Source organism: Adiantum capillus-veneris, chromosome 17, assembly GCF_014529385.1.
Source record: "Adiantum capillus-veneris isolate H3 chromosome 17, ASM1452938v2, whole genome shotgun sequence".
Classification (NCBI taxonomy): domain Eukaryota; kingdom Viridiplantae; phylum Streptophyta; class Polypodiopsida; order Polypodiales; family Pteridaceae; genus Adiantum; species Adiantum capillus-veneris.
Window position 1 is genome coordinate 127,229,417 of NC_140947.1, and position 72,089 is coordinate 127,301,505.

A 72,089-nucleotide genomic window follows, 5' to 3' on the forward strand; every position below is an offset into this window, starting at 1 on the left:
GATATCATTGGCTACTATGGAGCGCTACAAGAGCTAGCAATACATACATACACACACACACACACAAATATATGTATATATATATATATATATATATATATAGAGAGAGAGAGAGAGAGAGAGCGATTGTGTGTGTGTGGGTTTCTCTGACATCGGCATCCCACTCTCCGGCTCTGAACTCTCCGACTTCTTTTTCTTTGACTTCGACACCATCTCAGGTACTCTCAATTTTGGCATCAACTCTTATCGACATCGGTTTTGGCATCGACTCTCTTCGACGTCTTTGGCAACGTCCTCTTCCCCTTTGACATCTCCAACATTGCTTTTTATGGCATCCACATCACTCTCCCACACATATATGTATGTCTTTTGGTGGATTGATCGATGCATAAACCTGTGAATTTTGCCTGATCCACGATTCCCATCGCAAGACAGATTTTTGCTTGAATAGTGGGACACAGAGAGGAGCTACTCTTTGTGCTGGAAATCTCGAGAGAGACATGATTTCCTGAGTACACTTCTTAGAGGCATAGATTCGGCATCGACATTACATGTGGAGTTAGTGTCAGATATTCAACCATAGATCGCTTTCCGGTTGAGGAGTAGCGTTTTGCATCGACATTATAGGTGGAGATTATAGGTTTTTAGATACGCACAGGTACCACATCTTTCAAGCATTCTTGGCAGTCATTTTGACGGTTTCTTTGCGGATGGTCATGCATTGCACATGCATACTTTTTTGAGCACACATGGTGCTATTGAGCTCTTTTGAGAGCAGATATCGCCGTAGGAATTTATTTATTGCATGCAACAATTTTTTGGTGCCTGTTTATGCGCAATTTCCCATGTACATTGAGTTATGGTTACAACCTATTGCACACCGTGTGGAGCCATTTTTTGGCCTTTTTGACGGTTATCCGTTCGTTGCTGAGGCTCGGTCCGAAAGAGCCCTTTCTGAGACTGGGGCTAGTCTTGAGTCTGCTTAGCCTTTGGAGGGTCGTTTGCATGAGGTTTTATTGAGCTGCGGTGTTCTCAAATGTTGAGACACTTTTGGTGATACAGGTTGTTGGAGTACCCCACTTTTGGTATCCTTGCCATAGGCTATGTATCTGGACGGACACTTTTGGTTTTGACGTCGAGTTGGCACACATGATAGTTTGTTACGTCAGTCTTATGCCCAATGGTTTCTTTTGTCAGTTTATGCATTGATTTTATCATGTCGGGTTTGAGATTATGCTCCCCATAGAGAGAAGACTCTGCAATACTTTTCCCACAAGTCGACCATATGCGGTCTTGGCACATTTGACTACTTATAACCAGTTATCCTGCCACATTTTGTCTTGAGAGTTTCTACTCCTGTTTTAGGGGAAACTCTGCCAAAATTCTCCTAGCAATTTTTTCCATACATGTTTGGTCATTTTCTCTTGAGTTATGGTTGCTACTAGTGCTTCAGAAAGGGAAGACTACTACGTAAAGAAATTTGATGGCACAATCTTTACGATTTTGAAGCAACATATGCTTGATGTCTTAGTCAACGAGGACCTGTCCCAGCACTGTTGAAAGAGTCTAGAGAGAATGCTTACACTGATGATCAATGGGAAGAGTTAGATGCCCATGCTATGGCCACGATTAGATTACATCTTGGCGAGACCAGATTCTTCACGATTATGGACAAGAATACAACACGAGATATTTGGGACTCTCTATGTGCGCTTGGGATAGAAAAAGTGCTACTAACAAAGTTTTCTTGATGATGAGATTTATGCGATTGAATTTGAAAGAAAATAGCAGTGTTAATGCACACTTGAATGAGTTCAATAGCACATTTTCTCAGCTGACATCAAAAGGGCTGAAGTTTAATGATGAAATGAAGGCCATTTTCTTGCTATGCTCTTTGCCTTCTTCTTGGGATACATTCAACACTGTGATTAGTAGCTCCGCACCAAGCGGTAAAGTGAAATTTGGTGATGTTACTAGTGCATTGCTCATGAGGAGATTAGGCGTCAGTCTCGCAATAGCAGTGGGCATGGAGATGCATATATGGCAAGTGGCCATAATCTCCATAGGCAAAGAGGTGGACGTAGTTGCAGTCGCGATCGTTCACAGGATCATAAGGATCACTATAATCGTAGTAAGAGTTGAGGCCGTGACTTGAGAAATGTAGAATGCTATCACGACGGGTAAGAAAGTCCATTTAAAGAAAAAATTCCATATTTGATAGTGTGAAAAGGACAAAGCTATTGTAGAGTCCGATACTCCAAAGAGCAATGTAAAGATACAGGAGATCAATGTGGTTGAATCTCCACCTCCAAAGGTTGTTCCTGACTTGCAGTAGCCATCAAATGTGCTTGTTTTCACTTTTGATTTGAGTCCAGATGCGTTATTGGCTCTTGATGAGTGTTATGCGCAAAACTGGACCATTGATTCACGTGCCAATTTCTATGTTACTGCCCATAGGGAATCGTTCTCTACATATACTGCTATGCATGGTTCAATCAAGCTTAGAGTTTCCTATCAGCTCGATATATGCAGTGTGGGAGATGTCAAGTCATGCATGACGAATGGCACTGAATTTATGCTTCGTGGAGTTGAACGTTTTCCAAAACTGACTAAGAGTTTGGTGTCACTTGGTCACCTTGATGCTCTAGCCTATACTACTATTGTTGGCTCAATGGTTCTTGGATGGTGCGTAAAGAAAATTTGGTTGTCATAAAAGGTCATGAATTTGATTTGTTGTACTCTTTATATGTCACTTCAATCAAAGAGAGTTCTATCTATGTAGCCAAGCAACCTTCTACTGAGTTGTGGCATAGTCGGCTAGGCCATATGAGCTGCATATGAGCCAGAAGGGAATGAAAATGATTCAATGTTGGGTTACTTACCTATGTTAAACATTTTTTATTTCAATTTATGTAAACATTGTATCTATGACAAGCAAACTAGGCAAACTTCCTCGCCATTACATTGACAATTGGGAAATCCTCTATATTGGTTCATAGCAATTTATGTGGGCCTATGCCACACAAATCTCTAGAGGGAGCATTGTATTTCGTGACATTCATAGACGAATCTACTCAAAAGGTGTGGGTATACTTTATTGAAGGGGAAAGACAAAGTGTTTGCTACATTCCATAAATCCTTAGCCATGGTTGAGAACCAATCTGGTAGAAAGCTAAAAGCTTTTTGAACTGACAATGGTGGAGAGTATGTCTTTATAGAGTTCAAGAATTTCTGTGGTAAACGAGGGATTTGGTGACAGTTTACTACATCATACACGTTTGCTCAGAATGGAATTGCTGAGCATATGGATCACACGATTCGAGAAAGAGTCACAACCATGTTATCTATGATGAATTTACCTCCTGAGTTTTGGGGAGAGGCTGTTATGTCAAACGTACACATCACCAATAGATCGCCTAGTACTCCGTTGAATTCAAGTATTCGCAGGAGATGTGGGTTGGCAAGAAGCCAACTTATGATAGATTACGTGTGTTTGGGTGTGAAGCATTCTCATACATTCCCAAAGAACTTCGTAAGAAGCTAGATCCCAAGTCACACAAGTGCATCTTTATTACTTCTAGTAGTGCTCCACAGAGAGCGGAATCCAATAGTCAGGTAGTGAGGAGATCTACGTGTGTATCTCGTGCCCCTGAGTGATTTGAGCCAGGATTAGACTATGTGTTAGTCACTGACTGTGATGAGCCCACTTGTTACACATAAGCTATTCAGATGGAAGATAGCGTGAAGTGGGAGTAGGCTATGCAATCTAAGTATAACTCAATTTTAGCCAATGAAACTTGGGAATTGACAAAGTTACCAGAAGGTAAACAAGCATTGCCTTTCAAATGGGTGTACAAGAAGAAGTACGCGTCAGAAGATCCAAGCCTAAGTATAAGGCTAGATTGGTTGCCAGAGGTTTCAAGCAAGAAAAAAGACATAGATTGCGATGATATTTTTTCTCTAGTAGTCAAGATGACTACACTACATCTTGTGCTTGGTTTAGTAGCCATTGAAGATATGGAATTGGTCCAAATGGATGTGAAGACGGCGTTTCTTCACGGGTCTTGATGAGGAAGATGTCTACATAAAGCAACCCGAAGGTTTTGAGATCAAGCCTGAGAAGCCAAGGGGCAGAACTGGTGTGTAGACTCAAGAAAGCTTTGTATGGACTAAAGCAAGGTTCAAGGCAATGGTACATCAAGTTTGATAAGTACATTCAATCCCAAGGTTATGTACGGAGCCAAGAGGATCACTGCTTATACACAAGGAGGTTGAACAACGGTTCCCTTATCATTCTTATCTTGTACGTGGATGATATGCTTATAGCGGCGAAGTCCAAAGATGAGATTGCACTTCTCAAGGATGCCTTAAGCAAGCATTTTTCCATGAAGGATTTGGGTGATACACATCATTTTCTTGGTATGCGTATCAAGAGATATCCTAAGCATGGAATACTTGAACTATCATAGGTTGAGTATATTCACAAGGTTTTGCAATGTTGTAACATGCAAGGGGGGAAAGCATTGAGTACCCCAATGGTTGCATATGTAAAACTTAGCAAAAATGATTGCCCAAAATCAGATGGTGAAAAGGTAGACATGAAAAAGGTTCCATATTGTTCGACAGTTGGCAGTCTCATGTTTGCCATGGTTAGCACGCGACCAGATATTGCATTTGGAGTGGAAGTGGTCAACAAATATATGGCAAATCTGGGCAAAAAACATTGGGAAGTAGTGAAATATATCTTGAGATACATTAAGGGTTCAACCGACAAGTGCTTATACTTTGGGAACAATGATGCATCCATAGTTGGATACATTGATTCGGATTATGCGGGTTGTGTGGACACTAGGAGATCCACCTCTATCTACATTTTCTTGTTTGCTGGAGTGACAGTCTCTTGGAGATCATGTCTCCAAAATTGCACTTCGTATTCCACCAATGAGGCTGACTATGTTGCAGTTTCCAGTGCTAGCAAGGAAGTTGTATGGTTATCTCGTTTAGTGGGAGACCTTGGTATACACCAAACACCTGTGCTACATTGTGATAGCCAGAGTGCGATTGCGTTAGCAAAGAACCCCGTGTTTCATTCCAAGTCGAAACACATCGAGGTCAGGTGTCATGTGATACGAGATATTTTGGCTAGCAAACGCATTGAGTTAGCCAAAGTTCACATGGATGACAACCCTACAGATGCTCTTACGAAGAGCTCATCCATAGAGCGGTTCACACATTGCATTGAGATGATGGGCATAGGGTGAAGCCTCATGATAATTCACATTTGTATAGGTTTGTACTAACATAGGCTACTTGGGCCACCATGGCTTCAAGTGGGAGATTGTAAGGGTGCATGCCATACCGGTTGGGCGCCGCCCATTTTGCTAACCTTATTAATATAAAAGAATACGGGACTGTGGATACTTTATCCACTAAGAGCTCCACTACACCTAGTGTCCTACTGCACTACACTCTGCACTTGCACTCGCACGCACATACTACACATCGCGCCTCACATACTCCAAAGAAAAGAGTCCAGTCAGAGTTTGTTCCTTGCTATCAAGCGCGCCGTTGTTGAGGCTCTCTCTCTCTCTCTCTCTCTCTCTCTAGTGCAACCGTTTTTTGACCTAGTAGACAGCAGTTTACTCTTTTTATCATAGCTTCTTCATCCAAACGCCGATTTGGGTGGTCTATAGCCTCAATCAAAGAGCATGACACCCTCTATGCATTTATGAAATATAGAAATTTTTATAGTTATGGAAGGCATTTTTGTAGCAGCATTTCTGAAGTGAACAAGTTCAAGAAAGTTGACTTTCATCTCCTATTTAACATACAATGTCTTTCGACGCTCACAAGGGTTCTTTATCTTCAACAAGGTCCACAAAAATTGTGGAAGATGATCCCAAATCTCTTGTGTGTGGGGATAGCAACACAACCACTCAACCAATGACATCAAAAACCATGATCATGGAATACTTGGTATCGTTGCAAGAGACCGTAACAAACAAGGCGAAGACTTACTGGCACTTGCAATGGAGAATGGCACGCTAAGGGTACTTGTGGTTGTGAATGAGAATCTAAAGAGGACACTTGAGATGGAAACAACACATTTGATGCAACTTGAAGAGGAAGTCAAGGAATGTAAATGCTCTCTTGTGGACTTGAATGCTTTGAAGGAGCGCATGAGCAAAGTAGAGCATGACCATGTATTTAAAGAAAAGAAATTTGATACCATGAGGCAGGATGTATGCAACATGAAAAATGTATGCACAAACAAGTCTTGGGCTGATGTATGTGGTAACAATGTGGTTCATAATTCCTCACTCATGCAAGTTATGGCTCTAACAAAGAATGTTGAGAATGTGGATGTGAGGAGTTGAGGGAATGGGAGCGACGTTCCAAGAACATTGTTATTCATGGAATTCATGAAGAGAAGTTAAAGACGCCACCTTCTCTTGCCATTGTTATCGAAGATTTCTTCAAAACCCACTTTGGCATGTCGGGAGTTATGGTCTATGAAGCACATAGAGTGGGTAAGCAAGGAGCTCCTCACTCGGGAGAATGGCCAATTGTATGCACCATGCTGGATGAGACCAAACGAAAGATTATCCTTGATAATATTTGGATCTATTTGAAGAATACAAAATGTTTTGTATGTGAAGATCTAACCATTTAAGCAACAAAATATCCGTCGCAAGGCATACAAGGAAAAGAATAAGAAAAACAAGGAGATCTCTCATGAAGAAAATGTGCCCAAGGAGGAGGCAAGTCCCTCGAGCAAATAGGGATGCGTGACCTATGAGGCCGAGTTACAATTGAAAATATGCTTTTGGAATTGCAATGGATACCCATGGAATGCGGGGGTTGGCATTGATGAACTAACAAGCAAAGCCAATGTTGTACTTCTTGTTGAAACTTGGGAGCATGATACACAAAGGATTAACGGTGTCAGGAGTTTTTTGGAGCAAGGGATTGCGCATATGTACATACACATGCATGGTGCATCAAATAAAGGATTGCCCAATTTCCTTAGCCAGGTGGTTACGTGGGGCCCACATGTGTACAGGTAGGACAACATGTACATAGTGCATCGATTTTCACTATTACTAGTACCAATGTGTTTTTTCTATAATAATGAGGAGTTGCTAGCGCGTAAACTTCTCGAGGAAGCTATCCGCGGGCCGACGACATGAGGTCAGCAGGTGCGTCAGATGGCATCTAGTGGCGTCAGGAGGGCGAACGAGGTCAATATTTGCACGCGGATGAAGACGGACACAACGTGGGTGTTTTCTTGTGAGAGTTATGCAAAAAGGTCATCATTAGGACCACTTTTTGGGGCCACTTCATGTGGTGGCGAGATGCATTATTGGAAAAAAGTTGAGTGCCAGGTGTGCGAATGATGCAAAAAGGTGACAACTATGCACTGCGAGGTTAGTTTTTGGCCTGTTCGGGGTCCATTTGAGGTCATCTAAAAGGCCAAGGGTGCCCAACTAATAAATCTAAGTGTGGGAACTGAAAAAACAGAGAGAAGACCAGAAAAAAACGTGGAGAAGAGAGGAGGAACAGCCGCAAGTGTGTTTTTGCTCATTTTGGAGCCTATTTTGGCCGTAAACTGCTCATCCGAGGTCGGATTTGAGCACTTCGACATTGTAGACTGGGGTTTTGGGCCGTTCCGGACGCGATGGCGCTGTCCATTTTGCCAAATTCCTCACTCTTTTCCTGCTGTTTTTCTGTGTAAGTTTCTCCTATGAGCGAAGTTTCTGCTCCAGTTTGTGATTGTATCTGGCTTATTTTACCCATATTGTGTGAGCTGTTTGCCCCATTGGTGTTGGCCCAAGCTCATTTGTATCTAAACATCAGAAATTCTCCTCTTTTGAGCTGAGTTTTTTGGGTGTGTGTGTGTGTGTGTGTGTGTGTGTCTGTGTGGAGTGGGCAAGTGGATAGTCTCTCTCCTCTCACTCCAGAGGTGTGTTCCCTGTCTCGGCCAGGTGTGTTGTGTAAGCCGAGTGGTGCCCCATAGTGTGTGTGTGTATCTTCCCAAGAGTGTGTGTCGGGTCGTTATAGAGGCGCTGTGTGTGTTTTCATCCCGCTCACATTCTTTTGGCGCCCCCACGGAGGATCTTCTTCGAGTACCTTCTGCTTCGAGCTTCGAGATTCGGGATTACAGGTTGCAAGTTGCAGGTTGTAGATTACAGGTTACAGGTTACAGGTTACAAGTTACAGGGACAGGGACAGGGACAGGTACAGGTACAGGTGATTCACATAGGTATAGGTAGCTAGAGTACAGTGATATACTAGCAGTGATGTCACTTGCAGTTGTTGTGGGTATGCATCACTTGGCGCCTGTTTGAGCGCATTGTCTGCTGGATTGTACGTTACTTGTGGAAACTGCCATTGTACACATTTGTGGAGCCATACTTGGTTGTATTTGGCAGTCCCAGCCATTTCTGAGACTTGGTCTGGAAGATAGTCATTTCTGAGACTTGACTATATGCACTTTGCATTAGCCTTCGTGTGAGGGTCGATAGCGTGAGGTTTTTATTGAGCTGGGGGATTCTCAAATGTGGAGATCCTTTCGGTGATACAGGTAGCTGGAGCACCCTTTTTGTGACCTCTCCATAGGCTATGTACTAGTGAGTCCTACTTGATGCTCGGGTTCTATTGTTGACAGTTTATGCATACATAGACAGTCTATATTTTGGGTTCCTACTGCTCTACTTCTGGGGAAACTCTGTCGAAATTTTCCCAAGTTATGATGACTGGTTTTTTGGTATTTTGAGCCATTTATGTTGTTATGCTGCTGAAATTTTGGCAAAATCAGAGGTTGAGTCAGGTGTGCCTTCTTGGGAGCTTCATGGTTGGCTTTAATGGATGATCAAAATGGCCCTCAGTTCACTCCTTTTCATTTAACTCAAAGAATTCAGATTAATGTTCATGTGTCCAGGAAGATCTTTTTCCAGCAGCGCATAGTCTTTATGTTTGGGCCAAGAAGATTGAGAGAGATCCTGGAATGTCCTTTGCCTGTTGTCATTCCGATGATTAACTATGAAAACTCATTTGATGTGCATGTGTTTGTCCTTATCTAAAGCTGAGCTCCATTGAAGTTTTTGGGGATTGGGTAGTGAAAAGTGTTGGGTTCTTGCACGTGTGTTCGAAGGGGTTCTCAAAGCATCATAATTTGGGTAGCCATGGCTTTCTCTTATCCGGAGTTTCATGGAAGAAGTGATGAAGATGTGGAAGAATTTTTGGAAAAGATGGAGGTTGCTTGCATTAGCAACCAGATTCATGACCCTACGCAAATGTTACGCCTTCTCCAAATTTGTTTGAAGAGTGATGCACGAGTTTGGTCTAAAGCATTTGAAGAGGAGTTGTGTGCGGCTGATCCACCTGTAAGGTTGAGTTGGGACAATCTACGACATGGGTTGGAAGTGGAGTTTGTGAAGATAGAAGATCCTGACAAAGTGTGGCAAGAAGTACAGGCTTTGGTGCAAAAGGAAGGTGAGCCAGTAGATGCGTACATACGTATGTTTTCATTGGCATGGGAGCGAATGTGCAAGGCCTTAGCACCACAGGTACCCCCGCCTGACATGATGAAGAAGGACAGATTCTTGGCTGGTCTTTGGGAGCATATACGTTGGAGAGTGGAGCTAAAGAAGCCTAGGACATATGAAGATGCACTAGAGGTAGCAAGGAACAAAGAGTGGAAGCTGAGGAAAATGAGCCAGTTAGGGGTGGAGTCTTTGCCAATGAGGTCTGAATTTCAGCCTATAGAGTCTTTACAAGGCCGCATGTCAGGGGTTCATCATGAACCAGTAGTTCCTGTTACTACTCAGGTTATGCCAGCAGTGGTCACTACAGCAGTGCAAGATGATGGGCTAAGGCAAGACATGAGGCAAATGGTAGATTTGATGAAGAATCTCAGCCTAAACATGCTAGGTCAAGTGGGAAATAATCGAGGTCGAGGGAGGTTTGCAAATCAGCAAGGAGGTGAAGAAAGGCCTAGGAATGGTGTTGGACAAAGCAATGGTAGGTTTTGGAGGCAGACGCCCACATGTTATAATTGTGGAGAGTTGGGTCACATCAGCCCGCAATGTGATAAGCCACCAAGGATGGGGGGAGACATGTATCCATTGCCAAGACAGGTGCTAACTAGGTCAAATGATTATGGCATCGAAATTAAGGGAGACGAAGGAACCGGTGGACTGACCCAGGAGGAAAAGGGAAAGACAAAAGTGCTAAGTGTAGTCACCTTGGAGAAGGCATCAAAGCTAGAGGATACATTAGTGATGCCTATTGGGAAGAGGACCACAGAGGATAAGGAAGGAAGAAGTGCCCCAGGTCCTAGTAAGAAGAAAGGAAAGAGCCATGAAGGCGAGGATGTCAAGGCCAAGAGGAAAAGGAGAGCTCGTCGAAAGTTTCATGTTTCAGATTTTCCACTAGGGGATGGGCAATTAAGCTATGACTTGAAGGAGGATCTGACGAGCAGGAAGGCAGATGTTACTTTTGGGCAGCTTATAGAGATGGTGCCTAAGCTAAAGCGACAGTGGAAGAGAATGGTTAACCCAATGGAGAAAGAGCCGGAGAGAGGTTCAGTAAAGGTGTTGGCAATGGATGAGCTACCAGACATTTGTCCAATAGTAGATGTGTGGCATAAAAGGAAAAATTTGGGACAAGGTTATGTGGATGGCGGAGCCCAAATATGTGTCATAACACACTCATGCGTTGAGAAGATGGGTCTCACAGTGGCTGGGGTGTCAGGGTTTCGGATCAGATTGGCAAATCATCAAAAAGTAAAATGCTTGGGTGTTGTAAAGAGCTTAGAAGTGGAGGCATATGATGCAAAGGCAGTGGTTGATTTTCATGTGATGCCAGCAGGGTTGGGAGCATATCCTATTATATTGGGCAGACCATGGTTACGTGCAGTGGGAGCTGTTCAAGATTGGCGACATGGTACGATTAGCCTCTATGGAAAGACAGGTACCAAGAAGCTTTATAATATGGACACAAGGAAACGATTAGAGGAGCTTTATGAAGATGAGGATGAGTCTAGTGATGAAGACTCTTCCACAGTGACAGATGAGGACAGTGATAGCACTACCAGCAGTGATGAGGATGCTGATGTTGCATTTCTTTTGATGGACAAAGAAATCCAGGAGTTTGGTTTAGTTGCATTTGCAAATGAGGTTGAAGATGAAAGTGAAGGGCCTTATGAAGTGATTGAAGGGCTGATGCAAACCAAGGTTGAGTTGTCAAAGAAGCAGGAATTGATGACACAAATGATCAGTGGAGACCTCTCAGCTATGGAGAAGGATATATATTTGCACATGCTGGCTAGTTTTCCTGATTTGTTCATTACTTCATATGAAGAGATCAGAGGGTTCAAGGGCGAAGAGATGCTTATAGAGCTGAAAGAAGGTGCTAAGCTAGTGCGGCAAAGGCTAAGAAGGATGGGTCAAGAGCAAATGGAAGCCTTGCGAGAAGAGGTGGACAAGTTATTGAAGGCAGGGTTCATAGTCCCTGTGGAGACCACAGAATGGGTGAGTCCAGTTGTAGTCAGTCCAAAGAAGGATGGGAAGTGGAGAATTTGTGTAGATTTTAAACCCTTAAACACAGCCACTAAGAAGAACCCATATCCTCTTCCATTCATTGATCAGATCTTGGATTCAGTGGCAGGTTATGAGAGGTAGAGTGTGTGTGATGGTTTTTCAGGCTATTTTCAATTGAAGATTGCTCTTAAAGACCGCACAAAGACAACTTTTATTACGCCATGGGGCTGCTATTGCTACACAGTATTGCCATTTGGGTTGTCAAATGGACCTTCCTTCTATCAAGAGAGAGCGAATTGGGTGTTGGAACCATTCATTGGTAGTTGTGTTAAAGCTTTTATGGATGACTTCTGTGTTTATAGCAGTAGGGCTGAACACCATGAGAAGCTGCAGATGGTATTGGCTCGATATGATGAATGTGGAGGACAACTAAATCCAAAGAAATGTCATCTAGCACAGCCAAGGGTGAAGTTATTGGGCCACATGGTGTCAGAAAATGGCATTGAGGCTGATCCAGACAAGGTTAAGTCTATTATTCTTCTTCCATCACCTACGAGTACGAAGCAATTGGCAACCTTTATACACAAAGTGAAGTACATGGCAAGGTTTATTCCATTGTCTTCTCAGATTCTTTATCCATTACAACAAGTGGCAAAGCATGATCCATTGCAATGGGATGACAAGTGTGAAGAAGTGTTTCAAGAGGTGAAAGAGGTGTTAGGGGGTTTGTCAGCCATGCAGGCTCCTGATTGGGAGAAAGTGTTTTATGTAAATCCATCAGTAGGGGAGGATGCCATTGGAGCCATGCTATTGCAAAAGGGGAAGGGCAGCCATTATATGAGGCCAGTGTATTGTGCAAGCCGAGTGAAGTTGGTAGCGGAGAGAAAGTTCTCGGAAGTAGAGCTAGTGATGGCCAGTGTAATATTTCCTTGTCGACGATTTCGTCATTACTTGCTACCACGGCCTTTTGTTTTCTTGACGAGTTATGCCTTTTTGCCACAGTTAATTAATGGTACTAACATGTCAAATGTGGTGAAGAAATGGGTAATTGAGCTGCAAGAGTTTGAGTTCTCTTTTCTAGTGGAAGATAGTACAAGGGCTACCCTAGCTGATTTGTTGACCTACAAGGAGAATCCCCTTATTGTTAAGGAAGAGGTGGTGAGAAAGGTAGTTGAAGAAGTGCCACAGATCAGCAATGCACATGTGTTGTTCTTTGATGGTTTATACAAAAAGAGCCATGATGCAGCTTCAGGGGGTATAGCACTTTATGATCCAGAGGGGAAGCTAGTATGCAAGAGAGGGTTCAAATTGGATGCTCATAGTAACAATGAGGCTGAATATGCTACTCTGGAAGCCGGATTACACATTTGTTTGAAGCATGGGGTTCGAAGGTTGAGCATAAAAGGTGATGCCTTGTTAGTGGTGAAGCAAGTGCTGGGTGTGTGGAAGAGCAAGAACACCTCATTGAAGGAAATGTGCTTCAGAATTAAAGGCCTGTTAAAAAAGTTTGAAGCATGGAGCATCAGACACATTGAACGTGCTCTAAATGGAGAGGCACATGAAGCAGCTCAAAGCATGATTGGGGAGCTATTTGTGTTGAGGACCACTTTACCTCTTTATCATGGCCGGGAAAGTTTGGCTCAAGAAGAGGAGTTTTTGCTAACAGGAATCATTCCAAAGGAGATTCAGAAGTCTAAGAAGTATGGCTTTGTGCGTAGAGCATATAGGTACAAATTGATTGGTGATTTCTTATACATGAAAGGGGCTGATCTCGTGTTGAGACGTGTACCTTGGCGGGAGGAGCTTTACAGAGTGTTGGAAGAGAATCATGAAGGCGCATGTGGTGGCCATTTTGCTCTAAAGATCACCTTGCATAAGATTTTGCAAGAGGGGTATGTATGGCCTAGTTTGCACAAGGATGTTCACCATTGGTGTAGGTCTTGCAATAGGTGTCAAGCATTTGGGAAGAGAGTGTTGAAGCCAGAGCTACGAAAAACCATTATGGCGTTTGATGTGTTTGAAAAGTGGGGGATTGATGCAATAGGCCCGTTACCTATCACAAGCAGGGGCAAAAGCTATATCTTGATGGCAGTGGACTATCTCTCTAGATGGGTAGAGGCTATAGCAGTAAAACAGATCACTGCAAAGGATGTGGCAAAATTTGTGTATGATGAAATATGTTGCAAGTTTGGGGTGCCATTAGAGCTACTTTCAGATAAGGGGCCAGGATTTAGAGCTAAACTGCTAGACTTCTTATGCACAAAGATGAAGATTAGGCACCAGCATACCACTCCTTATTACCCGCAGTGTAATGGCTTAAATGAAAGATTCAATGGTGAGTTGGTACAAATTCTTTCTAAAGTGACAGAGCACCAAGGAAAGAATTGGGATTTGGAATTGCCTAGTGCATTATGGGCTTACCGTACTTCGGTGAAGACAGGTACTGGGTTTACTCCATTTCATTTGGTGTATGGAAAGGAAGCACTATTGCCTGTGGAGGTAGAGTTGCCTGCGGTCAAGATGTTAGAGAAGTTGCTTGGGCCGCCTAGTGATGCATTCAAAGAGAGGCTCTTGCAGTTACAAGAGGTCCAGTTGGATAGGATGAGTGCATTGGAGCATTATGGGCAGATGCAGGATAAGGCTTTGACAAAGATAAATGAAAAGGTCAAAAGTAAGGGTATCAAGAAACATGACTTGGTTTTGCGCTACAACAGTAAGCTGGATAACACCTTCCAAAAGAAGTTTCAAATTAAGTGGGAAGGCCCTTTCAAGCTAGTGGAGTGTTTCCCAAATGGTACATATCAGTTGGCTAACCTGGATGGGTTTCTACATAAGTCAAGGGTAAATGGATTGCGTCTTAAATTGTATCATGCCAGGTTGATGATGGTCGAGCAAGATGAGCTGTATGTGGATCAAGGAGTGTTGGTGAGGGATGAGGAGACCTGTGATGCGGCGAGTCTCATATCTCTTTTTGTTGCTGCTGATCATGAATGATCTAGCAGGCTAGGTGATGGGCAAATTATGTCAAGAGTTTTTTGGAGCAAGGGATTGCGCATATGTACATACACATGCATGGTGCATCAAATAAAGGATTGCCCAATTTCCTTAGCCAGGTGGTTACGTGGGGCCCACATGTGTACAGGTAGGACAACATGTACATAGTGCATCGATTTTCACTATTACTAGTACCAGTGTGTTTTTTCTATAATAATGAGGAGTTGCTAGCACGTAAACTTCTCGAGGAAGCTATCCGCGGGCCGACGACATGAGGTCAGCAGGTGCGTCAGATGGCATCTAGTGGCGTCAGGAGGGCGAACGAGGTCAATATTTGCACGCGGATGAAGACGGACACAACGTGGGTGTTTTCTTGTGAGAGTTATGCAGAAAGGTCATCATTAGGACCACTTTTTGGGGCCACTTCATGTGGTGGCGAGATGCATTATTGGAAAAAAGTTGAGTGCCAGGTGTGCAAATGATGCAAAAAGGTGACAACTATGCACTGCGAGGTCAGTTTTTGGCCTGTTCGGGGTCCGTTTGAGGTCATCTAAAAGGCCAAGGGTGCCCAACTAATAAAGCTAAGTGTGGGAACTGAAAAAACAGAGAGAAGACCAGAAAAAAACGTGGAGAAGAGAGGAGGAACAGCCGCAGGTGTGTTTTTGCTCATTTTGGAGCCTATTTTGGCCGTAAACTGCTCATCCGAGGTCGGATTTGAGCACTTTGACATTGTAGACTGGGGTTTTGGGCCGTTCCGGACGCGATGGCGCTGTCCATTTTGCCAAATTCCTCACTCTTTTCCTGCTGTTTTTCTGTGTAAGTTTCTCCTATGAGCGAAGTTTCTGCTCCAGTTTGTGATTGTATCTGGCTTATTTTACCCATATTGTGTGAGCCGTTTGTCCCATTGGTGTTGGCCCAAGCTCATTTGTATCTAAACATCAGAAATTCTCCTCTTTTGAGCTGAGTTTTTTGGGGGTGTGTGTGTGTGTGTGTGTGTGTGTGTGTCTGTGTGGAGTGGGCAAGTGGATAGTCTCTCTCCTCTCACTCCATAGGTGTGTTCCCTGTCTCGGCCAGGTGTGTTGTGTAAGCCGAGTGGTGCCCCATAGTGTGTGTGTGTATCTTCCCAAGAGTGTGTGTCGGGTCGTTATAGAGGCGCTGTGTGTGTTTTCATCCCGCTCACAACGGCTTGGAGGATTACAATGTACATTCATTGATATGGTCAAAGAATCTCAAGAAATGAAGAGGGCAAGGAGGGGTAGCATGTATGGTTAAGAAAGGAGTGGAAGATTTTTTATCAATTGTGAAAGATGATAAGCACAAACGTTATGTATGGCTAAAAATTATGAAACCAAAAAGAGCACTCATTTTTGTAGCCAATTGCTACATTCCTCATCATGATTCCCCCTTTTATGCTTGCATGGATAGAGATGAATCATTTTTTTATTTAGAAGAGGAAATTGCTTATTTCAAAGGTGAAGGTGATGTTATTGTATTTGGGGATATGAATGCTCGCACAAAAACATTGCAACATGATACTCAACAATTTGATATGCCATACATTTCAAGGGAGTTGGAGGAAGTTCACTTGTATGATCATACTTCAATGGATGAGAAAGAGTCGGATGAGTATGAAAGTTACTTTTACACATGTGTAATAGCACAGGTATGCTCATTGCCAATGATGTATTTTTGTAGAGTGGAACCAATGAATTTACATGTAGAAAACATAATGGGGATAGTGTGACTGACTATATGCTACTTTCCAAAGCCATCATATATTGCATAAAGAGTTTTATGTTTGGCCAATGGACCCCGAATTCAGATCATCGAACCTTATGTACTGACCTTACATGTGGAGAAGCAACTAAGCATGATAATCTCAGCCAAAGGGAAGAGAAGTTATCACTACGTAGGATTTCAAACGGGCACCAATGTACATTGAAATGATTGATCAAAAGTTATGGATGACAAAGCTTCAATATGACACACCATTGAAAACTAAATGGGAAGGTTTCAAGAAAGTTATTTTTTCTTGTGCCGAAGAATGCTTTGCCATAAAGCATCTCCATGGTATCAACAAAGATAGATCACGGAAAAGGTAGTTTGATAAAGAATGTCAAGATGCTCGAAAGTCCTTGATAAAGCTTGATGAAACTATGGACAAAGACAACTATCAAATTCATTTGCATACATACAAGGCATTGATTCAAAAGAAGAGAATAATATGGGAAGTAAAGCAACAACTTTCTCAAGTTGAAGGAAAGGCACGTACATGTGGAAGATTTTGGAGAAACTTGAGGGGCAAGCGGGTTGAGAATTTTGGTAACTTGAACCTTGTGGATATGCACACACATTGTAGGCAATTATATGAGCAACCAAATGCTGAAAAAATATCATTTTATGGTTCACTCCCATGTATGCCCTTCTTTTTTTCTATTGAGGATGTATGCGGTTGGCTTGAAAAGTTGGTCACTTGCAAAGCGGGAGATCTTCAAGGTATCAAGCCGGAAATGATCAAATGGACGGGATATTTTACCCATGAGTGGATGTGCGATATGTTAAACCTTACACTTCAACATGGTATGCCTTATGATTGGAGTACTAACTGGGTTAAGCCTTTGCATAAAGAAGGGGATGTAAAGAATGTAAACAACTACTGGACTGTAATGATTGGTTCTCTTATGGCAAAGTTATTTGGGTGCATAATGGAGATGAAATTGGGTGATTGGGCTAAAGAGAATGACAAGCGTGCAAAAGGACAAGCGGATTTTTATCGATGCTATAGCACCATTGATCATCTTGTCACTCTTCGTGTTCTCATGGAGGAAAGTCAATTGAAAGACAAGCAATTGTATTTTTGTTTTGTGGATTTTAAGAAAGTATTTGATATGATTCCACGTAACCATTTGTGGAGAAGGATGGAAGAACTCTAAGTGCCAAGTGAGTTTATGCTGCGATTTCTCAAATCTATGAGAAGGTGATGTGTCAATTGCGCATGGGAAGAGGAATTTCAAAAAACATTGTAAGCACTATTGGGGTTAAACAAGGACGTTCGTTATCACCAACTCTCTTTGGTCTATGCATTGATCAATTGGAACAAATGTAATTGACTTAAGAAGGCATTGAAGAGGTCACTATTTGCAATGCGGTAATCATGCTTTTGTTGTATGCGCATGATGTAGTGCTTCTAGCACACACTTTAGAAGATGCACAAAAGCTTATGGTTGTCCTTGAGAAATTTTGCTTGCATAGTGGGCTGATCGTGAATGAATTCAAAACAAAGGTTATGCTTGTGAAAACCAACCATAAGGAGAAGCCATGCATTGTGTACAACAATGAGACACTTGAAGTTGTTGAGAGCTTTAAGTACGTTGGCCTTGCGATTCTGTCCAATCACAAGTGGCATGAATGTGCTATGCGTCGTTTGGAAGCGGGAAAGAGAGCATAGTATACATTTGAGAACATGTGTAATGCGGGAAACATCAAGTGTTGGGTTCTCAAGAAGTACCTTTTTGATGCATAGGTGACACTGGTTCTTCTTTATGGAGTTGAAGTGTGGGACGGTCTACTTGGAAAGAGTTTGAGAATGTCCAAAAGTGTTTTCTTACAAACTTTCTCCAAGTTAAGACAAAACACCTTATATGCTCCTACTTCTTGAGTTGGGATCTCTTCCAATTGAGGTTATGGGCATGGAAAGGGTTGTGGAGTACATGATAAAGAAGCATCAAAACCCCTCACATCGACTTCCTACAATTGCATGGGAAGCAAGAAAAAAGGTTCAAAAGATGCATAAAAGCAAGATCTTGAGCACGAGCTGGATGCAAGACATAAAGAAGTGGTTTGGGAGATGGGATGCATTACACTTGCTACATGATGCTTCAATTGACTCCCAAGTGAATGAAGTTTTTCTACAATGCCAATGTATTACGGCTTGGGAGAAATCCTATGGGTCACACTTCATACATTACACCACCCATATTGCCCCCAATTACAAAACCATGTTCTTCGCTGAAAGAGGAAGCGCACTCACACTTATATGCTTGAGCCTATCCTCTTGTCAGTGATACGCACTATCGCAGCCATTTGGCTTAGCTCCCATTCCCTTTGATACAAGACAGGGAGTTGGGGCAATGGAGAAGAGTCAAATTGATTGTGCACACTATGCTCACTGCAAGTTTGAGAGTCTGAGTACCACACACTACTAGAGTGCTCAGCTTTTGGTCACATCCGAACTTGCTTCTCTCACATTTTCAACCATGACTTAGACCTACACACTTTCCTCTCCCAGCCACACAGTGTGGGCTCTGCATTACAACTCTCATCACCACAATTTTGGAGCATTGAGAGTCACTCATTAGCCATACACATACTACATCACACCCATAGGTCATATTTGACCTCCGAGGACAATAATGAAATCTATCTCTCTCTCTCTCTCTCCCCCCCTCTCTCTCTCTCTCTCTCTCTCTCTCTCTCAGGGTGCACACATGCAGTTGGTGCGCACATGCACCAGCTGCAGCTCCCCAACCGGTGGAGATTTTATGGTGCCAAAGACAAAGCACTCACCGAATGGCGAAGCTTGAAAGCTCTCTCCCTACGAATCTATTCACAAATATGTAGACAAGTTTTGGGATTTACATCTCAAAGCCACAGTTTACAAAAAGATGGATTTTGGAGAGTAAAAACAACAATTTTGTGCTGGTTTATCTGAGGATATGGCGGAGTATGTTAACTCCCAAAGACCATGCACCATATCTGCGATCATACACCATACCATGATGGCTTCAAGAATCAACTTCCAACAAGGGCTAAGAGAAATCTTAAGCCCATGGAAAACAAGGACCGTAATGAGCCTAAGGGGAAGGACAACGTCCAAAAGTCTCCCAAAGGCAACACCCACAACAACAAAGCCAAGGAGAAGGGAGTTTATAAAGGCAAAACTAAACTCTCTCCTAAAGAGTTAGAGCGTTATCGAAAAGATAACCGTTGTTTCAAGTGCGGGGAGCAAGGGCATGCCTATCGTGATTGCCCCCACAAGAATACACGTAATGAGCCTCCTAGAGATACCTTGGTCAAAATTCAAGAAGAGGATGCTCATCACAAAGGATCTCCTCTATGTCATGGTTGAGGAAAGGTAAGAGAACATGATGCTTTCATTCTCTTTGACCCTGGTTCTACTCAGTATTTCATATCCACAGAGTTGGCCACCAAGCTAGGCATCCAAGCCTATGAGATGAGAGATGTCCTACCTACGGATTGTGCTTTCAAGGGGCAAGAAGCCTCAGACACTCCCTTAATTGGGAAATTGAGGCTCCATGTCCAAATCTATGTGGGAAAGGAGGATTTCTTCATCTCTCTTCTCAAGCATGAGGATGTAATCCTAGGGGCACCATGGTTTGATCGCATGTCTGCCAATGTTAAATTCCCTGAATGACAAATCTACTTTAGGTTCAGGAAATAATATATGTACATAGATGCTAAGGAGTTGGGTAGTACCATACCTATTGTACATAAGCAAGCTTTCAATAAGTCAATAAAGAGCTCAATTTTTGTGTACATGATTTTTGTTAAAGATTCTCAAAATGAACCTAATGCTTTAGCAAAAGAATATATAAACAATATTAGAGTTATCCAAATTCCTCAAGGGATTCCAAGATGTTTTTATTGACGACATCCCTTGTGAGCTACCTCCCAAACGAGAGGATGACGACCATGCAATTGAAATTCTTCCAAGAAGCTCACTGCCTAATAAACCTCCTTATCAAGTTTCTCAAGCTCAACAAAAGGAGATTATGGGGCAAGTGCATGAGTTGGTCGAGAAAGGCATGGTTAGGCCTAGCTCATCTCCATTTTGTTCACGAGTGTTATTAGTGCAAAAGAAAGATGGCACATATCATATGTGTGTCGACTATAGAGCACTAAATAGGATCACTATCAAGAATAGATTTCCCGTTCCACGAGTAGAAGACCTATTTGATAAGCTACAGGGGTCGACCTACTTCAGTAGGATTGACCTAAAAAGTGGCTACCATCAAATAAGGATAGTTGATCAAGACATTGTAAAGACCGCATTTTGCACTACGTTTGGTCTTTACGAGTACATTGTCATGCCTTTTGGCTTGACCAATGCACTAGCCACATTTAATCGCGTAATGGAGAAGCTATTCAGGCCTCATCGAACCTTTACTGGAGTGTTCTTTGATGATATAATCATCTACTCTAATTCATTCGACGAACACAAGCAACACCTCTTGGTAATGTTTCAAGTTTTATGAGAGAATAAACTTTATATAAATCGAAACAAAAGTGACATTTTTTTACAAGAGATTCAGTATTTAGGTCACATTATCTCTCAAGATGGTATCCAAATGGATCCATCAAAGTCACAGGTAATAAAAGGATGGCCTAATCCAAGGAATTTGAAGAAGCTTTATAGGTATGTGTGCATACTATAGACGCTTCATAGAAAAGTTATCACCAATTATGGGACCATTACACGACCTAACAAAGAAAAACGTTAGGTATATATGGTCCACCTAGGAGAATAATGCTTTCGAAAAGCTTAAAGAGAAGCTTATCTCTCAACCTGTGATTACACTACCGGATGATCTATCAAAGCCATTTGAGGTCCAATGTGACGCCTGTGGTGATTGTCTTGGAGCTGTTTTGCTACAAGAAGGGCACGCCATAGCCTATGAAAGTCGAAGGCTCAACCTTGTTGAGCAAGCTCTAGGGATATATGAGAATGAACTCTTAGCAGTTCTACATGCTCTAGACTCGTGGAAGCACTATTTATTGGGAACTCTTTTCATTCTGCGAATGTATCACCAAAGCCTGAAGTACTTCATGACGGAGACCAAGCTCTCCGACAAACAAATGAGGTGGGAAAATTTTCTTTGGCAATTTCATTTTCATATTGCTCACATTGTTGGCAAGCATAATCAAGTGGCTGATGCACTCTCAAGACGGCCGAGAGTGAATGCGGTATCCATAGAAACTCACAATGATCTATCTTCTATGATATACTCATGGCTCATTAGAAAAATTACCAAATCTACCATGCTTTGAAGAGATGCCACGTTTGTACTTTTGATGTTTGTGTCATAACAATGTTGAATAGGATGGAACTCATATTTACCACCACTGCCTCAGTATTCATGATTCTCCTCGCGAGGATCATGCTGAATAGCTTTTTGAATACATAATTTGGGTTGTTCTTTAGATTGAAAGCTTCATCAACAAATTTATATGGTACATTGTGTTCTAGCACTGAGACTGGGATGCCATAACCCCCATCTTTGTATTTCTTCGTGGCCTGAGGGGTTTCCTTTAGAAAATTGCTAATTGCATCTGTTGTGCGCGGTTGGAATTTTGATGCAACTTAAAGGTAGGCGTTGAGTTGTGCAATGTAAGCTTCGTATGTTGAGGACCTTTCTTGACAAGGGTGGCTTCTTTGGCAGTCCGAACGAGATCTTAAATGGGTAGGACATAAGGGCTTAGGGCCTATGCTTTAGCACAAGCGTGTGAACATGATTTGAACATAAGGGCTTAGGGCCTATGCTTTAGCACAAGCGTGTGAACATGATTTGAACAGACTTGGTCATCCAGGAAAACATGGAGTCAAAATATGACAAGTTTTCTATTGAGACCGTGAGGAAAAGTGGTCCTTTTGCCTTGAATAAGAAATTAAAATAAAATTAGCAGTATTTTAAAACGAGAGGCCAAAAAATTCTAGGAAGTTCATTAGAAGATTGGAATTTGGTAGGGTGGTAGGTAAAATGAACTGCGAATATTATGAATTCAGAGGAGAGAGAGAGAGGAGAGAGATACGGTTGGGCCTGCCAGCTAGAGCCCAACACTGCCAGCCCACGATACCATGTTCCCAGGTCTCTCTCCTCTCTCCTGATGATGGTACCCGCTCACAGTGAGTGGGCACACCTCTCTCTCTCTCTCTCCCACACACACACACACACACACCTCTCGTCTAAACCAGAGGTGCATTGTGAGTTTGCTATCAAGCGCGCCGTTGCTCTCTCTCACACACATACACGTCAGCTTTCGTTCTCACAAGCACATGCCGCCCTCTCATCGAGCTCTGTCTGTGGGTCTCGGTTGTTTCTTCAGCGTGATGATCGTTCTCTAGCACAGACAGCTCTCCCGTCCATGCAAATTTGATTTTCACCCACACACACTCTCTCTCTCACATATTACATTCCCTGCTCCTTTGTCTTGCAAGAGCCACACAGTTATGGTATGCAAGCAAATGTGAGTCGGCTCTGCAACAGGGCGGCATTGTCATAGTGTCGCCACCGCCAGCGAAGCTGCCTATCTGCAGAGGTTAAAACTCACAGAAAAACCCATTATGGCTTTGCCAAGATCTTCAGCTTCCCCTGTTCGTCTAGTCCCTCTCTTATTTCTTTGTTTTTGCTCCCCTGTTTCTTCTGCTACCACATTCAATGCAAGGGATGAGTATCGCATAGCTTGCGGTGTGTCATCGAATTTGACCGATTCGCAGGGCCGCTTGTGGACAGGGGATGCTTCCAACGCTGCATCAGGTAACCCTTATCTGAACTTGAATTTAGGCAAGGACATCAATGCATCCTCATCAAGCCAAAACATCAACCTCCCGGACTCTGTTCCCTTTTCGTCGGCACGTATCTTCACCAGTCCGGCTACATACTCCTTTCCTGTCAGCCCCGGCCGCCATTGGATACGCCTGTACTTCTACCCCTTGGATTTTTCGACATACAGCATTTCAGATGCAATCCTAACAGTGGAAACAGATACCTACACTCTCATGCAAAATGTTAGCCTGTCTTATGTCATGTCGGCGCTGAATCTTGGCTTTATATTCAAGGAGTTTTCTGTGAATGTGACTGAGAATTTCTTGACACTGAATTTCATCCCCGGCAGTAGTCCAAACGCATATGCTATGGTGAATGGCATAGAGATCTTGTCCATGCCTGAGGATATGTATGTGAACACCTTGAATGCAGTGAATCTGGATGCTGAGATTCCATTTCCAGTGCCTGGGACAGTGCTAGAGACAATGTTTCGACTCAATGTCGGCGGACAGGCCATTGTTGAGAGTAATGATGCTCTCGGGCGCCTTTGGGCAACAGATGAAGCTCACATTTTTGGAGCTCAACAAGGCGTTGCCACATCTGTACCCCATGCTATTTCTTATGGCACTCTCGACAACTTCACAGCACCAGAAGGTGTGTATACGTCGGCCCGCTTCATGACAAATTACAATGATGTCAACATGCAGTTCAATCTCACATGGAATTTTTCTGTCGACCCTAACTTCACCTACTACACTCGCTTTCATTTTTGTGAGATTCAGTACACTAAGAGCAACATGAGGGTTTTTGACATCTTCATCAACAGTCAGCTAGCAACTCCATCATCATATGATGTGGTGGGGGCAGCAGGAGGACCGTTCGTTGCTTCTGTTCTTGATTTTGCCATGCCATTTCAGCCGACCGATGCGCCCTTCATCACAGTGGAACTTCACCCTAACATCATCTCACGACCTAGTTACTACAATGCAATCTTGAATGGCTTGGAGATCTTCAAAATGAATGATTCTGCTGGCAATCTTCAGGGGCCACGCCCTCCTCCGCTTGCTGTGCCCCCATTAAATATTTCGTCTCCTTCAATAGGGACATCAAGCAAAAAGTTTGTGGCAATTATAGGAGGAGCTGCAGGCTCAGTAGCTGCTTTAGCTGCTCTTTGCATTATCCTGTTATGCTTTTGCCGGAAAAGCAAGAAGGGCGGTGGAGGCCGTTCTCCCTCATGGCTGCCGCTTCCTTCTCATGGAGGCAACTCACACTCTATTGTAAGCAAGCTTTCGACAACTTCTCGAAAGAGTGGCACGGGCAGCTATGTCTCATCTGTGCCATCCAACAACTGCAGATACTTCACCTTCTCTGAGATTTTGGAGATGACTAACAATTTTGATGAAGGGCGTGTGGTCGGAGTAGGAGGTTTTGGGAAGGTTTACAAGGGGGTATTGGAGGATGGGACCAGTGTTGCAGTGAAGAGAGGGAACCCTACCTCAGAGCAAGGTGTAACTGAGTTTCAAACAGAGATTGAGCTTTTGTCGAAGCTTCGACATAGACATTTGGTCTCTCTCATTGGGTTTTGTGAGGATCATTCAGAGATGATCTTGGTGTATGATTACATGTCTAATGGTCCTTTGCGTGGTCATCTTTATGGGGCTGGACTTCCGTCCCTTTCCTGGAAACAGAGGCTTGAGATATGCATCGGGGCCGCCCGGGGACTACATTACTTACATACTGGTGCTGCTCATGGGATTATTCATCGCGATGTCAAGACAACCAACATTTTGCTTGACGGGGACTTTGTTGCGAAAGTGTCAGATTTTGGGCTTTCAAAGACAGGGCCATCGCTCGACCATACGCATGTGAGCACAGCAGTGAAGGGCAGTTTTGGATACCTTGATCCAGAGTACTTCCGTCGGCAACAGCTCACGGAGAAATCAGATGTCTACTCCTTTGGGGTGGTGCTTCTAGAGGTTCTGTGTGCAAGGCCGGCCATTAATCCTACTCTTCCAAGAGAGCAGGTCAACATGGCAGAGTGGGCGGTGCACTGGCAGAAGAAGGGCATGCTGGATCAGATCATAGACCCTGTTCTGGTAGGGAAAATAGGGAAGGAGTCCTTGAAGAAGTTTGGGGAAACGGCGGAGAAGTGCCTGGCGGAGTCGGGGCTTGATCGGCCAGCTATGGGTGACATTCTGTGGAACTTGGAGTATGCATTACAATTGCATGAAACTTCTGCAGAGAAGGAGCTGGACATGAGCAATCCGCGAGTGAAGGAGATAGATTTGAAGGTTGTTCCGGAGGTTGAGCTCTCAGAAATGGATGCAAAGAAGATGGATATTAGTCACAATAGTGCTATGTTTAGTGAGGATTCAGATGAGACTACTGCAAGTGCTGTCTTCTCGCAGCTGGTGAATCCACAAGGAAGGTAAGGGCATGATCAGGCCTCCGCATACATGCAGCGTCTGCACGGCTGCGTCGTGTGATGATGATGGGGCATAAGTGAGCTTCCTGATACTTAACTCAATGGAATGTGAGGGCTACTACACAAGCGAAGTACCCCTCATTGAGAGAGATGTGAAGGCAAGATGACAGAATCTGAGGTAATGCCAAAATGCAGGGGTCTCTTTCAAAGTGCTCTTTTCAATTGAGTATACTGATTAACCAATGGGGATGCTTCTTTGTAAAGCATTTAGTCAGTGTCAATGATATATGTAAGCTTTGTGATGTATTGCAAATCCAGCCCACCCTTTACATGTACATGCTGATATTATTATTGTTTTTTTTTTTTTGGAAGGAAAGGCTTTTTTTTGTATTGGCTGGCCAGTGTCAGAAAAGAGCAGTTGCTTTTCTCATAGTTGGCTTCTATTTGATTGTGTATGAATGGAGCTATGGACATGTGATTTGTTGAGAGGTGCTCTTTCGTTCACACCAGGAAAGTGAAAGTTTGTTTGTCATTTAATACTTGTCTTGCACACAAGAAGTTTTGGACAAATTCTCACAATAATTCACACATTGTGACTTACCTCAACATCATGAGCTTCTGTGAGGGAAGCATTGCATACTTGGCTAGGTACGATTGGGGGTAGGGGACCGCCGGCCCCGGTGGGGGGCCGGCGGTCCCCTACCCCCAATCGTACCTAGCTAGGTATGTGGTGCCTCCCGAGCAGAAGCTCATGATGTGTTGCATTGTATGAAAAACACTGGAAAAGACTCCATTTTCCTACATGAGAAAATTTCTAAATCTTGTGTTGGTTCCTTTTCCTTTTGGAATGCTAGTTACAACTGGATGGTCCCAATGGTTGTTTCTCCTTTGTCAACTAATGCATGCCCCCCCCCCCCCCCCCCCCCCCCCCCTCCCCCTATTTTTGAAGGGTGACCCCCGTACGTCATTTGAAGGGTAGAATTACTACCTCCCCTTCTTCAAGCCCTTTTTAAGCTAAAGTAAAGGGTCACTATTAAAGTTTTTTTTAAAACTGTTGACCTTTTTTACAAGGGTTATTTTTGTTCCGGCTCTTCCGTTAAGGGTAAAAGTGTCTTCTAAGGTAGTAGCCTATTTTCCCGGCCATTGCCCACAAACACATACACAAGAAGATTTTAAAGCAGTGTCTATTTTAGTGCTTTTCATACAATGTGTAACATCATGAGCTTCCGCTCGAGAGGCACCGCATACCTAGCTAGGTACGATTGGGGGCAGGGGACTACCGGCCCCCCGCCTACCCAATCCTACCTAGCTAGGCATGCAGTGCCTCCCTCACAGAAGCCCAAAATACTTTAAAGTTTAACTTTAGAGTGCCTTGGAAATGAGGATTAAGCTGATTTTTGAAGCTTCTTTTAGCGTACAATTTGGGCACAAGGATCCTCCAAGAAATAGTGAAAGATGGAATAAAGGGTTTCTAATAAAATTGCCGTAAGTCGTCTCGTTGAAGTTAATTTTGAATTGAAATTGAGTAGGTTATCCTCAAGCGTTGGCAATGGTCCTCTTAGGCACAAGTCACAAATTGAAAATTCTTAAACTTTAATACTCTCTCTCCTCCAGAAGTTTTGGACAGATTCTCACAATAATCCCCACATTATGACTTACCTCAACATCATGAGCTTTTGTGAGGGAGGCACAACATACCTAGCTAGGTACGATTGGGGGCAAGGGATTGCCGGCCTGGTGGAGGGGTGCCCCCAATCGTACCTAGCCAGGTATGCGGAGCCTTTGAAGCAGAAGCTCATGATGTTATGCATTGTATGAAAAACATTGAAAAAGTCTCTCTCTCTCTCTCTCTCTCTCTCTCTCTCTCTCACACACACACACACACACACACACACACACACACACATGTGCATACACAAACAAACACGTGCATCAATGACTTCTAATCTCATAATCGTGGTTCATGGCCATGGGACCTTGTCAAGACTTAACATAATTAGGTTGAATAGTAATATGGAAGATATGGGGATGGGGGGGAGGTAACCCATTATGAATAATTTCATGCTAAGATCTTTCTTCTCCCTCACTGTGAGCGAACATGACAGACCGCATGTGGAACGTGGTGATGATGATAAGCAACCAGGCCTACCTTATAAAACTGAAGAGGTGAGCCCCTTTTGCAACTCACTCAATCCTTTATGCACACTTGCTGGTATTTGCCTGTTTATTCACTAGCATACATACAAAGGTTTTTTGAAAACACTTTTTATGTACTATTCGTGTACTAGCAACCCTTGAAGTGTATCTTGTTCTCAAAAGTATTGGGGTTCTACTACTGATTTCCCTTGTTCAAGGACTTGTAGGATCACATGATCTGGATATTGGTATAATTCTTGTCCAATAACATTTTCAGATTCCCCTTTGCTTGAAGGAGACCCGCATTGAAACTATGTACATGTTTTTTATCCCTCTATACGGACGTATGTAGTGGACTTTTGTTCGAGCATCTTTGTTTTTTCAAACATATGGGCATGGCCCATGGTCATGATAGAATGGAAGAAGTTGATGGTGGATGCCTCTGACAATACCTTGTCTTCTTTTGGCCACTATCAAAGCATAACTAAAAGTTTAATACTTTGGTTTTTGTACTAACGTTATGTTGTAGGTCTTGCCATTTAAGGCGTAGAACTAAAACTAATGCTATCTTGGTGGTGTTGGAGTACCTCGCGATGTGTGGCACTAAATAGTGGCTTTCTTTCTTTCTTTAGAGGCATACTGCTATCTCATGGCTCTTTAGAGGCATACTGCTTTCTTTCTTTAGAGGCATACTACTATCTCATGGCTCTTGGGCACTAATCTCTTTTTGCAAGTGGTCACATGGGAATGGCTTGAGTAGTGGTGATCGTATAAAGGGCACTACTATGGTCCTCATGTCGGAAGGACAATTGTTTGCAATGAAAAGCAAGTAGCTTTTTGTTTAACAGAGATATTTGGATGTGTTTCAAACTAAATATTTCTTGTATGGCTAGGCTATAACAAATAAGTCGCTGAAATTAGATTAAAAACTAAGTGCATCAATGAGCCCTTGAATGGACTAACTTGAACGCGTGGTGTTTCTAGATTACCTTTGTTTAGGACTCTACTAGGAAAGAATGATGAGGATACTGTTATCTTGGAATTTTGTTCAATGATTAAAGCTAGAGTAATTTTACTCTAGAAATTGTGTTAAGGTTTTTTCCTTTGTGAAGTATATAAATGAATTCAAAAAAGAATAGGAAGCAATCTTAAAAGTATCTTACTACGAGTTTGGCTTTTAACTCAATTTTTGAAATAGTTTAACTCTGAGGATGTGGGCGACATCAATAACAAGCAGAGAGTCTATTGAGGCTTATAAAACACGTGAAAAGTTGAGAGAGACCCCTAACCCCTATGTGAAAAATATACAATCTACACTTTTATATAATTTCAATATACATCAGAGTTGCAGAAGCGCTTGCATAGGAGGAGTTTTCAACGCCCGACCTAACATGGAGTTTAGGCCATGAGCCGGACTGCATCCAAAGGCACCTAGCAAGATTAATGCTACCTCTGAATGGGTGATATGAATGAAAGTGTACTAAAAAAAAAAAACACGGTGTAGGGTGAATATAAGTGTACACTGCATTGCGAGAGAGAGAGAGAGAGAGAGAGAGAGAGAGAGAGAGTAGTGGAGGGTGAAATAGAGTGCGCAGAGACATGAAATGACAAAAAAGAATATTTAAATGTCTCATCTAAATGAAATAGGCAACCATGAATTAATGCAATAACAAAATCTGGGTATACACCATAACGTCAAAAATATAAATGACTAGCAGAGCACCGGACCCTGTGTAGGGATGAACCGGTCCACCCATCCACTACTGCTCTACTACTGACATAGAGAATTTCACTTTGCAGGGAGCGATCTAGAATACCTCCAACCTACCTGAGTTACACATAAACTGAGGTCATTTCGCTTCCCTCCATGAACTCGAGCTCTGAAGAAAGGATCCCAAATAATAGCAGGTGGTTGGAAATCAACACCAACCATTTCAGTTTAGGCGTCAAGCCTCTTCCATGCCCAACATCGAGTGTTTAGGCAAAGCCAAGGCAAGATCCCAGACGCGCTAGCTGTGTATATCATTCAACCTCCGACGCACGAACCGTGTAAATGAGCCTAACAAAGAATAACACCTTAGCAACACCCCCGATCCAGCAAAGCCCCAAGTCATCGACCTTTTTGTTTAAGGTTAAACAATGTAGGTGATCCTAGTCTGGTAGGGACGCAACCATGATAAACATAACACATGAGTCTAACCACAATAGCATCTTTCATATGTACATATAATCTTTTCCTATCAGTTAGATTGTACAGGGTCTCTACCTTTTACACATCCACTATAAACCATCAAAACCACTTCACGATCCAATCCAAAATCATAAATCATTATACAATCCCATCACATGGAGAAGCACTCCACCCAATTCACTGTGATGCACATCCAATTCTACTAAACCACTTTAGCACATAACATGGCTACAAAAATTTGACAGCATTTCGACAGTATAACCATATTGCTGAAAAGAGATCCAAAAGTCACACTGGCTTCCACAATCAAAATCTCAACCGTAATCCATGAGGGATCTCAATCCTTGACCATAAACCATATTCCATAGTGGACAAACTCCCACACTTGGAGTTTGACATATTCATTGCAATCAAATTAAGCCCACACACATGGCCCTTAAGACATGAACTTTTCATGTGTGAAAGAAGTCTACCAGCGAGACCAACACGACTTCAAAATCTAATTTTGACAATGTCTAACCATGCATAAGTGTTGCACTATGACCACACCTCACGCCCCCAACACGTAGAACTAGTTTTGACCTTGAAAGGGTGGAAAGCAATATACACATGTACATGAGGTGTCCATATTCATCCATGAGGTTCCATGCATCGCATGAAATCATCCCATCAACTTAATCATGATGCAAAATAGTTCCGTCACTTTGATCAACCATATACCATAACTTCACATTTTTGGGTACATGCATAATACACAAATGAAAGTATTTGACCTCTAATCAATGCATCAAACTCAAACTTATAACATTTATTAATACCTTATCGCATCACTATGCCCATACGAAACTCATGAAACAAATTGTAGCACAAAAAGAAAGCCACCTTATTCATATTTGCCCATACGGTTCAAGATGAGTAACCATATACCCCCTTATTCATATTTGTCCATACGGTTCAAGATGACTAACCATATACCCCCTTACAAGTTTATGAACATCAACCACTTGAAATCAACTCACCAAAACAACCCATAAAACATATGTGAACCACTCATCCAACTCATGACGTCGTATGGTACTCCCCCTTAGTAGCACCCATACACGCGTAGGTAATCTTGTACAAAGAATTATTAATAACTCGCACTCACAAAGTGATCTCAGAGATCTAAATACATTTATCAACAAGTTTAATCAAGGTTTTGATTTGGTTAATTGAGTTTTCTCATCCGATAAATCTATATGGTGGTTCTTCGAGAAGTTTGGAAGTGCACTGGGCAGCAAGCTGTATTTTGATCCTAACTCTTTGCTCATGCGGAGTTTTCACATGACACTCAAGAGAGAAAATGTTTTATATGATGTGTTTAATCTCTTGTTTAAAGTGTTCGACTTGATTCATAGCGATTTGAAAGATATGACCAAAACAATGTTCCTACCGTCTACATGAAGTGAAATGAAAAGCACGTTTATGTGCATACGTGACCATAAACACACCGTGTGCATAAATCAGCGTGCTAAACATGATGAAACAAGCATGGAGCATCCTCATACACATTCGACAAGTCGATCCATGATCTTATATACGAAAAAGCAACCACTGAGATGGTAGTTACTGCGAAAATGGAGTAGAGAGAGGAAGAGATGATGATTATGGACTTTGGAAATTCTTACCGTGCTTTAGAATTGATTACCGGATGTCGAAAGGCTTCTTGATTTTTCGGAAGAGAGAGGTGATAAGAGCTACGAAGAGATTTACGCTATGATGTTGTTAAAGAACGCCCACAACGTGAAAGGAGAAGAGAAGATATGAAGCAAGTAGAGACAGAATGTTCTTCTTCTTCTTCCCGCGAACGAGAGAGAAGATCTTATGGAGATGGTGATTGAGAACTTGCACCACTCCTATTATCGTGCAGTATTAGTCGTAACTATCAGCACTAAAAACTGAGCTCTCTATGCCAATTTATAGATGCTCTGCCTGGCTGGATTATTGCCCAAGTTGAGACAGGGCGCCCCCTCTTCTTCCAGGATTAGCTACAAGCTTTTGGGAAAAAACTCCAGTCTTTTCTAAAAACATGGCTTTGCTTTTGGAGGTCAACTCTCTCCACTTCCCTTCAATTTTTGCAATAAAAATTCATTAATTGGATAGTATTCCGACAACTAATGTGATCAAGACTAAACTATGCTGCACCACGATGCTTCGACATAATTATGACTTTTTCGTACTATCCTTATGTATTTATAATACCGTTTTTAATAAAATTCTTTTAAAATTCCTCTTGAATCATATTTCTTCATCGGATGGTCGTTTTTATATCGACAGTAAATAAAAAGAATAATTTTATATTTAGGTAAAAAGCATGTTGCTTTTCAAAAATGCCAAAAAACACAAAAAGCTAAAAAACAACGTAAAACGCAAAAAATAAATAAATCTCAAATTGAAGCACGAGTACCTTTTGTCCATTGGAATAAGAAAGCGAGTTTGCTTTTCAGTAAAAAGCACTAAAAATCATGAAAAGCTAAAAAGTGTGAAAAGCATCCAAAAAACATATTTTTACAAAATTAAACCATAGCTTCCTTGGAACTTGTAGATTTAGGAATCGGCCCTCCTTTTTGCCAAAAAGTAACGAAAAATATAAAAAAAGCTATCAAAAAACCGGATTTTTCCAAAATTGAACCAAATGTCCATTTAATCGGCCGAAACATGAAAACGACCTTGCTTTTTACTTTAAAAACTTACAACATTGCCAAACAAGCATTCCAAACTAAGATTTCACGAAGCGGATATTGGAATCTATTTTGCTTATTTTTTAAAGAAACCCAAAAATCGAAGATCTTGCAAAAGACTAATGAATAGCTGTCTTTTATTGTATAGATACATACCTCTCTCTCTCTCTCTCTCTCTCTCTCTCGTGTGTGTGTGTGCGCGCGCGTCCGCGCGCTAATAAGAAGAGGAAAATGGTATAACCTTTCTATCATTGGTTATGCCATTTCCCTCTTGAATAACAGGTCTTGAGTTCAAATCTCCTCGTCGGGTAGATCTTTAAGGTCTCTTGGGATAGTTTCCTACGACGTTAAAATTCTCTTCTTCCCCCCCCCCCCCCCCTTTCTCTCTCTCTCTCTCTCTCTCTCTCTCGGCTTGGTGTTGTTCAAAAGAAGATCGAAGATCTTCAATCATATATAAAACTCTTTTTTTATTATCAAAGTTTGATTTAACCCTCTTATACTAGATTTGAATTTTTTTTGGTATTATAGTGCACAAATCCTGTAATTCTAGTGCAGAACTTTACTGTTGTTTGTCAGTTGTCATTTGTAACACATTTTATGTTGTGATGTGGGTATTTTAGTTTATTAAACAGGGACACACACAGTATACACACGGTGTTCTGCCTTGTTAGACACCATGAAACTTACTTAGGCTTTTTTGTTTTTGGATGCTCCTCTTAGTCATTACCCTTTTGAATGGTCTTGGCCTTAATCCTAGATGACTAGAGGATCCTCAAAAACAGGGTCCCCTCTCACAATCCTTATATCCCTTTGTGGATTGACCGGTTTTTAGAAGATGGGACTACCATTTGTATTGCTCTTAATTTTCACCTTTGATTTGCGTGTGATTGGCTACTTCAAGGAAACTCCTTGCATGAAAGTGATTTATAACCCTGTTAAAAGTATTGAGGTTACTGAAAAACTGTAGCATGCTATGTTTCTAGAACTTTTGGCCCCATTTAAACATCTTATAGAAGTAGAGGCTTACTTGTATAGGGCTGCCAAGCAACTGTCTCTTAGGTACTCAAGTCACGGCCTCGACTCTCACTACTATTATGGCGATCCTTATGATCCTGTGAACAATTGCGATTACAACTACGTCCACCTCTTTGCCTAGATCTAAACAACGTCTTCCTAACAAGGTCAAGAATCATCGATTGCATAGATTCTCAGACACTTCCTACAAGGACACATGCTCTGTAGAGAGGAACATCAATTAAATTTAGAATACATCGAGGAAGGTGCAAAATAATTGCCGACCCCATTCAAGGTGAGAAGCTACACATTCTCAAGACTTCAATAGGTGCCTCTTTGACTACTACAAGGACTTTTCCTATTCCAACTTCTAAGATTAAACGTTCTTCAAAAAGTAATGGTAGAACCCCTTGGTTTTACACCTTGTGGTTGAATTTTCACAAATTTAGTGACCCGAACCTTAAACTACCTTGAGAGCTTAAGTTTGAAATGCCTTCTACACAATTACAAGTCCATCCTTTGTGGCAAGTTCCATTTCTATAATATCCTTTGCAAGTTGCAACATAGTCCTCTGAGGACTTTTCCACATCCATAATCATTTTCTCAGCTAGGGTAAATGGACCAGTTAGGGGACATGCCCCTTTTCAAAGCCTGTCCTTACCCCAATAAAAAGGGTATCGTTGCCCCAATAGACGTATGAGAAAGTGGTCATCTCATAGGCTCACGGAGCGCTCACGCCCGTTAGATCACGAGATCAAGCACTTGCGTGGAATTGTACTTCTATTACCCCGGAGTGTGTCCGCTTTTAGGCTCTCTGTTTTGTTGAACTAAATATCGAAATCATGCTGCGCAACTGACGGGATCTCGATCGAAAGATGACGCAGTTCTTCTGCATGATGCCGACCTCCTGAGCTCCCATATGAGCTACTCCATGACAGAGCACAGTCTCTGCGTGAGCGAGCTCGATCTCAATGTCCTTAATTTGGGACATTTACCCTACAAAAATTGGCATCCACTTTTTGGCCTGTCCCAAAGGGGGAAGGCCTTAGTGATGGTTTCCCTTTTTCTTAATGAAAAAGAAAAAGTTATTTTAAAATTAGATTTTGCATTTTTTTAAATCATTTAATTTTTGATTGGTGCATGAAAGTAGTGCTCATGTACATCATCTTTTGAAAGGGATAGGAATCCTTGGGAAAAGCACGGAAGAGATTTCTATTGTGAACGAGAATCGAGATCTTAAACGTATACATCAAAAGATGCACCCTCCATGATCATTAATGATCCCCCAATTTACAAGGCAACAGGTCTTGTGTTCACCTCACCACTTGCAGGATTGTCCCCTTGTGTTCCCTAGTGCCAAAACCAACAACACCTGCAGCTTCGGCACCATCCAAGCCACCCAACCTTGCATGTATTGTTTCTTGGTTTGCTGAGCCCAGGCTAGGATAAAAATGATGGGAACGGTGGAGCTGAAATGCATGACGACAAACATGGAAAACTGGGGTGTGATTGAAAACACACCCTACATTAGCTGGTGGGTGTGCCGTATCGGAGAGAGCGGAGAAGGGGATGGTGAGGCTTCATGCTTGATGCAAGTCTAATGGTGGGGCAGGAGCGCCTAAGGGGCCAGACTCATAGCCCATAATATTGTGGGCAAGGAAGATGGACGTCGTGGCTATGACAGAGATGGTGGTGGCCGATGGGGTGCATGGCAATGTGAACTACCTTTTCTGCAGGTTGCCAACGAGGTGGAATGGATTCGGGTGGAGGAAATTATTGAGGGGCTAAGGCACGTGCAAGGTTGGCCTAGTCCAATATAGCACAGTATGGGTTAAGGTGCAAGGGCATTTGTGGAGCTGAAATGATCGTGCAGAACAGGTGTTCAAAATATGGAGTAGATGGGTTGATATTGGAACAAAGAGCATTGGCAAGTTGTGGTCCGCATGGGCTACAGAAAAAATAGTGAGACATTCACAACAATAGGTCGACATGGCAGGCCGGTGGTCTAATGGTGCTACGCAGAAGATGGGAGCCGTTACTTCCTGTGGCTAAATGCGCAGACGTTTGGTAGGCCAAAGGTGAGGCATGACCGAATTGCAATAGGGAGGGCAAGCTCTAATACGGCCATGGGTGGTGTAAGATAGCTGTAGCTGGAGGCAGTAGCGAACGAAGGGTCATGGCATGCCATACAAAAGGTTGGACAACATATCTGGCGGTTGGCTGCATGTTGGCTGCATGTATATAGTAGCCGAGGGCATGGTCACACAAGGCCAAAGTCCGTCAATAACCTCTGGGATGTCTTTTGCTCACCTATCATTTCATGCTCGACTCAACAGGCCGCTCCGTCCGACGCTCTACTCGAAGCAAAGCCAACTCCCGAGCTCTACAGCCCCACCTCTGTGCATTTGTAGTTCATCTTTGTTATCCATGCGCCTTCCCTATCACATCGCTCATGTGAACACCTACAGCTGGAGAGCCCTCTTCGTCCTTGTCCCACTGCTACTCCGCTTGGATCGCCCCTAGCTCCTGTTCCATCATCTGCGTCATATTCCCTACCAACTGTCCTAGCCAGATCTGCCCACCGCCATCACCATCCACCTTGTGTTGTCCATCACCATGCATGATGCCAGGCGAGCTATGGAGGCCCGCGAGAGAGAGAGAGAGAGAGAGAGAGAGAGAGAGAGAGAGAGAGAGAGAGAGAGAGAGAGAGAGAGAGAGAGAAGTAAGAGAATTGTGCCTTCTTTTGTGTGTGTGAGAGAGGGATGCAAAGAAAGAGAAACAAGAAAAGGAAAGGAGGAGAGAGAGGGACACAGAGACTCAAGGAAGAGAGAGAAGAGAGAACAAGTAGAATGTGGGAATGGTAGCAAGAGGGGGGAGTAGCCTCAGCACTAAAGGGCACAGGAGCAAAGAGATGGGATCTACGGCTGAGGGTGCACGCACGAATCTCAAGGAGATTTGAGGGCTCAAAAAAATGGGGCGTGGGGTGCTGCTCGCACGATCCGAACCCGGGTGGGCGCTGGGCAAGGCGCATGGCTTATCCAACCCCCCATGCGCATATGTTGACCATGGTGGGCAACAAACACATGATAAGTCAACGTGGACAGGTGTGCCCATGTCCAAGTTTACTTTTCGACGTCCTAGTTTACTTTTGGTGCATCCTACGGCCTTGCGCGCCTCTGCTTTTGTGCCCGAGCTTCTTAGCCGTAGATCCCACCTCTGGGGCTTTATTTAATGCCCCGGGCCCTTTAGTGCTGAGGGGGGAGTAGGAGTAAAGGGATATTCAATGGTAAAAGGCTTAGGTTTGCAAAATTTGGAAACGATTCCAAAGACTCCAAATATTTATTTTTGGAAAAAGTATCAAAATACCCCTCTAATTTGTGGAAATTCCCAAAATACCCCTCAATTTTTTAAAAATTCCCAAAATATCCCCAATATTTTGTCAAATTTTCCAAAATTTCCAAAATACCTCTAGTTGTGAGAATAAATTTATCCAAAGATAAAATTTTTTGTTGCTTTTCATAAGATTATTCATCAATACAATACGCTAAAACTATAATTTGAGCTGGTTATGTAGACTTTGGAAATGAATCGCTTCATTGTTTTTAGACATAATTGCCTTTTTTGCGAGGTAATTTGTGACAAATTACATGCTAAGCACTCAAAAACGGATCTCAATTGTCAAAAAGAGTAAAGTTTAGAAATTCTTGAACAATCCAACCCAAAAATAGATATAAGGGTATGTTGGGAATTTGTGAAATTTGAGAGGTATTTTGGGAATTTCCACAAATTAGAGGGGTATTTTGGTAATTTTCCCTTTATTTCATTCAAATTTTGGCACAATGGTGGTCTTTCCATGCTATCTTCTCAAGAGGGCAGGCCTCGTGATTTTATCACTTGTTTTGTTCCACTTCACGTGCCACCCCATTGTCGTCTTCTTTTCCAGCCTCATTGTCATTAGTCCAAACTCTGCACTTCAATATAATTAATAGTATGTATATCTCCTTTGATGCCTCCAAAACTAGAAAAAGTGAAAAAGGAGGAGAGAATGTTGGCTCTCGCGAGAGTAGGTGGGCTCAAACTGGCGGATAGCTATATGCGCAGACACAGCATTTGCATGATGTGCTCCCACTTAGAGGGTCGTTCGCTTTCGCATTTGCTGATAAACTGTTCGACGGTTGATGAAGCCAGGGGGAGGTGGCTAAACCGATTCAACTCCACCTTCAACGTAATCGACCCTTCGTTGGACCCTGGAGAAAGGACCGTTATCCTCCTTGGTGGGGAGGCACACGGGAAGCGGATACCCTTCTGGGTACGTCGTGATCCACACTCGAGGGACCGAACCGCAGGGCACGTGACAGTGGCGAAGTTCCTCGGTGAAGTTGTACCCCGATGTTTGGGTGCTCTGCATAGGCGGATGGGGAGATAATGCTCCCCTTCCTATGCTGTTATTTTGAATCCGATCCTTTCCGAAGGAAATGACGTAATTCTCCCCAAGCGAAGCCAGATGAGCTACAAGAGCACCCAAGTGCCATTCCCCCCCCGAGGGAGTCAACTTCACCTAAAGGGGTTGGGAGGTGCAAACGGGAGACATCACCAACCTCAGCGGACGCCACCTGTGAATCGACGCCCTACCAAGCGGGTATGACATTTCCTAGGTGAAAATCATCGTGTTCCAAAGGCAGTTTAGTGAGGTGAGTGATAAGTTACTTGGAGGAGGCAACTCCAAAGGGAAGACCGAAGCAAGTCTCGCAGTACCTGGCCCTCCGAGGACTTTTCCACATCCATAATCATTTTCTCAGCTAGGGTAAAGGGGCCAGTTAGGACATGCCCCTTTTCAAGCCTGTACTTACCCCAATAAAAAGGGTATTGTTGCCCCAGTAGACGTACAAGCTGGTGTGAGAAAGTGGTCAACTCATTGGCTCACGGAGCGCTCACATCCGTTAGATCGTGAGATCAAGCCCTTGAGTGGAATTGTACTTCTATTGCCCCGGAGTGCCTCCACTTTTAGGCTCTCTGTTTTGTTGAACTAAATATCAAAATCATGTTGCGCAACTGACGGGTTCTCCATCGGAAGACGACACGCTTCTTCTGCATGATGCCGACCTCTTGAGCTCCCATATGAGCTACTCCATGCCTTGAATGACAGAGCACAACCTCTGCTTGAGCGAGCTCGATTTCAGTGTCCCTAATCTGAGACATTTACCCTACAACAATTGGCATCCACTGTTTTTTTGTTCCACTTCACGTGACACCCCATTGTCGTCTTCTTTTCCAGCCTCATTGTCATTAGTCCAAACTTTGCACTTCAATATAATCAATAGTATGTATATCTCCTTTGATGCCTCCAAAACTAGAAAAAGTGAAATAATTTTTTGTACCGCCAAATCAAGTCGTTGTGTCTCTCATTTCGTCCTTGGACCATAATCTTTTGACATCCTTTTTTCATCCAGGCTTTCCTTCAACATTTGTTCCTATTCCTTGGACCATAATCTTTTGACACCCTTTCATCCAGGCTTTACTTCAACATTTGTTCCTATTCCTCGTGATTACATGGTACATATTGTTTTCGATTCCCTTCCAAATTGAATTCCCTGTTTGAAGAATATTTGTATTCATTTGAGCTAATTCAATAGGTTTCTTCAATTTGAAAAGGGTTACACGATCTGTGCGTGTGCAAAGGGGAAGAGGAGAGATAGAGTTGGGAGAACCACACTTAGGGAAGAAGTGTGTGTGCGTGTTCCTTTATTGTGTTCCTTTATTGATATATATGAGGAGTAATAGAGTTATTGTGTAGGGTAAAGGCATGGGCGGCCACTATGGTCTTTATCCCAACAATCTCTCACTTGAAGTCCAATGTGGTCGTAAGTGGCTATGACTACAACTAGTATGTACAACCGTGAAGCTTCTTTCCTAGAGCCTGGCATCGGATGTTGCAAAATACTCACCCTCTAAGATGGAAGATGTACAATCTTGGAGAGATCATCTCCAAGAAATGGATCCTCCTAGAAATATGAATATAGCCAGATGTACACCTCATGTTATCGTACCCTTCAAGCACCTAAGGATATGTTTCACTGCTATCCAACACTTCTTGCTAGGATTAGCCATATACAGACTAAGCACTCCCACTGCAAATGCAATGTCTAGCTTTGTAGCTACCATAGCATACATGAGACTGCCTACAACTGAAAAATATGGCACGCTTGCCATTTTTGCTCTCTCAACATCTTATTTGGGATGGTAGTGGGGTACTCACTAACTTCCCCCCCTGCATATTGAAATGTTGTAAGACCTTGTGGATACAAGATTCCCGAGACAACTCAAGCATATACTTTTTCCTGTCTCTCCTGATACATATATATCAAGAAAAATATTTTCTTCCTCCCAATCCTTCATTGAAATTTGTTTGCTCACATATGCATCAATTTGGCAATCTCTGCAGTGGACTTTCTTGCAATGAGCATGTCATCTATATATAAGATGGGAAGGACCAATGAAGTGAGTTTCCATGTATACAAGCAGTGATCCTCTTGAATCCTTCTAAACCCCTAGGATCGCTTAAAAGGATCAAAATTTTGATACCGTGAGGAGAAGCCAATGGCTTCTCGGATCAACATAGCTTGGAGAGAGAAAGAGCAGGTTAGAGGCAAAAGATAATGTAGACACCTTTCATTTAGGTTTTTAGCCTTTATGTAGGCAATAGAAATTGTTTACACACAGTGGGCACCCAAGCTTTGGCTGATCCTCAACAATGGCCCCCTTCAGTTGAAATTGGGGCATTTAGCATATCACTCATATGCTCTACATTTTGACTTGATGGGATCTCTTGGATACATTGTGGCTGTTCTCTCTAAATTTAACACTTCCCGATCCCGCTAGATATGTTGCGTCGATTCTCACATGATTCAATACTTACAATTCTCTCGAGATACATCCATTTCACAAAAAGATGAAGACCTATCAAAGGGAAGGTCTTACCTCCAACCTCATATCTTCTTAGCTAGGGTAGTGTCTAGTCCCTATATACTTTCATTGTCATAACAAAGGAGTGGGGCTTGGCTAAGATAATGTAAAATCATTGAAAAGGGTTTCATACTTATGAAAAATGTGAACAACCTCCTAATAGGATAAAGGGTTTTAATTAAGAAAAATAGAATTATGTTATTTCCTATTGTTTGTAGCAACATTATCATTGATGTGTATGTGCACCACCATCATTGACCAATGCACCTATGATTTAGCTGGTGGCATCGCATGAGGGGCTGGTGGTTGCCAAGATGTGCCACCGACGTGTAAGGGCTGCTCCATGCTAGCTTCATAGCCACTATCCCCCAAGGTCCACTCTTGATCGCTGCCACGGCCTCTTTCTCTCGCAACATGGATTGCGATATCTCTTTTGCCAAGCTAGAAATGTAATCCTCACAATCCTCACGGGTGTCCTTGCTCTCTAGAGAAGCTGCAAGAGGACCACTATATTCAAGATGAGAGAGAAAGGCCTTCTCAACACCCCACACATTTTGAGTAGCCTTGAGGATGTCCATGTCCATAGATCCATGTTGTTGCACCTCCCTGCTTCTTATTCTCCACCCACCACTACACTCTCGACTACTATTACCTAGCATGGCTTGCATGCCTCTCTCCCTTTCTCTCTCTTTCTCAATAAGGAGGAATCATGCCGTCAAAAGGGTTTGGATATGTATAAGATGGCATGTATCCTAGAGCAGGCACACATATGCAAATGCATCGATGGAGCACATTGTTGTTGCACTTTGTGGAGGCCACACAACAGATCTTGTGTTGCTATGCTTTATTGCGAGAGATATTCTTCTTCCTGCTCTTGAGCTCTTTGATCTCCAAAGCTAAGAATCTAAAGCTCTTATACCACTTATAAGGAGAAGCCAATGGCTTCTCGAATCAACATAGCTTGGAGAGAGAAAGAGCTACTTGTGAGAGGGAGAAGCTAATGTAGATAAGGTGCACAAGCAGAAGAACAAAAAAGAGAGACCTTTCATTTAGGTGTTTAGCTTTTAAGTAGGCATTAGAAATTGTTCACACACAATGGGTGCCCAAGGTTAGGCTGACCCCCAACATATACCATTGCCTCAAACCCTGCTTTAAGCCATAAAACATTTTCTTGAGTTTCTATACAAGCTCCTTTCTACTAGGATGTTCAAAAACTTCAAGTTGCTTCATGTTGACATCCTCCTCAAGCTCCCCGTGAAGGAAGGCTTCACATCCATTTGGACAATGGCTACTAGTCCAAGCACCGTACACAATGTAGTCATCTTGACCATGGGCAAGAAGATTTTATCAAAATCAACTCCCTTCTACTGCTTGAACCCTTAGCAACCAATCTAGCCTTGTACTTAGGCTTAGGATCATTAGTTGTAAACTTCTTTTTGTAAACCCGTTTGCAAGGTAAGACGTGCTTGCCTTCTGGAAATTCAACCAAGTCCCATGTTTCATTGTTGACAACCAAGCTATACTCCGATTGCATGGCCTGCTTCTACTTGACCTTGTCATCCATTTGCATGGTTTATTTATAACAAGATGGCTCACCACAGTCATACTGCATGACATAGACCAGCCTTGGTTGAACCACTCAAGTGGATGTGAGGATCTACTAGATCATCTCAATGGTTGACTACTGCTCTTTGCCATATCAATTGGAGTACTACTACTAGAAGGTATATTACTAGTCTTTTGAGTTTTCACTGAATCTAAGGCAATGTCTTGAAATGTGATCTTTTTATACTCAACCTCTTTGAGAAGTTTGTTCTGCATCTTTGACTCGTTGAAGACAACGTGTGAAGTACATATGACTTTACAAGATTCCGCATTCCAGAGATGATATCCTACCTCTCCATCTTCACCATAACTAAGGAAAATACACTTCTATGACTTTGGGTCTAGCTTTTTTCAAAGTTCTTTGTGCACATGTGTATATGTTTCACATCCAATGACACACAAATGATCATAGTGTGGCTTCTTTTTGGACCACAGCTCCTCTGGTATTTAGTAATTCAATGGCATTCTAGGAGACCTATTAATGATATGTATTGATGCTAGTACTACCTTTTCCCAAAAACCTTGTCACATCTATCATGAAAAGCATAGTTGTGACTCACTCCTGAATCATTTGATTCATCCTTTTTGCAAATCCATTCTAATTAGGTGTTTAAGGAGCAGTAAGCTACCTCTTAATACCTCTCTTGCTACAAAACTTCTCAAACTCCCTAGAGACGTACTCTCCACCATTATTAGTCACAAGCTCTTGAGCTTCTTGCAAAACCGATTCTCTACAAATGCTAAGAATTTTTGGAAAAGTAGAGAAGACTCGATCCTTATGAAGCAAAGGATGAACCCACACCTTCCTAGTGGAATCGTTTATAAAGGTCACAAAATAGCTAGCACCCCCTAGAGATTTGGTTGGCATAGGACCACAAATGTTGTTATGAACAAGTTCTAGTGACTAAAAATGCTTCCTATTCAGAGGCAATGAAGTGTTCCTAATCTATTTGCAATAGATACAATGCTCACACATAGAAAATTTTAAAAAACTTAACACACATAAATAACCAAGACATGCTAATGTTTTTGTTCCCTTTTGCTCATATGGCCTAGCCGACTATGCCACAACTCAGTAGATGGTAGCTCAGCTATGGATGTACAATCCTCTTTTTACACATGAAACAAACATAGAATGGAGTCTTCCTTGCTTTTGATCTATTAAGTATGGATCTTGATTTACCCTTGTAGTTCTTATTCTAGAAAAGCACATCTGTAAGGCCACCATTTATGAGTGTAAGATCAAAAGAGAATCAGGTGAGACGACCATTGAGGTCTTCTAAAATCTTTGTAAATTACTTCAAGTTTGCAGTATAAAGCCAATGAGTGGTTTCTTTTCCACGGATGTAGTCCACACTTGGGTGAACCACGTATAACTCATGTATGTTCTCTCTCTTATCTACTCTCACTCTCGTGTATGTTTTATCTCTCTCTAATAAGTACATCAATCTAATTGCTACTTACTAAACCCTTAATCCTATCAATTGGCATTAGAGCAAGGTTTATTAACAGCTAATAGATATAAAAGAAAGTATTCCTTAAATGGAGTGGGAATGATGTCAAAGGAGGGTAAGTTCAAGACTAAGGCATTCAACAATAAGAATTACTAACATTGAAAGATGCAAATTGAAGATTATCTTTACTTGAAAGATTTCTACTTGCCATGAGAGGCCTTGCAAAGAAGCCTATGGCAAAGGTAGATGAAGCTTGGAGCATCCTTCATCAAAAGGTGTTGGGAGAAAATTGACTTTGCTTGGATCAACGATGGCATTTAATGCTTCAGAGATGAAGACCACAAAGGACTTGATGAAGTCACATAATTCCTTCTACAAGAAACATCCGCATCAAATAAGGTAATTATCACGAAGCGATTGTTCAACTTAAATATGGTTGAGAATGACTCGGTTGTAGAACATTTAAATGAGTTCAATGTCAACATAGTCACTTGATCGATGAAAGTCATCTTTGATGATGAAGGCCGAGCTCTCTTAATACTATCCTCCTTGATAGATAGTTGGCCATAAGTCACCTTCGATTGGTGAAAGTCATCTTTGATGATGAAGGCTGAGCTCTCCTAATACTATCCTCTTTGACGGATAGTTGGGACAACCTTGTAATGGCCATAAGTAATTCCATATTTGGTACGAATATTCTCAAGTTTGATGATGTTGTGGATGCTCTTTTAATCGAAGAAATGTGAAGGAGGAGCACAAAAGAAACATCAAGTGCTGCATTGTGAGTATAAGCCACAGGAAGGCATGCATTGTTAGTTAGACATGTTCTCTCTCTTCATAAAAAATTAATCTCTATAAGTCAATTGGATAATGAAAGCCATAGCGTTTTATTCTAAAACAAACAATGCAAGGTCTTGAGAGGATCTTTGGTAGTTGCAAAGGAAGACAAGGTGGGTACACTCTACTTGCGTACAATTAGCAGATAGTCTTGTATTTGTGCAACATCTACAGAAGTTGATGTTGCAGTATGGCACTATTGACTGGGGCACATAGTGCCAAAGGAATGCAAATCTTGCAATCAAAGAAACTTCTAACATGTTTGAGAGAGAGAGAGAGAGAGAGAGAGAGAGAGAGAGAGAGAGAGAGAGAGAGAGAGAGAGATGAGATTTAGTGGAAAAATGGTTCAAAATTTGAACTAAGCATTTTATAAAGGAGAAAGATAATAGAAAATGATTTAGATTGTGTAGATGTAGGAAAAACGGCCTAAAAAGTCTTTTTTCCATATATGTAAGGCTTGGGGAGAAGTTTCAAGTTGAAAATAGGTCCTCGATGGCACTTCCAGATTGTAAATACAAAGCCATTTGACCCATTGAACTCTATTTTGGCTTAACCTATGGTAGCCTTAGTATATAAGGTACCTAGGTCATTTTGTAAAGAGTACTTTATGCTAATCAAGGTTTTGTGTTGCCGCCAACTCTGTGTGTGTGTGTGTGTGTGTGTGTGTGTGTGTGTGTGTGAGAGAGAGAGAGAGAGAGAGAGAGAGAGAGAGAGAGAGAGAGAGAGAGAGAGAGAGAGCATGAGCTTCATCTTGCCGCCACTCCCTGCTTGCTCATCGCATTGGAGATCCGACTGCACCAATGTGATAGACATAGAGAGAGCTACGCAACAATGCCAAGCATTCCATGCAAACAGAGCACGTATGCTGACACATCTATGAGCTATTTGGGGTTGTAAGTGTATCAAACGATTTCTGTTTTCTGTGCTTTTTTAAGAGTTATGAAATGATACGCATTATGGTTAAGAACATCATTTGTAATGAATAGCTATTGTCATGTAGACATGGGTGTGTACTTATGTTGCACCCACGAATATAGGCATTGATCAATAAAGAAGAAAGTATTACATGGTGGTTATAGTCTTCATGTACCTCTAGACTGAGGTGTGCCGGGATCGGTCATGGCTAGAGAATGTGAGGTAGTTTACAACTGTTATTTGCTTTTGGTTTGGCCTATTAGGGTTGTCCGTGCGAAGACGCTTATGGTTTGGGCAATTAAAGCTAGCAGAAAATGGTTTGGTCGTGCGGAGACGCTTATGGTTTGGTGGTGTAAAGACGCTTAGGACTAGGTAGCCGTTTGTTCAAATTTATGTGTTAACTCGTGTTATACACTCTAAGAATAGTCAAGCCGTGTGCACTCACTATTACTTGTTAATTTGTCCTGCAATCTTTATATTAATTATGGGCGATAGGATGGCATGCACTTGTATGCTATGTAAGCATCAAATCTTTTGAAAACAAAAGATCTATGATCAACATATAGGCAACAATGGCCTTTTTCCCATAGAACAACTACAAGATCTACATTATCAATCTCATGGTCAAGAGTGAATAGGTCAACTCTTAGATATTGCTCCAATTTCATCACGAATCAACAGAGGAGGAAAATATTAAATGAGTTGCCACCGGTGGAGTCACGGCCATCAACACTCGATGCCACATTTCAAGAAGTTGAGATGGAACAGATGTTGGATGTCTTCTTTGACATGGACCCCATCATTGAAAGCCAAGGTAGAGAAAGCGCTAGCAGTCAAGGAAACACTACCTCTCAACCTCAATCATCCTATCCACAATGACCGCATGAGAATGACGAAGAGGAAGGAGAGATGATGTGAATTCTTGCCTACATGCCACTTTACAACGGTGCCAAAAATTTTGCTCTTTGTACAGCTTTGGCAATGCTTAACCTACAATTGGATGGTTTGACATAAGTATTACATAGATTTTTAGGTAAATATATATTTGTCATACTAGTTTACTTGAAAAGCCAAAGTTCTTGTTCAAATTGTTTAAATGGTTTTGATAGATTTCTCAACGAGAAGATTTTTCCAGAAGGCAATCACATGTCCCCCTACCCGACCTGCCACCAAACTTACGAACGCGAACATGGATTATAATAAAATCCATGCAAGTCCTAATGATTGTGTACTCTTTCAAAATGAGTATGAGTATTTGGAACAATGTCCCAAATGCAGATCGAATAGGTATAGAGAGAACACACAAGGGAAACTTGTCCATGAAAAGATTCTATGACACTTTCCAATTATTCCAAGAATAAAGAGCATGTTGAGGTGCAAGTCTATAGCAGCTTTGATGACATGGAATCAAAACACCAAATCCAGAGATGATGTGATGCGGGTGCCTGCTGATTTGCTTGCATGGAATCACATAGAGGAACAATGGCCTGCAATTAAAGAAGAACCTTGATGTGTCCATTTTGGTTTAGCTATGGATGGAGTAAACCCATTTAGAATTCAGAGTTCCTCATGGAGCACATGGCCTATTTTCTTGGTGAACTATAATCTTCCACCATGGTTAGCTATCAAGAAGGGCCATGTGCTATTGTCATTGATTGTTCCAGGGAAGCACAAGGTAAAGAACATGGATGTTTATATGGCACCACTTATAGAAGAGCTCTTGTGGACAAGGATTGATGTGCTCAACATGTCCTAACCGGTTGGTTGATGACATGCCCATGTGCAAAGCATTATCATGTGGACCATGTACTATTTGCCAAGATTTGGTGAGTGCTCACGTAAGTACCATGAAACCCATACCTATATACATTATGTAGGTGGTGCATGTTCAATGATTGACCTTTTTCATTCCTTCTTTATGGTTTCAAGGTTTGACCTACTCGGGTAGCCATGCATGTCCTCTATGTGGTCCTCGACTTCGCTTTCATCGCTCTGATTATTTGGGCAAGATAGTGTGCGAGGAGCATGGACAAGTTTTGCTAGAAGGACATGAGCTGTGTGGACCAAACATATGCAAACACGACATGCACACACTGAAGGCGAGTCATTAGAAGAACATGTGGCAAGAATCATGAGATTTTATGCTACACGGGATGAAAGACTCTCTATTTTTCATGATCTTCCATATTGGAGTCACTTGCTCATTAATCGTTTACAGGACCCAATGCATATTTTTAAGAATGTGGGAGAGACCCTATGGAAGACCATTAGTGAAAAAAGGGATAGCAAGGCCCAAAGAGATGACCTACAAACTGTGGTACGAATGTCAGAGATGTGGCCTCGACTTAGCCCCAATGGAAATTATGTGTATCCAAAATCTCCATGGATTTTGAGAAAGGCAGAGGAGAAATAAGTCAAGAGGGCCATATCTACATTCAAAAATCCTATTGGGAGCATGTGATGCTTGAGAATAGCTTTTACTGAAGATGAAAAACTAAGTGCTCTTAAATATCATGATTGCCACAAGTTTTTACAATTTATCTTACCAATTTCCATCAAATACTGCCTAACAGATGACATTACAAGCACAATTTACAAGATTTCGTGAGTTAGTGCATTCGATCTCATCAAAAGAGACCAAAAGAGACAACATAGATGCAACTCGCTTAAATGTTATAAAGACATTGTCTATGGTGGAGAAGTATCCACCAAACATTCTTACTATCTAAATGCATTTACTTGTGCATGCGGTTGATGAAATTGTAGTAGTTGAAATGGTGCATTACATGTGGATGTTCTTCTTGGAGAGATTCATGAAGACTTTTGTTCGTGAAAGGGCTTGCCTAGAGGGCAGCATAGCCGAGGGATGACTTGTGTAGGAGTCTCTTGTTTTTATTAGCAAGTCCTTGGGTTCAACTGACGATGCCCCAATCGTGGACTTTTGAAGCAAACACCAAGGTAACTGGGGAGGAGCCATAGGGGTAGGGCATCATGAGGAAGATGGATATCAAAATGCACAAAAAGGTTATGAGATTTTGTCTTTCTCAACCCAGAAGTCATGCAAAAGTGGATTGAGAAATACAAAGTGGAAAAGTAAAAAAGTTTGGCTGCTCGAATGCGACTCAAGCGCAATCATGCCACTAGAAATATTTCCTTTCCAGATTGTCTTAAAAAACAACCATATTTTCCTTCTGGGCACTGGCTAGATGCAACAATTTTGGAGGCAAAGCGAAATGGAGTATTGATCACTGAAGAAGAGGAGGAGATTTCGAGGGGATGAAATTGGCATGTATGTATTATACCTACCTTGTCTAATTTAACCACGGGAAAATATTTTTATAGCGAGGCTGAATTTGTTTTATGTGCCACTAGTATCACAAATACAGAGCTTTCTGTTCACATGTGCAACACTTTAGAGTGCAACGAGATAGACAAACAAAGGGTCACCTTTGATAGTTGTGTAAGGGCAATCTTTGTTCAAGAAAGTCAGAGTAGTGCCAGGGATGAAAATACACAGACCTTCGGCTTGAATATTATGGCTACATGCAAGAAATCTTGAAAATGAGCTTTAGAAAGTTTAACATTTTCATTTTTGATATGAAGTGGTTCAAGGTTATTACTAGTGGTCCCAATGCAGCTGTGGACAAAGATAAGAGTGGACTGATTCAAGTGAACTCTAGGCACGTGTGGACTGATGATCGAGATACATTTGTGCTTTTGCAACATTATGAGCTGGTTGTGTTTATCATTGATCCACTATGGAAGGGAGAATATGAAGAAGATTTTACTAAATAGCACTGGCTCTTTGTCGTCCAAGTTTCTCCACAAGTAAACAAGTCTCCGAAGTATTGGAGGTTGAGAACGAAAAGACACATGACCAGTGGATTGCAGATGATCGCGAGATGAGGAGGTTGAGCTTGAAGTCGGTGCTATTGGTGAGCAAGAGCCTGGACTTGAAGATGAGCGATTAGATACAAAGATCAATGCAGAGATAGATGGAGCTGTGGAGTTTGATGACAAAGATGCAGAAGTTCATTTAGAGATAGATATCTTTGGTGCAACAACTCTCATAGAAGATGAGAGATTGACTACTGATTTTTTGTTAAGAACTCCCCTGTAATGTCCACTTTTGATCAATGGATTTTAATTACTACACTCTCTTTTTCTTCTTTGAGACAACACATGTCTCATTGTTCAGGTGGTGGTGGTGGTTGTTGTTGTAGTGGTGCTACCAATGTATCCACACCACCAAGAGAGCATGCACTCTCTCTTCAATAGATGCTACACCGATGAGCACACCACATACAGCTTGGGAATCACATGAGTTTGATCCTAGAAAGGTATACAAGACCAAGGATGGGGCTCCAATTATGGATAGGGCTGGAAAGGACATGAGACAGAGGGTTTGTCAGATTTTAGGCAATGATTGGATCTTAGGCGTGGCTATTGCGACAATGTCACATTGTTGATCAGAGACATGAGATAGATACAAAAATAATGAACCAAAGCCAACATGGTTGGATGCACAAGAGTTGCTAGGGATTGCGTGAGAGGTGCAAGAGCATCTAGACAAGTTGCAGCAACAGCAACAAGATGCAACCAGAGTATGTCTGGCGTTCGTAGGATATTCTTATCTTGGGAGTGGAGGCTCCGAGACTCTTTGATATGAGTTTGTAAGTACCATACACTATTTAAATAGCATATGTACATATGTTTTTCTAATGTTTATCTTATGGGTTAAGTGTTTATATTACAAGAGCTTGCCATGAAGCATCCTCCGTAGAGAAGAGAAATAAGGATTCAGGCATGGACTGTCAACTCTTCTCTGCCAGCTTCAGGATGAGGGAGAGGCCGTTGACTGGGAGGCCTTACCTTGATGGGTATGTTCTATGTATATGTTTTCATCGAGACATGTCGATATATAGCTAGTCATGTAGATTGAGGACAAACCCTGATATTGAGATAGTCTCTAACCTAAAACTCCTAGCGGCCTAAAACAACCAAATTGCAAACAACTAAAACAACCTAAGCGGCCAAACACGTCTAGCCCTAAGTGCCTTTGCAAGGCCAACTCTGAGCGGTCACACAAGCCATCCCTAAGCGGACTAAAACATCCCAACCGCTTACCCTAAGCGGCTAACTCTAAGCGGATTACTAAAATGGCTAAGCTAATGCAACACTAAGCCGATTTTAGTGAAGAACTAATGCCTAAATGGCTAACCATAAGCGGACTGAAATAGTCCAACTGCTTACCCTAAGCGGCTAATCCTAAGCGAATTACTAAAATGGCTAAGCTAATGCAACACAAGACCGATTTAGAGCGGCCAAATCTAAAACCGCTAACCCTAAGTGGCTAGTCCTAAGCGACCTGAAACAACGAAATCGCAAAGAACTAACACTTAAGAGGCTAACCATAAGCGCGGATTGAAACATCCCAATCACTTACTCTAAGTGGCTAATCCTAAGAGGATTATTGAAATGGCTAAGCTAATGCGACACTAAGCCGATTTAGAGCGGCCAAATCTAAAGTTGCTAATCCTAAGCGGCTAGCCTTCAGCCACATGAAACAACAAAATTGTGAAGAACTAACACTTGAGTGGCTATCCCTAAACGGATTACTGAAATGGCTAAACTAATACGAACCTAAGCCATGTTAAAGCAGCCAAACCTAAAGCCGCTAACCCTAAACAACTAGCCCTAAGCTGCCTAAAATAGCCAAATTGCAAAGAACTAACACCCAAACGGCTAGCCCTAAGCGAGAAATATAAGTGAATTGAAACAGTCCAACCGCTTATCCTAAGCGGCTAACACTAAGCGGATTACTAAAATGGCTAAGCTAATGCAACACTAAGCCAATTTAGAGTGGCCCAATCTAAAGCACCCTCAGCGGCTAGCCCTAAGCGGTGTGAAACAACCAAACTACAAAGAACTAACACCTAAGCGGCTAGCCCTAAGCGGTTAACCCTAAGCGAACTAAAACATCCCAATCACTTACCTTAAGCAGCTTATTGAAATGGCTAAAATAATGTGACACTAAGCTGATTGAGAGTGGCCAAATCAAACATCGCTACCTCTAAGCGGATTGAAACAGCCAAATTGTGAAGGACTAAAACCTAAGCGGCCAAACATGTCCAGCCTTAAGCGCCTTTACAAGGCCAACTCCAAGCGATCGGCAAAGCAAACATTAGGAAAAGTTTGGACTCAAATTTGGACCTTTTAGTGCTAGAGAGAGAACGCAACATGACCAATGGTTGGCGGGCTACCGTAACGGTAGCTTGGATTTTCCTTGTTTTTATCTCAAATTTTAGCATTTTCAAAAAACATTTTTTAGCTGCATAAAAAACCTTAACACTAATATATGTTGTGATTTGCTCGAATCTTTCTTGTTAAGACGGAATATAGGACAAATGTACCATAACTCACACTCAATGCAGTTGTGCGCACTTTTTTGATAGGAGACACTTCATAGTATTCCCACTCATTCTCATTCATTTGCGCTGAACTAACTATTCTGCTCGCATTTGACTATATTGTATTATCGCTCAGAAACACTCCCCCTCTCACATCTGTGTTGAGCATCTTGCCATAGAAGAATCACTAATGGAGAACAAAAGACCTCGATGACCATCCACAAGTATTAAGTATGTCAACATTTCAACAACTTCGATTTGGAATACATTCAATGGCTTTCCACCACCATTATAGTTGGAAGCTAGGTTCTCATGCAGACGAGGAAGAGAAAGCACACGGGCAACAAGTTTGTCAACAGTTATAAAGGTAGGGTGAAAAACTTTCGCTTGTCACAAACGGGAAAAACGGTCAAAGATGTTCTCATTGAACACGCATATATGCACTCAGAGTTGCGTCTACGAACAACGCCAATAGGATTTCCAACAAACTGAGCAAATTGTAAGTTTTCTTACATCCACAATAGATTTTACTCTTCACTCGTGTATTGTGTGTTTAACCTGCCAGTTGCAGATATTTATCCTTCCAACAAAGAAGATTGGCAGCCAGTGGATTGCATTATTGGCATTTTTTATGCATTCCATGCAAACGTGGGAGAGCTACTCTAAAATACTAGCGCCAGAAGAGGGTTGGCTGAAAGGGGGGTTTTTTTCTTCAGCCACTTTTATAATGCTCCGCGTTCTGCACTTGGCTTCTGCACTCTAGAATATCTCCGGGTTCCTTCAAATGACAATCCAGAGTGGCCTGTCCCTTCCCTCTGAGTAATTCAGAGGGAAGCTCCATCAGGAAATACAAAAGTGCTTAAGAACAAATATTGCTAGTCGACTGGTACGTGTTTCAATCCTCACGTCCATGCATGTATTCATCGACTTTTTCCATGATGAAGAGATTAAGAAGACTGGAACTATGCTACTCTACAAGACAGAGAAATGCCTCAATTTTTTGGATGAATCTTGGGATGTCCATGATTCTGATGGCATCTTATGCAAGGTAAATAAGAAGTCTATTGTGTGTAAGTGCATGATAGCTTCTCAAAATTTCATAGATTCCTTCCACTACATAAGGTGGTATCGAGTGAATGGTCATCCTGGTAGCTTTGGACAAAGATTTAACTGATGACCTGAACATTTCTTTGAGAATGCTTGAGGTATGGTGTGAACCTGATCTGCTAACTATTCTTAGCATTTGAGGCAATGTGACACTATGACAAGTGTCCGAGGATTTGGAGAACGAGGTTGACCTCAGCCTGCCTCCAAAATTTCTTTTCTAGTGCAACATGCGAAAGGTAGTATGTTTTGTATGTAAACATTAATGCTACGTTAGTTATTTCCTTATTGGTTATCATCACAAAATATGGTCTAATCTAACTGTTTGATTAACTGTCGTACAGGTGCCTCAGAGAAAGGAGGAGAAGACATTGTGAGCAGAGATAAAGGATGACCGACTATTTCTAGTGTAATGCAACTCTTGATTGAAGAAGGCGGCTCACACAGTATCACATTGCTCTGAAGTACGAATATCAAAGAAAGATGTTGACAACAAGCTTGCAATATATATTCATGTGAAAATGCATTGTTAAGGAATTTCTTGCAAATAAAGTCTGAGAACAATTATCTTTTCAAAATTGACTCAAGTTGTCTTTACATTGGGTTTAATAATGTACACTTTAATGTCCAACTAAATCCATTGATTAGTAGCTCTCATTTATAATTGAGGGGAGCTCTCCTGGGCTTGATTATCATGACTGGAATGTAAAGGCTCAGGAGACGGTCTAGGGGTTGGGTGATGGGTTTAGGGTTGAGGAAAAGATTGTGCAGTGGCCTCGTCTTCCTCGGTAAATTACGGCATCACAAAGAGACTAGAGGTTGAGTGGCCAAAAACACAAGGGGAGGCAGATGTAGATGCTTGGTCTGTTGTTGGTTGAGGTGCTGCTTCGTACCTCCGAGATGGAGGTCGAGGTTGTGGTCGTGGCAATGACACAACAAATGCATCGGCGGCTCCTAGAGGACGTGTCTCCACAAGATTGATCATATTTTGGATCATCGTCATCCTGAGTGCCTCCACATGGACGTTCGAATAATATACCAAGTTCCTTGCTTGCAAATGAGTTCCCTTGCTTTTATATGTAATTCAAAGAAATCATGTGTGCAAGGATTACAAAAGCAAAACATTGCACTTACACTTCTATGCTCATCAGCATAAATGCATTCCAGAAGAAGCTCTGCATTTGCAAGAACTCTCCATCCACAAGAATGCCCCTCGTCTTGTTTGGGACCTTGCAACTGAATATCAAGATATCTTCCCAAACATTGTCTTGGGTCAATGCTTCCCATGCAGCAACAAGTTTCTGAATTGAAGTGCAAGACATAGCATATGGTGACCACACATTGCATCAAAATCGCAGAATCAAGAAACAAGTAACTACGTATCTTGGTACATTCCCAAACACCATGCACAGAATTTGCAAGGTAGAAATGCTTGCGCAGAAAGTTTAGTCCCCAACAAGGCGCCAATGTGAACTGATTGCACAAAACAAGGAATTAGTTTTCTATTCATAGTATACAAAATATTGAAGAATAGCGAGATAAAAAACACTTAATTTTTGTTGTAAGCTAAAAGTAAAACTTTCTTCGTGTCCATGTTGACTCGTTGAAACCAATCAATGACTTCTATCAGGGAAATGGACTCTGAGGTATGCACAACTGACAGCTGTGAATCCAAAATGGCTACCTTGGATAGTTGATTCCATGCAAGGTTGAAAACCAGCATGCTGCGAATTGAGAAAATTAATTGATGAGGATCTCCAATAAGCCAGAATCAAATAAACACCTCTGCAAAAATAATATAACATAATAGAGATCGAAATTTATAATTTGGTTCGTAAGCTCCCTCTTATTACTTTGGAGAACAGCTATCTCGTGAGTGCCAAAACAAAAATACAAATTTTGGCCCCATACCAAAAGTGCTACATCGAAAGTTGGGCCGAGAAAACCTACGGTCTCACTGTTAGCTTGGTCAATTGCTGCTACTAACATTTCCCGTTCATTTGACTCGACTGAAGGCTCTTCCACAAGTAGCTCTTGGATCCGCTCCACATTCAAACGTGTGTCATATGTCTACTGTGTGGTGCTCACATCATACACCTTCACTTTGGTGATTGGAGGGATTGTCAAAATGTTGTCCATTCTCTTATCAGATAGATGGATTGGTGCAAGTGTCTTGTCATACCTGAAGCGTAACAGCCTAAGAGAATTCATATCCCGGGGCATCACTGTCACTCTGTGAGCATGACCTGTGAGGACGTAGCTGTCTTGGAATAGCTCGATCAGAAAGTCCTCGACTGCCTCGTGGAGGCAACCCATCGGACTTCTGGCCCACTGAAAATCCAAATTTGCACTCTCACAAATCTGGCAAACTACTCTTTGGAAGGGTAACTTAGGAATAGCCAGAGAGATATACCTCTAGAGTTTGTGCAGCTCAAGCAGAATGCTTTGGTTCTGCTCGTACCTTCGACTAGCATTGTTGCCCAAAGGTTAGGCAGGGTTTTGCCTGAAACTCTTGAGTATGAAGGTTGGTTGTCTTGCAAGTAAACCTTTCTTGCGGTTTGCTTCGTACGAGCCATGAAAACAAGTGTTTACCCTGGAAAGTGTTGTGGGGAAGAATAAGAAGAAGATTGAGCAATGAGAAGGTTAGGTCACAAAAGCTGACTCTGAGAGGTGAGGACAGAGGTCAAACAACAATGGGGTATAAGAAAATAGAAATGTTATATAAGCTCCAAGGACATCATCATCATTACTAAACGTGGAATATAACATAAGGTGGTGGCCACAATTAATTGAGTTTCTCATCATCATTGGGAAGAGTGCATCACCGCATGAGTACATGTGGCATATTGCATGTCGACTAGGGCACCAGGTCGACTATGTGATTGTCGCAGCACAACGCGATATGGGATGGGCCTTCATCAACCAAACCCCCTCCTTGCATTGTGTCGCGACAAGGAAAAATATCATGGTACAACGCGGAAGGAAGAGTGTACCGTAGCCAGACCTCCTTATTACGTTGTGGCACAACACTCTTGATGACGTACCACAATGTGATAAATAGTGTCGCGCCACAACGCGACAGGGACCAACCATGTTGTGGTGATGCCTTCCTATCGCGTTGTGGTGCAACATTTGGATGTCGCAAAGCAACGCGATAGGGACCACCCATATCATGTGGAGATACTCCCTATCGCATTGTGGAGCGATATTTGGATGTTGACCACAACGCGATAGGGACCACCCATATTGTGGACACGCCTCCCTATTGTGTTGTGGCGCGACATTTGGATGTCGCGTCACAATGCGATATGGACCACCCATACCATGGATGTGCCTCCATATCGCATTGTGGCGTGACATTTGGATGTCGTGTCACAACGCGATAGGGACCACCCATACCGTGGATGCGTCTGCCTATTGTGTTGTGGCACGACATTTGTATATCACGTCACAACGCAATAGGAACCACCCATATCGTGAAGAGAACTCCCTATCACATTGTGGTGCGACATTTTTCTACCGTTGCAAAGTGCGAGCATATCAATGGTTGTGTGACATAACCTCCCATTCCCATTGTGATGCGACACATTTTGATAAAAGCTCTTCCTTCATAATATGTAACCAAAAAAAGAAACAAAGAGGCAGAGACAAAGGAACGAGATATAAAGACATTTGCATTATCTTCAAGGACTCCATTACACAAGATTAAAGGTAATTGATGCACTATCTTGTTTGTCCATTACAATTATTCTTCTTCCTCCTTTATCGTTGGTGGTTTCTTGTCCTCGGTCTTTGCAGTGCTATTTTCCTCACCCTTTGCCTTCTGGTTTCCTTTGTTTTTCTTCTTCAGCTCCTTTCAGCGAGCTTTTGTCTCAGCTAGTGTTTTCTCGACCTCCTTCATGTCCGCCATTATCTTTTGGGAAAGCTTCGCCTATCCTCTCTTCTTGTCCTTCATACTTGCGTTGTGTAGATGTGAGCGAGTTCTGGAATGTGCAATCAAGGTGCTTTATATATCTACGGTACTCACCCAACCAGGACAAGTGTGGTTGAGCTTGCCTCGGTCTTTGTGCTGCATTCATTGCAGAGTTACTAATGCAATCATAAGGGTGGCTGTAATTACCTGGTCGAGTTCCTGAGGAGTCTATATATAGGAGGCCCGTCAGTCCCCCCTACTCCCTAGTGTTAGCCAGTGTCTTTCTACCTTTACCCTAACCAACAACCCTCTCTCCACAAATGGATCCCTTTAGATTGAGATAGAGGAGGAGATGTCTTGCTCTAACGAGGCACCCAAAGACAAGCTGTACCATTTTCTCTATAGAATTGGGCTTCAGCAGTGGGAGCAAGAATTCAAGCCTATTTTCAACCCTGCCTTCTCATTGCAAGAGTTTTTGTCTTCTGCGTCACATTTCCTTGCAGAGTTTCATCAGACATATGAGCAACACACGATCAACGGCACATTTGAGTTTAGGGTTTGTCGATATGTTCATATGAAGGATATCAGTTCTGATCGTTTAAAGAAAGATATTTTCTATAGTAGCAGCCTCAAGTTGCCACTGTAGTCTTGCAAAATTGACATCAGATGTCCCGTACATAATCGAAAGTGTTGGGTTACAGAATACTATGTTGGGTTCATACTCTTTTTGAAGGTTATTTGGACGATCACCGGGACACAGCAAAGGAGGCCAAGAGTAGTCACCCATTAGGAGAAACTTGGACTCAATTTTGGGCCCTGTAAGAAATGCCAACTCAGCATAGAGAGAGGTAATTATGAAAAATGCAAAAGTTTTTTTTTGGAATTCTATTTCTCCTAGTACATACGAAAAAGTTTGCTCAATCACTTAAATGCATGCTCGTACAAAATGCTTTTCGAGGGCCCAACTTAAGTGTACACAAAATTCCATGTCTGTGAATCTTAATGAGTGATGTGATGTGCGATGAGAGAAAACACATAAGAGTTGTTTTCAAAATACAAAAATAATGCCATGGAATAGAGGCACAAGTATCAATCACCTTTTTATGAAGTACTCTCAATTTAAATTCGAACAGATTGTACATGATAGTGATTGATAGGTACTATTTAAGACTATGAAGGAGTCAGAACCAAGCGAATAGAGGCGCTTGAGGGGTCTCTAGGACCTCTATTCGCTTGGTTCTGACCTTATGAGGCCCTAGGCTTAAAAATGCTATATCTTGAGCTAGAGACATCAGATTTAAGTGTTTTAAAGAGCTATCCTATGGTTTTTGGATGTTCCGGATGCATCCGTGGGCTTAAAAAGTGCTATATCCTATGGTTTTTGGACGTTCCGGATGCATCCGTGCCGTGGGCTTAAAAAGTGCTATATCCTATGGTTTTTGGACGTTTCGGATGCATTCGTGCGCTTAAAAAGCGCTATATCTTAATCCTAGGGCCTCATGAGGTCAGTACCAAGCGAATAGAGGTCCCAGAGACCCCTCAAGCTCCTCTATTCGCTTGGTTCTGACTCCTTCATAGTCTTAAATAGTACCTATCAATCATTATCAAGTACAATCTATTCGAATTTAAATTGCGAGTACTTCATAAAAAGGTGATTGATACTTGTGCGAGATGCACAAGTACAAGTACTTCACTTTATATGATAGCAACAACGGGTCATAAAAAGGCGTTCGGCGCTTGTGCTAGATGTCATTATCAAACGCCTTACTTTTCTGATGATAGTGACAATTTCACCAAAATGGTTTTCATGGACATTTTCAAAATGAAAAAAAAAGTTTTTTCAACGTAACGTTAGCCTTCTTTCTATTGGCTAAGGAGCATTCTCTCACTAGAGTTGAAAGGCCCGAAAATGAGTCCATTTCTTTCCTAATGGTTCAGTCACTCGTGATAAGTTGGTGCAACCACCAAGTGGTGCTTTGCGTGTTTTAGAAGGTGTTCAGTTGCCAGAGGGAGCTTTGCCAACAATTGTGCTCCCTACCATCCCCATCGGTGATCATCAGTATGTAATGCTTAATGACATCATGGAACTGTTTGACTTGAGAGAGGACTACTGCCTTGCTATAGTTGCTCAAAATCTACAAGAGGATGACAGTATAATCAACCTTGCCAATGACAAGTATTATGTCATGGATGCTCATGTAACAGCGGGTGAGTTTATCAAACCAACAGAGGCACTAGCAATGATATACAAGGATGCAGCCACATGTGCCGTGAGGCTTCCAACGGAGTCGGAGTTCAGGACGGTATAGGAAAGGCTTGGAATCACAGAGATGGGGAGAATTGCTCCATCAATGCCATTGACATCTTCTTCATCCTCTGCAAACGAGAGTACACTTGACTTATGGAATGCTGCACTAATCGCAGAAGATGAATCTCAGAAGATATACTACTGTGTAAATATTTTTATGCTTCCTTGTATGAGAGTTTCATGTGTATATACCAACACTCGGCTTTTATTTCTTGTAGCTCATAGTCTATGATGATAAGTTCATTCCTTGTCCCCATGGACAAGGTAAAGGAGACTTGGGAAAGAATTCCTCCCTTAGTCAGTGCTTAGAGAATTTGAACACTCCAAACTTCTTCTGCTTCCATTCCATTCTCCGAGGAAAAGGTTGAATTCTCTCTTTTTGTATTGAAGAAACTCTCAAGATTTTCAGAAGGCACGGCCATCAAATAGAACGCAGACAAGGTGATGCTACTAGACAAGCAAGCAACGGTCTCAATTTTTGGTATAGGGCCTAGCATGTATGGCCTGCCAGTCGCTACTTTTTATCACATGCTGCATATGGTCTAGCTTGTGGAATCATAGACCCAACCCACTTGCCACAATATGGAAAACATGATTTGCTGAAACAAAAGCAAATAATCATTCAACTTATAGAAGAGGCCCCACAGATTGAGGCATCTAAGGAGATCCAATTGCTCAACCTCAACGTGCTTGCAATGGATGCTGATGACAAAACGTGTCATTCAAAGAGACTAAGGCACGAGGAAGAGGGTCCTTTAGATAAGGGCAAGAGGCGAGAATATTTTGTATCATTTCCAAATAACTAAAAATAAATAGAATTTATTTGTTTTATGCATCAAAGTTAAATTGATTATGTAACAATGTCTTGCAATGTACCTTTTTTGTTGCAACCATCATTCACATTATGAAAAGTTGAAATGATAGAGTATCAATGTCTTGCCGCGTTTTTAATTTTGTTGCAACCATCATTCACTATATGAAAAGCTAAAATTATATTGATTCTTTTAAATACATTAAGTTTGGTGTTTGGATCTTGCTATGGCTGAGAGTTATGGCATAACTTGCAATGGTGTTGTCCAAACCCTTCCCACACGTTTTTTTTGTACCCGCCAATCCGCATGTTGTCTAGCCACAGACGATAATCCCCATATCTCCTTTCTTCGCTATTTTTTTGGCTAATCTCACCACATGGCCAATTTGGCTTTTTTTGACTTGTTCCTTGCGATGTAACCCGTGAATTAGCTTTTGATACGTCCATTGGTGTAGCTCCTCTCAGCTATTTTCTTTGTCCGCACCACCTCCATGTCGAGTGTGACTAAAATAACCAGTACGAGCTTGGTAGTGGGTTTTTTCCATGCCCTGTGTAGACCAAACACCCAAGCTACCATATTGCCTTGCAAACCAAGGCATGTGATTAAAGATAATGTGATGCACACAAAGCATGCAGACATTATAAGCAATTCAAAAAATTATCATGTCATCAAACCAATTACAGTACCATGTAATGAGTAATATGTTGATTTGTCCCCGCACTTTTGAATGTCTTGTGGAAGGTCTCCAGAGCTTCTTGGAATTTTGTATAGTCGCCATCAATCCATGAGTTCGATTCACAGAACTTGAATATTGTGTCCAAGGTTTTCTATACCTTCGCTTTGCGAGTCCTTGATGCACCATTGTCTGCATGGTCAACTACATCATTGTGCAGATTTTTCCACCTTCTTGTGCACTTTGGCTTTTGCGTTGTCGTCCAATTCTGGGCACTGAAAGGAAGAGTCGGGCTTTCACACCACCATGGACATCTTCTTTGGAACATCCCGGCCATTTTTCGATCTCTTCTCATCCTGCTCTATCTTAACATGTCCTCTGTGCAAACCCATTTCTGAGAAGGTTGTAAGATTGCCCTTTGCTTTGCAGAGAGAGGTCGAGTGGTCCAGGCAAAACAGATGTAGAGAAACGTTAGTTTTTCTATTATTCTACAAAGTGCATGCATTGTGCATATGTGTACTCTAGATAGTGGGAGATCCAAAATGGGTCGAAAGTTAGGGTTGCGTAGATGCCTATCCGGAGCTCTTCTCCAAAATGGTTTGTAAAGGATGTGAACCCCTCCCATGAAATACAAGCAAGGGCTTTTGTTTGTTGCTCCTTTTGAAACATTGTACATGCATTTCAAGGTTTTTAGGTCTCCAGCCATGTGCCACTCTACATTCTAGGATCCTATGCCCTCCACATCCAATTTCTTTCCATTTCTTTGTTCGCTTATTGTTTTTGGTATGTTTGTTTGATGAAAAACCCAATTCAATATCATTTTTAAGGTCTCTAGTCATGTGCCACTCTACATTGTAGGATCCTATGCCCTCCACATCCAATTTCTTTCCATTTCTCTGTTCGCTTATTGTTTTTGGTATGTTTGTTTGATGAAAAACCCAATTCAATATATTGAAGTTCTCAATGGGCACCTGAAATGATAATTTTGAACTTTTTATAATGCACATTCCAAAGCATTCAACTGAAACATAACGATAAATTATCTTAAACATAACTTCTATGTACCTTGAACGTCGCAAGAAGGAAAATGTTGTGCTTAGATTGCACACTAAAGTTTTGAGAATCATCTGGTCCAATGCTTGCATCTGATTGTGACTCGCACAACCTTTGTCTCCTTTACAAGCTCGCACTCATTTAGCTTGATGACAAACTTTAGGACACTGTTGCACTCTTCAGGAGTAACATCAAACGACTGCAGTATGATTGCAGCGCGATCATATCATAAAAAATATTGTTATAGTTGTCATAGACCATTTCTTCTCCTTTTGACAATCTGTATGTTGATTCAATGTGGAAAGGACTTCCTAGCTTTTGAAGCACCTCCTTGTTGACTTCTCGTCTTGTTTTTTTAATAGAGAAAGGGTTTGGAAGTAGCGTGTGCTTGATGTGGAACTTTTTGACTTGTCTTTGTACAAACCTGAGTAAGAGGAGTTACGAATCAAAACCCTTTTCTAGTGGAACAGCACTGCAAGTGATGCAAAACCCTTCTCTTGTGGAACAGCACTGCAAATGATGCTACATACTTGAAAATGGCAGCATATCCCTTATTGGATATACTAGCTTCATCCAAAATTGATTGAACGTCCCTTGCAGAGAGTAGGTTCTCTTGTGAAAGGCTGTCAAGATATTTAGCAACGATCTTACCATAGCTCTTGTAATCCAAGAGTCTAGCTACGTTTTTGCAATTCAATATGAGCCCGTAATGGGCTGAGGAGGTGGTTGTGCTGCACTCCACTTCCTTGTCAGGGTGAAGCAAAGATCTGCGTAAGCATGTTAGCAGTAAGAGATATGAGAGTTTATGAATATAAACCTAAGAAGGATAGATGCACTCACTTGATGGCATGCACTCTTTTCTTGATTCCTCCCGAGCCAACGTTCAAGTCTTTGATGTCTCTTAGTTTTCTTTGTCTTTGGCAAGACCTAGCGTTGTTTTTTTTCCTCTGAGTTGTTGTGTAAGCTCCTTAATGGTCTCCTTGCTCCCTTCAACGTGCTGAACACATTGCACGACTTTCTAGTGTAAGCGGACATTCTCATTGTACACAATATCTCTCTCTTGTTGTAGAATGTCATTTCTTGCAGTCAACTGCTTAGTGTAGCCATACAAGCCATGGTGGCCATCTTCGACATAGTTCACTAGGATGTAATATCCTTAAAAGGTGGAGTGGAGTTTGTGACGGTGGTGCAGCCAAAGTTTCTCCGAGCTAGGAGGTGGTCTATGCCAAGCAAAGGTTGCAGACAAGTGCAATGCAGAAGGCTAGGGCAGGTACCAAGGTCCTGGGCACACTAGTGGCAGCGGAAATGTATACCCAATGCATCTTTCTAGGCTAAAACAACTCCAAGTTGCCTCAATTTCCAGATTAAAGTGTTCGAAATGCCAAGTCAGTGCTCCGAGATGTAGTGTTTGATGTGCTCTAGAAGCCGATCCAGACAGCTCGTCAAACGAAGCCCCGGTCCTCAAGATATTGCAGTTCAAAAATTAGTAGGTGTTATAGATCCCTGACGGACAGGGCAAATGGGGACGGGTGGCCCATGCTGGTGTGAGTGGATGCACATGTAGAGTTTCAATTATGGGGCATGCCCGTTTTCTCGGATTTCCAATCGGAGCTCTAGATAGCAAGTTATGATCAGTTGGAATTTTTCTAGGGATTGGGTCTGTGCCCACTTGCTCGCATCGGAGGATGCGCCATCTGGCATCTTTTTGGCCTCGCCAAGGTTCCGATCATGGTGTGCACTATGTGGAGCTATAGCCGAGGGGGGTCTGGGGCAGTTGAAGGAGAAGTGTATGTAGACGATTTTTTTAAATTTTGGTCACCTAGGATCGCACGCCTGGGAAAGTCGAAATGCGGTGAGCATGGGGGATTTCAAAGTCAGGAACCGGCTCCATCGATTGGGCTTTACAACCCCAAGATCCCGTCACCGGGCAAAGGACTGAAGAAGATCAAAGTTGGCATTCAAAGGGAATCTCCTTTTGAGATATTGAAAGCTTGAAGGCTAGCAACCCACGGGGTTCCACGTGGCACTCCCATGGTCCCATAAACGAATACGCAGCGATCAATGATGGGGTATGTAGGCCACGCGATAGTCCATTTGAGGGTATGCGATTGAGGGAAAGCTCTCGTGGTGGCTGGCCATGGCAAAGCGCGCGAGGCGCTGCGTCGACGGTGCCAGTGGCGTACTGGATGGCGGTTTTGAGAGAAGAAAGCGGTCGTGGCTCTGCGCCGGTGGCGCCCACTGGGCTAGAGGTGGCGGCATTGACTGCTGACATGGCCGCCCAATGGGAGCCCGTTCCCACGGCCCTTAAAGGGTCCTTTTTAAAGGCTAGAGGGGAGGCATTAGCGACCTCGCTGATGCCCCTCTCCAAGGCACAAGTGAGAGGGAAACCCCGCGAGTGAGAGGCCGCCCCGGCATACAGAGAAGGACAGCCCCCCGAGATGATAAAAGGGCCAGAGAGGCCAGGAGATTAGATTCCAAAATGGGAGGTCCTGCAGTGTGCAAGAGAGAGAGAATGAAAAACCCGAGGGCCACCATGTGTACAAGGGGGAAGCAAGGACCATTCCAAGGGAGGCTGAGCAAGGTGAAGCCAAGGCAAGAGCAAGGTGGAGGCTGGCACCCAGAGAAGGAGAGGAGAGAGAAAAGAAGAGAGAAGAAGCAGGAGGAGCCAGACAAAGGTGGCCAAGGGTCAAAGAGGAGCCAAAAGGGCAGTGCAAAGTTTGGGTAGCCCCAAAGGGGTAAAAATAATGAGGAAAAAATAAAAATAAAAAAGCCTAGGGGCAGTAGCGACCTCGCTAATGCCCCCCCCCCCCCCCCCCCCCCAAGGGCAAAGAGAAAAAGAGAGGGTAGAGGAAAGAAAGTAAAGCGATTACCCCCTTCAAAAGATGCCAAATCTGTTACCATATACATGTGGTAGTGATGTGTGTGAACACACTAGGACCGCCGGGGCATTTTTTCCCTCTTTAGGAGGTTTTTTCCCCCGTGCATTGTATATACGCCCATCACTCTAGGGCTATCTATCTTTCCATTGCACACTAAGTAACACACTCTCTATTGTGTGCCTTGAGCTTCCTTCGTCTTCTCCAAGCTGTGTGTGTTTCTCTGCAACCCTAATTCCAACAACTCGTATCAGAGCAGGTCACGTCCTCCCGAGCTTAGTCGCCAGCTGCTCCAACACACGCCTGCTCACTTTCTCCGATTTTAGTGAGCTTTGGTGAGCGTTCGCAGGTCGACAAAAATTTTGGGTAAGCTCGAAGAGCTTGGTCTGCTCAGAATTTTGATTTGGGCTCATTTTGGCCTCCGTTTCCACTACAAGCAGTACTGCACAGGCTATTTCGTCATTTTGTGCAGAATTTCTGTCAATGCCGTTTTCTGCATAACATGTGCCTTATAGTCTTCTACGGTTTGTGCTATATAGAACAGGTTGTTCCCGCTCCGTTTCTCCTATTTTCGGGCAGTTTTCACATCAGGTGCAGCATTTACCATGGCTGACAACAACAACACAGATGTGTTCAAGATGTTTGTTGTTGAGGACAGGTTGGATGGGGACAACTACCCTATGTGGGCTTATATGATGCAACATGTTCTTGTGTCAAAGGGTGTCTGGAACATTGTGCAGGGCATTGATGTACATCCTGGTTCTGAGGATGTAGGCGATGTTGAGGATGTTGCAGGTCTTGCTGCAAGGATTGCAGCTGTTAGAGTTGTTTTGCCTACGGCAGAACAAGCTCGTTAGGATGTTAAGGATGCGTAGGCTCATGCATTGATTGCGTTGTCTGTGAAGCGCACCATTGTTCCTCACATCCGTTCAACAAAATCTGCAAAACAGGCTTGGGATATTTTAGCAGGTCTTTATGCAAGCCACAATGAGGCTAAAATTGCTTTGCTGCGTAAAGAGCTGGAGTCGAAGATTATGCATGAGGAAGATGATATGGACACTTTCCTTGCTAGTGTCAAGGATATCAATGAGCAGCTTATTTCTGCAGGTGAAGTCATTTCAGACAGTTCCCTTGTGCAGACTGTTCTTGATGCCTTACCAGATTCCTACCAGACTTGTGCTAGTACTTGGAGACTGATGACCCAAGGAAATCCTGAAGTTGTCAAGTTTGATGCATTATGCACATTGTTGTTGCAAGAGTCACTTTCCAGAAAAAATAGTACTAGACAGCGTGCAATTGAACAGGCTTTTATTGCTTCTCAAAGAAAGGGTGGTAACAGTAATGCAGCCACTTCTTATGGTTCTGCTGCGAGTGGCAAAAATTATGTTCCTAATGCTTCTGTTGGCAGCAATTCGTCTGGAAATTCTGGTGATAAGGGAAAAAAGAAGATGCGTTGCCATTATTGTAAAGCCAATGATCACTTGATCAAGTCGTGTCCTAAGTTGAAGGCCAAAGAGGCTAAGAAGAAAGAGGGTGGTTCCACTGCAAATGCTGGTTCCACTACAAATGTAGCCATTGTTGAGTCTTCTGTGAAAGGAGACTGTGTTGCTGATGTTGATGCAGAATGGGATTTTAGCGCAGAGTGCACCTACAATCCTACTGTTCATCATGCATGCTTGTCAGTTGCTGCAGATTCACATGTGTGGTATTTCGAGAGTGGTGCTACAAAGCACATTACCTCACATCGTGAATTGTTTACCTCTCTCGAGTCTGTCCCTCATGGGAATTCAGTCACTTGTGCCAACAACGCCTCTTATCCAGTTCAGGGAGTTGGAAAGATTGTGTTCACTGCTGCTAATGGCAGTTCCTTCACACTTGTTGATGCACTTTATGCACCTGGGATCAAGAAGAATCTCTTGTCTGTATCCGCACTTGCTAGACTTGGACTTGTAGTCAAATTTGTGGATGACAAATGTACAGTTCATGATCTCAGTTTTGGTGATGAAATTGTTGCATCTGGGCTTTTGTGCCGTGGGCTGTATAAGCTCACTTTGTATGACAAGTGTGGACAAAATTTTGCAAATGCTGTTGCAGATTCAAAGGCTATTTCAGATGCAAAACTTTGGCATGCACGTTTTGGTCATCTGAATTTTGCCTGTTTGCTGCGTTTGCAGAAATCTGATATGGTTGCTTCTTTGCCGCCTCTTGAAGCACCTATCAAACATGTTTGTGAAGGCTGTATTCTGGGTAAAATGCAGCGTTCTAAGTTTCCAAAGGATGGTTCAGTTAGGGCCACATGCAGGTTGCAGCTTGTGCATAGTGATGTTTGTGGGCCCATGCAAACTCCATCCTTGGGCAATTACCTGTACTTCGTGACTTTCATTGATGATTACTCCAGGCATGCATGGGTATTTCCGCTTAAAGCAAAGTCCGAAGTTGTTATGTGCTTCAAACAATTTTTGGCTATGGCTGAAAATGTCTCAAAATGTACTATGGGCACCCTCCGTTCCGATCGAGGGGGGGAGTATATGTCTCATGAATTTAATGCATTTCTGGCTAGTCGTGGGATAAAACACCAATGTACAGTGCCTTATACACCTCAGCAAAATGGTGTTGCTGAGAGGAAAAACATGTCACTAACGGAAATGGCACGATGTATGGTCAAAAGTCAAGCTTTGCCGCATTCTTTTTGGCTTGAGGCCATTATGTGTGCCACTTATGTACTTAACAGGTGTCCTACGAAAGCTTTGCAGTCTATTACTCCATATGAAGCATGGCATGATAGAAAGCCTTCTATTGAGCACATGCGTGTTTTTGGCTATTTGGCATATGCTTTGGTGCCACAAGTGCAGCGCAGAAAATTGGATGATAAGGCTGTCAAATGTATTTTTGTTGGTTATAGTGCTGAAAGCAAAGGTTACAGGTTGTATCATCCGCAAACAAAACGTATTCTAGTTTCACGGGATGTAGTGTTTGTGGAAGATTCTGTTCATCCCTTGTTGTCATGTACTAGAGACAGTAATGTAAGATCACAAGACATTTATGACCCTTTGTTGCCTCTTTTCAGTGGTGGAAATACGAATGTAAGTTCCAATGAGGCAAATGTACAGCCTATGGGGGTTTCTGAAAATGTTCTAGATCAGCCTATTACTGATGCAGATGTACATGATGTACTTGATGAGGAAAGGGCTGAAAATGAGCACGCTAGAGGTATGCCAAAATGGCTGGTGCACACTTTGCGTGACTGTAAATTGGATGCGCCTTTGTCTAGTCGTACTCGTTCAGGCTCTCGCCATGCATCTTATGCATCAGATTGTTATGCTTTTGCTGTGTCTAGTTTACACGATGTTGAGGAGCCTCTGTCTTTTGATGAAGCACAAAATTCAGAAAATTGGATGGCTGCCATGCAATCAGAATATGATGCACTTATAGAAAATGACACATGGACTTTATGTGATTTGCCTCCTGGCAAAAAGGCAATTTGTACGAAGTGGGTTTACAAGTTGAAACGCAAGCCGGATGGTGAGATCGATCGCCATAAGGCTCGACTTGTTGCAAAGGGTTATGCACAACAAAAAGGCATAGATTATGAAGAGACTGTTGCTCCCACTTGTCGTATGACTACTGTGCGTTTTCTATGTGCATTGGAAGCTCATTTTGGTTGGGATGTACATCAATCAGACATTGTTACTGCTTTCTTGAATGGTGACATATTTGAGGAAGTTTATGTAACGCAGCCTCGCGGTTTTGTCATGAAAGGACAAGAGGACAAAGTGTGCAAATGTAACAAGGCTTTGTATGGGTTGAAGCAATCTCCTCGCTCTTGGTATGAGAAAGCTGACACTCATTTGGTCAAACAAGGCTTTCATAATAGTCCAACAGAAAGCACATTGTATGTAAAGCGTGAGGGTGATGTACTTCTCATTGTGGTTCTTTATGTTGATGATTTGCTGATCACTGGACCAAATGAGAGACATATTGCTGAATTTAAGGCTGATTTGAATGCTACTTTCAAGATGAAAGATTTGGGGCTGTTGCATCATTATTTGGGTATACAGTTTCAGCAGTGTGATGGTGGTATTGCCTTGTGTCAGAAAAGTTACATAGAGACATTGCTATGTAAGTTTGGACTTGAGGATTGCAAACCTATTTCCACTCCCATGGAAACAGGTTTGAAGTTGAGTCTACATGATGTTGGTGATCCTGCTGATGTCACTCTTTACCAAATTGCTGTTGGCTGCCTCATTTATGTATGCAACACGAGGCCGGATATTCAGTTTGCAGTCTCACAGGTCAGTAGATTTATGCATAGCCCAGGGTCTAAGCATTGGCAGGCTGTCAAGAGGATTTTCCGCTACCTTAGTGGCACTTTACATATTGGCTTGTTTTATCCCAAGGGGGGATCATTGCCGCCAGACTTACATGCTTTTTCGGACTCAGATTGGGTTGGTTGTTTTGACACGCGAGTGTCCACAAGTGGTTTTTGTTTCATGCTTGGCAGTTCATGTATATCATGGTTGAGCAAGAAGCAACCTATTGTGGCCACTTCGAGTTGTGAGGCTGAGTACAGGGCAGCCTTCACAGCTACGGTTGAGTGTGTATGGCTCAGACGCCTTATGGCTGATTTGGATGTTGGACAGGACACTTCCAACACTATCTACACAAACAGTCAGAGCGCATTGGCAGTTGCGAGGAACCCAGTTTTTCATGCTCGCACAAAGCACATTGAGGTGCATTACCACTATGTCAGGGAGAGGCTCTCAGCAGGAGAGATCAGCTTGGCTTATGTGCCAACACAGGACAACCTTGCAGATCTTTTCACAAAGGCATTGTCTCGTGAGAAGCTTGAAGCTTTCCGCAAAGCTTTGGGCTTACTCCCCTTTGTGGACTGATCCTGTCCTCAGGGCATGGCACTTCCCTTTACTCATGTGCCAGCTCTCGTTCACCGCATCACTCCAGGGGGGATTTGTTACCATATACATGTGGTAGTGATGTGTGTGAACACACTAGGACCGCCGGGGCATTTTTTCCCTCTTTAGGAGGTTTTTTCCCCCGTGCATTGTATATACGCCCATCACTCTAGGGCTATCTATCTTTCCATTGCACACTAAGTAACACACTCTCTATTGTGTGCCTTGAGCTTCCTTCGTCTTCTCCAAGCTGTGTGTGTTTCTCTGCAACCCTAATTCCAACAAAATCAAGGTGCCAAATGGATCAATTAAAATATAAATTCCAAAATTAAAGGCCCCCCCTATAAAGATCAAATTTTAGTCATATTAGGGGCTTTTTTTGTGGGGTTTGAAGCCTGCAAAGTGGAGTTCTCTGACAAGCTAACCCCTTTGTAACTTTTTCTTGAAAATGGCCATGCTAATGGCAGTGCAAGCCGGTGTACATGCCTTTTGAAGTGCAATCAAGCTATGTTGCCCCCTCTTGCTGTTGTTTCCCCTTCCCCCCTTCTCTTTCTCCTGCTTTTATGTTTCCCTTGGTGCCAGTTGTGTGGAGGTGTGTGCCCCCCGGATCGACGGTGCTTTGTGTGAAAAAGTGAGATTGAGTGGCTGTGTGCGTGTGTAAGGGTGGAAACAGACCGTGGTGGTAGGTGTGTTGTGGGGTGAAATTGTGGAGCGTGTGAGCATTGGAAATTGAGCAGGTGGTGGTCTACTAGTGTAAGGTGTGTTTTTTGAAAGTGCTTTTCGAGAGGATAGGGGTGCTGCGGATACCCTAAGCTATAGAGAGGCCCTTGTGTTTGTGTCGGGTGTGTTCCCCCATTCCCCCTCTCCATCTTCTGGTGCCCCCACGGAGGAGCACGCTGATTGCTCCCAGTTAATCGAAAAGAAGCGGTTTTTCACATTGGAAGTCATGGCAGCTAGAAGCTATGGACCGATTTTCACCCTTGAAGAGAGCCCTGACGAGTGGATGTCAGATTTTGAATTGTATATGCTATTGTTGCGTATGCCGAACGAGGATAGCAAGATGCAAACTTTTTCTTTGGTGATGCGTGGGAAAGCTAAAGTATGGTATGAAGGGTTGGAAGGTGAGCCAAGGCATGCATGGCCGACTCTACGTGCGAGGTTTCTTCACGACTTTTGCAAGGAGGCGTCCCCAGTCGAGATGGATGCGAAGCTGAAGGCGTTTAAGCAAGATGTAAGTGAGAGTTCAGTTTGTTTTTAGGTCATTTTGAAGAGTGTTGGGCAGAATAAGCGACAGACATGTAGTTAGATAATGGAGACTACTTCAAGCTAAACAAGTTCATGGCGTGTCTGCACCCCAAAGTGAGAGAAAAGGTCAATTTTGAGAGTCCAAATAATTACACTTGTGCGGTAGGTCAAAGAGCAGAAAGATGAAGAAGAAGATAGAGCAGGGTGTGGCAGGTTACGAGACAATGGCCCCTGTTCAACCGCAGAGTCCGAGAGAGGCTATGCACGAAGAAAATCATGGAAACCAAGGTGTAGCTATTGTGCCGCAAAATTGGGTACGCAACGTGCAAGATTTGTCCAAGCAAATGCAGGAGTTGCGGCTCACTGTGATGGACAGAGGACGGCCACGAGGAGCAAGAGGTAGGGCAAGGCCGCTGCCAGGTAGGTGTTATAATTGCGGAGAAGAGGGTCACTATGCACCTAATTGTCCTCAGCCACAAAGGGAGAGAGGAGGAATTTACCCGCTTTTTGGTAGAGCTCAAGGGCAAGGGCAATTGAATGGTCCAAGAGAGCAAGCCGTGGAGAATCCTGTGCACCCAGCTTCGCCAAATGGAGGTGAAGTCCCGAGAGTGAACATCATCGGGGTGGATAAACAGGATGTCGAAGTTTTGGCCAGCAAGAGAGCAAGATCTAAGAGAGAGTTAGAGACAGAGCAGGAAACCAGAGCTCGCAAAGGCAAAGAGAAGGTGTATGAAGGTAGAGAGCAGCCCGAGCCTAGCAAAAGAAGGAGGCATCGCAAAATCAAGCAAGCAAATTTCCAGCTAGGGCGTGGCTATCCCGAGTACAATCTGGTAAGTGATGTTCAAAATCAAAAAGTAAACATTACTTTTGGTCAGCTGTTAGCTTTAAATTTAAAGTTAAGGAGGCAGTGGTCCACAAGTGTTAGCACCAGGCTGCCAAGAGCTAAGGGGAATGTGCAAGCAGTGCAAAACATTACTTTTGGTCAGCTGTTAGCTTTAAATCCAAAGTTAAGGAGGCAGTGGTCCACAAGTGTTATCACCAGGCTGCCAAGAGCTAAGGGGAATGTGCAAGCAGTGCAAAACATGGCTTTGAGGGTAGGTAACCGGATGCTGTTATAGAAAAGAGGATGCAGGTACAGGCCTACATAGACGGGGGAGCGCAGGTTTGTGTCATGACAGAAGTAGCCATGAAAGAGACAGGAGTTAAGGCAGTAGTCAAGTCGAATGTGTGCATGAGGATGGCCAACCTTACTAAAGTCAGATGTCTGGGTGTGGCTCAGGATGTGAAGGTCAAGGTGATGGGCATAGAGTGCCTGATAGACTTCTTTGTGATGAAGGCAGGAGATAGTGCTTATCCGATCATTTTGGGTAGGCCATGGCTTTTGGCAATAGGTTCTAAACAAGATTGGGAGAGAAAAGTGTTCA

The 72,089-nt window shown here is 42.6% G+C and overlaps 1 protein-coding gene across 1 annotated transcript; it reads left to right on the forward strand.

Annotated features, from left to right (window-relative positions):
* The first annotated feature begins 22,500 nt into the window (after positions 1–22,500).
* Positions 22,501–25,958, forward strand: LOC147438047 (receptor-like protein kinase FERONIA). The gene has a single exon (XM_086487420.1). The coding sequence runs from the start codon at positions 22,900–22,902 to the stop codon at positions 25,531–25,533; it is 2,634 nt and encodes an 877-aa protein (XP_086343546.1). The 5' UTR covers positions 22,501–22,899; the 3' UTR covers positions 25,534–25,958.
* The last annotated feature ends 46,131 nt before the right edge of the window (positions 25,959–72,089 follow it).

What these genes read in the sequence shown, in the direction of transcription:
- LOC147438047 (XM_086487420.1), top strand. Translation starts at nt 22,900, where the DNA reads ATGGCTTTGCCAAGATCTTCAGCTTCCCCTGTTCGTCTAGTCCCTCTC.